Source organism: Callorhinus ursinus, unplaced genomic scaffold, assembly GCF_003265705.2.
Source record: "Callorhinus ursinus isolate GAN/ISIS: 27379988/994484 unplaced genomic scaffold, GSC_fseal_2.0 scaffold15, whole genome shotgun sequence".
Classification (NCBI taxonomy): Eukaryota; Metazoa; Chordata; class Mammalia; order Carnivora; family Otariidae; genus Callorhinus; species Callorhinus ursinus.
In genome coordinates, this window is record NW_027397077.1 from 21,658,183 (window position 1) to 21,724,694 (window position 66,512).

At 42.7% G+C, this 66,512-nt stretch overlaps 1 long non-coding RNA gene and 1 pseudogene across 1 annotated transcript; both read left to right on the top strand.

Annotated features, from left to right (window-relative positions):
- The first annotated feature begins 5,930 nt into the window (after positions 1-5,930).
- On the top strand, positions 5,931-7,038 carry LOC112833802 (V-type proton ATPase subunit F pseudogene; annotated as a pseudogene).
- Positions 7,039-22,745: 15,707 nt separating this feature from the next.
- On the top strand, positions 22,746-34,926 carry LOC141374211 (uncharacterized). The gene is made up of 3 exons (XR_012380938.1): positions 22,746-23,168; positions 25,134-25,261; positions 34,882-34,926. It is a non-coding gene; the product is annotated as an uncharacterized lncRNA (long non-coding RNA).
- The last annotated feature ends 31,586 nt before the right edge of the window (positions 34,927-66,512 follow it).

The window sequence follows — 66,512 nt, forward strand, 5'->3', positions numbered from 1 at the left end:
CTCTCTCTCTCTCTCTCCAGTCCACCTGCCCAAACTCTGGCTCTCTCTCTCTTACTACCATCCTCTCTCATCTCCTCACTTCCTCTCTGCAGGTAGTTTTATGCTCTTTATTGCATATTGGCTCCTTCTGCTTTGATCATACTTGAGACCAGAACACTCCAGCCTCTCGTTTTAAGCACCAACTCTTATTAGCAAGAGTATCTGAGTGCCAAACCCAAATTTCCAAGAAAGAAATGGTGAATGTCTTAGTTAAGGAAGAAGTCCATCCCAGATCCAAGCAGCTATGATATTATGAGGCGATCTCAGAGAGGGAGGTCCTCCAGCCTCCCCCCCCCTCCATTGTGCAGGGGAAGCAGGTGCTGACAGGGAGGACATGGACAGGTTCCTCCAGGAACTGAGAGTGGAGGCTGAGAGGTCATTATGGGTAGAGGCCTATCTAGAACAGAGGCACTATGCTGTTTATTCATTTATTCCAGAACTATTCACTCGAGGCCTACTTTGTGCCAGGCACCGTTCCAGATGCTGAGGATACAGCAGTGGCAAGAAAGACAGACAAGAGGCGTGCCTTCCTGGAAGCCTCATTCTACACTACACGCAATTCTACATTACAGCAAACAAGAACACGAGCAAGATAACTGCAGATCGTGGCAAGTGCACGGAGAAATTGGCAATTCGATGTAAGATGACGGGTCAAGTGGTGGGAAAGTTATTTTCAAATTGCCATTTAGAGCGTCCTAGTCTGTCAACTGGCTAAAAATACCAAAAAGAGTGCCCAGATCTGGTTGTTCTGTTTATAAAGGAGGAAGTGAAATAGAGTTCACAATGTTCTTTGCAGTTCTCTCTCTGCTTGTCATGTTGTGGGGGAAGAAGCATCTAGTTTGAGCTGGATTAGGGACAGCCAGGCCCTGCAGTCACCCTCTCAGACCTTCTTGTGGAATTTATTAATACAGCCCTGAGTGGCTCAGGACATGCCACATTTCAAGAGCCACCTGCCTCTGCTTGATTTGGGGGCCTGCCTGAAACAGGCTTCAGGGGAAGTAGAGAATATGTGGTGGGAGAGCGGACCCACCTAGTTACCTCAGTGTCAGGCCTTTTGGACTTTCTCCCAGCAGTCTTCCATAGAAAGGCTGCAGCAAAGGGCAGGGTTGTTCTCTAGCTATTTTCAGAAATAACAACAAGCTGAGGCTTACTGAATGCTTAGCATGTGCTAGACAATGTTCTAAAAGCTTTATGTGTATTAACTTACTTAATTTCTACAATTCTACCATGAGGTAGGTACTACTAGTATCCCCATACTACAGGTGAGGAAGTCAAGTCCAGAAAGTTTACAAAACTTGCTCAAAGTGATATGATAGAACTAGACTTCAAATCTTGCCATTCTGGCTCCAAAAAATCCATGGTTTTTAATGAATAATGCCCGGTTCTAGCTGACTCAGATCCCTGTCTCTGGCTTCTCTCAAAGTAAGTATTAAATCAACTAAATGACTACATGATGCTTACTATTTTCATTGAATTTTCTACTAAATAAGTGCCATATGCATACCCAATATCTTTCAAAGCTCGTATTCAAATGTAGAAAAGGAGAGTGAAAAATCTTGGGTTTTAGGTCAAACTTAAAATGGTGTGTGTGTGTGTGTGTTGGTGTTTTGTTTGATTTTTTTTTCTGCAACCCTACCATCAAACTATTTTAGTCTGACACCCAGTGAGGGGAGAAAGTATTGTTTTACACTTGTCTTCACTGAAAGACAAGATCGGTCCCAGAGATTGCCTCATGAGTGTGGAGAATGGGAAAGTATTAAGATACTTAGATGGAAAGAAGCTCCACAGAAGAATTTCAGGCGTCAATAAGCAGGTGGGGAAGGATGTGGGGGCAGGGCAGCTTTTTGAAACTTCTCACTGCAATCCTCAGTAAGTGTAGTGGAATGTAGCAGCTGAGCCCAAGTTTGATTTTGCTAGAAGGAACTGGAGAGCTGGTGATTCTTTTCCCCTATTTCTCAGGTAAAAAAAAAATTTAGGGGCGCCTGGATGGCTCAGTCGGTTAAGCCTCTGCCTTCAGCTCAGGTCATGATCTCAAGGTCCTGGGATTGAGCCCCTGCTCAGCAGGGAGCCTGCTTCTCCCTCTGCCTGCCGCCCCCCCCTGCTTGTGCTCTTTCTGTCTCTCTCTCTCTGACAAATAAATAAATAAAATCTTAAAAAAATAAAAAATAAAAAAAATAAAATTCTATCTATATTTGGGGCACCTGGATGGCTCAGTCGGTTAAACCTCTGCCTTCGGCTCAGGTCATGATCTCAAGGTCCTGGGATTGAGCCCCAAGTCCGGCTTCCTGCTTAGCAGGGAGTCTTCTTCTCCCTCTGCCACTCCCTCTGCCCCTCCCCTCTGCTCATGCTCTCTCTCTCTCTCTCTCTCCACACCTCCAATCTCTCAGATAAACAAAAAAAATTTAATTGCGATGTAACTTACATACTATAAAATTAATCTTTCAAAGTCTAGTATACTCACAGTGTTGTACAATTATCACCACTAATTCCAGAACATTCTCTTCACTCCAAAAAGATACCCATACCTATTAGCAGTCACTCCCCATTTCCCCATCCCTTAATCCCTGGCAACTATCAGTCTACTTTCTGTCTCTATGAATTTACCTATTCTGGACATTTCATAGGAATGGAATCAGACCATAAGTGTCTTTGTGCTTGGCTTCTTTCACTAAGCACAGTATGTTTAAGTTTTATCCATGTTGTAGCATGTTTCTATATGTACTTCTTTCCTTTTTATAGGTTAATAAAATTCTGTTGTATAGATATACCCTATATTATGTATCTATTCATCATTTGATGGGCATTTGGATTGCTTTAATTGCTTGACTATTATGAATAATATTGCTATCAATGTGTTTATACCAGTTTTTGTGTGGATTTTTAATTTTTCAAAAGATTTTACTTAATTTATTTGTCAGAGAGAGAGAGAGCACAAGCAGGGGGAGCGTCAGAGGGAGAGGGAGAAGCAGATGCCCCACTGAGCAGGGAGCCCAATGCAGGACTTGATCCCAGGCCCCTGGGATCATGACCTGAGCCAAAGGCACATTCTTAACCAACTGAACCACCCAGACATCCCAATTTTTAATTATTTTCATTATTATTTTAATTTAATTATTTTTAATTCCTTCAAGGACATACCTAGAGTGGAATTGCTGGGTCATATGGTCACTCCATGTTTAATATTTCGAGGAAATGCAAAACTCTTTCCCAAAGTGGCTGTGTCATTTTATATTTACAGTAGTGTATGAGGATTCCCATTTCCCACAACCTCACCAATGCTTGCTGTCATCTCTCTTTTTGGTTATAAGCTGGAGAATCCTTTCTTTAATTAACATATAATGTATTATTTGTTTCAGGGGTACAGGTCTGTGATTCATCAGTCTTACACAATTCACAGCGCTCACCATACTACATACCCTCCCCAGTGTCCATCACCCAGCCACCCCATCCCTCCCACCCCCTCCACTCCAGCAACCCTCAGTTTCTTTCCTGAGATTAAGAATCTTTTATGGTTTGTCTCCCTCTATGATTTAATCTTGTTTCATTTTTCCCTCCCTTCCCCTATGATCCTGTCTTGTTTCTCAAATTCCTCATATTAGTGAGATCATATGATACTTGTCTTTCTCTGAATGACTTCTTTCGCTCAGCATAATACCCTCCAGTTCCATCCATGTCATTGCAAATGGCAAGATCTCATTCCTTTTGATGGCTGCGTAATATTCCATTGTGTATATATACCACATCATCTTTATCCATTCATCTGTCGATGGACATCATGGCTCTTTCCATGGTTTGGCTATTGTGGACACTGCTGCTATAAACATCGGGGTGCACGTACCCCTTTGGATCCCTACATTTGTATCTTTGGGGTAAATACCCAGTAGTGCAATTGCTGGGTCGTAGGGTAGCTCTATTTTCAACTTTTTGAGGAACCTCCATACTGTTTTCCAGAGTGGCTGAGCCGTAAGCTGGAGATTCTTGTAGATATTTGGTTCACAAATGGTTCTATTAGGTGGCTTTGGTTTCATTGGCTGAAGGGAAGTGAGGATCTATTGATGTGTTTGTACGTGGAGAGGCAGGGGAGAATGGAGAGTTTTGTCACCCAAACTTGTCTAATGAATTTAATACATTTATCTTGAGACTCAGGGAAGAGAGGAGATAGCTCAGAGCCCAAGAAGTTCCTGAAAGAACTTGTAAGACTCTGCACCAGCAGGATGCTGTGGGACCCAGGGACCAAGTTCCTCAGCATGGGGACTTCTCCCCACTGACCGATGCTGGGAGGTGGGACGGCAGGGAGGAGGGCTGAGGGACACAAGCCCAGTGGTGGCACAGTTGCCGATGTTCATCGAGGGCACAGGGGAGGAAGCAGAGTCTGGAAGCCATCCTTGGTTAGCTGGTGGCAGTGGCTTCCATGGGGAGGCCAGGGTTCAAGAATACACTGTGACATGGCAAGGCTCAAGTCTGGCCTTAGGAGGTCAGAGTCAACATGACCTGGGACTGAAACTGATCCACAGGCGGGCAAACGTGGATGCCGTCTACACATGGCCCTGCCTCAAAGATCCTGTGCAAACCCACATCTTTGTACTTTTTGCCTTCTAGGGGATTCTAGGCCAGACAGGTATCAGTAGGGTTTGACCCTACTGAAGAAAGGAAAGGTAGAAACATCCGTGACCTTTTAAATCTTCATTTTTCTACCCAGCCTGGTGTTTCTCATTACTGTTTTACAGACTGGAAGGAAATAGATTTTGTGTCATGTAAATTATTTTGAGTTTATGGTCTCTGGCTAGAAAGCCAGGGCTGTTCCTCAGAGGTTATTTTATGCCAGTCCATTAGCATGAGCTCCTTATTGATGAACCAATAAAATATGACCTGCCTGAGCCTGGTGATGGAATCTCCCAACTCATAATTAATATTCAGGTAAAGCGCCACCACATTAATCTGCTTTCCCTTCCACGGTAATTGGTGTTTAATTTCTATTTTATTAACCACAATTGGTAAATCTTGGGAGATTCCAGTTCTAGGCATTTACTCTAAGAGGCTTCTATGTCCTTCACTGGAAACCTGTACTGCTTTAACTTGCTGTGTAATTCAAACCTTAAGAAGCCCTTCTGTGATCTCCCATGGGCCCCATGGCAACTCTGAGAGGCAGAGTACGGTAGATCTCACAAAGCCCCATTTTAACTCACGAGGGACCATGAGGCTCGAGAGCAGTCGCGAGGGGCAAATCGTAAATCTTGTCCTGATTCTCTCAGCTCTACCCAGGTCCTGTGATGCATTTATAAAATATTCATAACAGAATTTATCAGGTGTTTTTATTGACTTGATTTATCAAATCAGTTCTGTCTTCCATTTCTGCACCACCCCACAAGGCCCGTGGGTAAATATACTACTTCAGAAGCTAGGGCTTGGAGCTAAAACACTGTCAGGATGACATCTACTCAGTTAAGATAAAATAAAGTTCTGCCCAAGCAAAACAATTTTTAAAAACCAGATACAAATGTGTAAGGGAATGCATTTATTCCCAAAACACTTGGCCTCTCTCCTCCCCTCCAATAGCAGAAAATGAATTCTCCTCCGTGCACAATAATCTGTGACAAACTTGAACTGGCATATTGGGTTAATAAACTATTATGAAAATCAATAGTAATTAAAGGGAACACTTAGCTGACAAAGTTGATAAAGCTGAATGTATTTATGAGCTCTTAATTTTCTTTTCCCCCTTAATTGTTCCCTCTGGGCTGTCATGGTTTTCGATTGTTTGCTATCCAAATATCAAAAAAGCTGAGCTAGCCTGGGTATTACTGGGTAATTTCAATTACTAAAAGCATGAACTTTTTAAAAGAACTTCTCTAAGCTTGGACTTACTCCTTTAAACTCTGTCAGTGTGCACTATGATTGATGGTTGCATGGAAAATGGTGACCAGTTGCTTTCCTATGGAATCGGTATAAATGGATTTGAGTTGCAGCAGGACGTACCGTTTAGATGTTTGACAATTTCCGGATTGTGGATTCCTAATTACTCAAAGAATCTTTCTTTTCTCTTCTATATTCCCCTTCCTGACTCCTATGGGGAATGTGATGCAGAAATGGCGAGACACAGAACCAAGATATATAACGGAAAACCCACCAGAAAATTTTCTTTCATTACTAATGATTCCAGGACCGAATTTGGGGGACATCTGAAATCTGTGACTTCATAGGTCTAGTGAGGTATAGATGCTTTTATTACAAGCTAGGGAATTTAGGTAAACTACCTAGGAAAATGCAGCTCCAAATCCATGCCTATTCTGCAATGAGAGTTTTCATTTGCCTAAATTATCTGGGTAACTGACATATTTTTTCATTCATATCCATCCACCTATGAAAAACATACTCCATGTCATCTATATGCCTTTAGGCAATCGGGTCGGTCTTGATGATGCAGAGACACACAATCCCTGACTTCAAGACCTTCAGTCATCTACTCCTCAAGACATCTCATCAACCAACACAAACCCCCACACTAAAGAGGAGGCAGGGTGTAGAGGCCATAATAGCTGAGCTCTGCCTGCCGGCAAGAACGGTGATAGGGGAAAGCTAATTGTGGTGGTTGGATACAAGGACATGGTGAGTGGGTTCTGCTGGGTGGCATAGGGGAACTTAACAAGAACCACCACCCTCTCATTTCCTGGTGGTAAAAGATCAACTATCTATGAGATCGAAGACACTTTCCAGCAGTTTCTAAACCGGGACAACAATGACATCACGCCCATCAACCTGTACATGGTGGAGATGGTGTGGCATGTGCCCGACACCCCAACAGTGCTCCATTCATGCTGTTCTGGAGATCCTGTCCCAGGGGCATCCCTATGATGCCGCCAAGGACTCCATCCTGTGCAGGGCCCAGGGCATGTTCACAGCCAAGGATCTGCCCCAGGGCCCTCCCCACAGCCATGCCGCCTCGCCCCAGGCTTGCCATCAGCCCTTCTCTAAGTTGTGAGCCTCGGATTTCCAATTCCCTGCCCCTTTGCATTCCATTGAGAGGCAGGTGAGGTGCTTCCGGGTTACTGGGGTGCTGTCATCACAGTCAAGGCTGCTTAGGGAACAGGAAGCCTGAGCGTCTTCTCTTCACTACCTCTCCCCTGTGATGTTACACAGCGTCATTGTTGATGTTAAAGTAACGACTTGTTTCTCTCCCCTACCAAAGGAAAAAAAAAAGGAGACAGAATGTAAAAAGGAAACAATACCATATGATAAGTATTTTGAAAAGAAAAACAAAAGATGGTGTGAGAAGGCCGTGGCTGGTCTCCGGGAATTCATGGCAGACGTCCTAGAGTGTCTTAGTTTACTCGGGCTGCCATAGCACCATAACGAAGTACCGCAGACTGAGGGGATTAAACAACAGAAATGTACTTTCTCACGGTTCTGGAGGCTAGAAGTCTAAGATCAAGGTGCCTGCAAGTTCATTTCCCCTAAGGCCTTTCTTTTTGGCTTGCAGACAGCTGTCTTCACACGGTCTTCCCTCTGTGTACTAGGTCCTAATCTCTTCTTATAAGGACACCAGTCATATTGGATTATGACCTCAAGTCACCCAAATTACCACTTTAAAGGCCTTATCTCCAAATACATTGGGAGATACTAGGGGTCAGGGCTTCCACATATGGATTTGAAAGGGGACACAATTTAGCCCAGAACACAGGGGAAGTGACTTTCAAACTGGGACTTGAAGCAAAAGCAGAATTGACTCAAGTCAGGAGCTGGGGAAGAGGGAGAGAGAGCATTCTGTGCCAAAGGTAGCCCACACACCAAGGCCTGGAAAGGAGAGAAAGTGGCGTACTCGGCACAGGGCAAGCATTCTGGGATGGCTAGAGCCTGGATGGGACATGCAAAGCTACCAGATCTGAGGCTGAGCACGAGAAGGGATGGATTGTGGTGGACCTTGCCATCCAAGTTATGGTTGGGACAAGGAGCACTTGGAAGAATTTTAAGCAAGAGACTGAGGATTGGATCTGCAGTCACCTAATCCCTCAAGCCTGCTGACGGGTGCCTGAACACATAGCACGAGGCCTCCGTAAGATGGCAGCGGGCTGTTCACCTGTCACAGAGAGACGTAGTGGTGGAGGTGCCGAGGAGGACGACCCTCCTTGCACACCCAGGTTTGGTTTAGGAAGCTCTTTCCTGTAGGGGATCTTTTTGATCCTGCCACCTCAATGCTGGGGAAACCAGGGCTCAGAGAGGTCAAGGATGCTGCCCGAGGAAGGTCCCAAAGCTAGCACGTGGCGAGCCTGGACTGGAGCTCTAACCTTTTCACCTTTTGGCTCCAGCCCTTCTGAGGAACTCAGGCTCCTTTCTGAGTGATGGACAGCATTCTCCAGTTTCTCTTCCAAGAAGTCCTGCAGCACATAGTTCTATGTGGTCCACTCGACACCCTTGTTAAAATGTTCACTCTTTTAAGGAGGAAAAAAAGCTGTCATTTGAGCGGCATTTACTGCCATAATTACAGCCACCATTTGGCGAAGTTGAGTGAGAAAACCCCAGTGACTTAAAAGACAAACCACCATATGCCACAATCTGTCAGGCGCTAGCCTTTGACAGAAAACAGTTTGATGGAAAGTTTTCTGCTGTATTTTCAAAAGAGACAGGCACGTTATGGGGAACCACACTGATACAGTGATAGAGTTTGCTCATTATTGGCTTGTGTTTTTTCAACCACTTTTATGTGCTATCTTCTCATCTCCCCTTGCTGCTCCCCCCCTCCCCGTCCTTTATAAAAATCTTTGCCCCAAAGCCTCCCTGAGCTTTCTGGGTACCATTAGCAAGATCACATTTCTTTTCTTTTCATCTTTGTCACCTGGCCCTCTGTCACCCCCAGGACTGTTTTGTCTAAGACCCAGACTAAGAAACTTTTCTCATTATGCTCCACTAACGTCTCGAGGCCAAAAAGGGCCAGAAGTGGAGGCTGGTGCTGGTGATCTCTGAGTCCGGCCAGCTTGGAACACAGCTGAGATTTCTACAGTGCCCACCTCCCTCCCCTTCCTTTGTCCTTTGGGGCCCACCTGGCCTTCTCAGGGTCTCACTGTCTCCAAGGCCACTCAGCCCTTGACTGGAGTCTGCCTGAACCCTATGTTTAACCTGAAGTCTTGCCTAATAAGTAATCTACACTAGAAATTAATATCCTCAGAATCATTCATTTAGACTAGTAGGTCTCAACCCAGGAGTGATTGTTGTCCCCCAAGGAACACTTAAAAATGTTTGGGAGCATTTTTGTTTATCACAACCTGGGGGAAGGGTGTCAGTAACATCTGGTGGGCGGAAGCCAGGGATGCTGCTAAACACCCTACAATGCACGGGGTAGTCCCCCCACCCCCAACTAAAAATCTGACCCCAAATGTCAATGGTGCTGAAGCTGAGAAACTATGATCCCGACAACCACTAATTCTTGAGACTTTATTCTATGCCAGACCTTAGAGTAGAAATAAGGGATTCTGTGAGAAATATATATTTTTACCCCCTAAAAACTCAGTCTAGGGGCGTTATATATAATTTAGATGTTTTCAGTTACAAGTAACAAAATGCCCAAAGAAGGGCTTAAAGATAGTTGCAATTTTCTCATGTAACAAAAATCTGGAAGTAGATTGGGGATTGGTTAACCCAACAGTTGAACAATGTCAGGTGTCTGGGTCAGCCTCTCCAGAATATTTTTGGCTTTCCCCTCATGGTTCCAAAATGGCTGTCACCCTACCATTCTCACCAGATAACCCTCAAGGCAGGATGAATGAGAGGCATAAGTGATCTCCTCTCATGTATCCATTCTTATGAGGGAGAAAAATCCTTTCCAGAAGCTCCCCAACACCTGGTAGCTTTTTTCTTATATCCTTCACGCCAAAACTGGGACACCTGCCTGCCTGTCTTTAAATCCTGCAGGGAAAGTTGGGAATGGAATTAGTATGGGTGACTTAGACCAGGACTCAGCACACTTTTTTGGGGGGGTAAAGTGCCATGTAGCACATATTTTAGGCTTTGTGTATAATATGTGATCTGTGTTGCACATTCTTCTTCTTTTAATTTTTATGACCTTTAAAAATGTTAGAACTATTCTTAGCTCATGGGTTGTAGAAAAACAGGCCCATGGACCACAGTTTGCCGATCCCCGCAATACCTGTACAAAATCAGGATTCTACTAGCAAGGAGAATGGGGATAATGGCTATTGGCAGGCAGAGAACTATATCTGCCATGGAAAGGTGCAAATACAATGTAACTATAATACAGTGGTACAAGTGCTATAAGAATGCATACAAGAGGCTGTAGTGGCCAGCCTCAAAGATGACCCTCAGTGGTCCATGCCTCCTACTAGTCATACTCTTGTATCTGGAGGGTCTGTTGGGCTAATGGAAGGGACAGTACATGACTTTAGAGGCCAGGTCATAAAAGACATTTTCACTTCTACCTCACTCTCTTGGAGTGCCCATGCTGGGGGAAGCCAGCTGCTGTATTTCAAGATACTCAACTGCTGAGAGGCCCACATAGTGAGGAGCTGAGGCTTTCCACCCACAACCGGCACCAGCTTGCCTGCCATGTGAATGAACGACCTGGCAAGCAACTCCTCCCGTCCCAGGCAAGCCTTCCGTTGACTGAAGCTCAGACTGATACCTTGACTGCAACCTCATGAGGGAGGCTGAGCCAGAACTTCTCAGCGCAGCTGCTTCTGAATTCCTGACCCACAGGAACTGCAAAATAATACCCATTTGTTTTAGATCCCTTAGTTTTGGGTTGATTTATCATGCAGCCACAGACAACCAAATACAGAGGCATCTGGGAGGGGTGACAATGCCTTGGCCTTAAGACTCTTAGCATGGAATTTTTAAACATCAGTGAGTCAGTAAGATGCAGTGGTGGGGGGTACAATAGACTAGGACTTGGGAAACCTGGGACCCCAAGTTCATTTGTGAACTTGGGGCACATTGACTCACTCTTTGAACAGCATAAGCAAATCCTGGGGAGAAGAGGGTGAATGTCAGAAAAATGAGAGAACTATCAAAAGTTTGTGAAATAACCTATATATTATGATGCAAGGCTCAGTTCTATTTTCTCCAAGATAGTAAATAATGTATCTTTCTTCCCCATCCATCTTGAAAACAGAAATACAGAAAAACCCATGGAGAGGGTGGGCAGGATTACAAGTGTCCGGCATCAGGAAAAGAGACTATGCTGGGAATGGTGGTTCAGAACCAAGGACAGTAGCCTACATACCTCTACCACTCCCCCCACAGAATGCTTGGGGCTTGATATGCATTTTATGGCATCCATTCTTTGATACATAAAATTAGAAGAGTTGAATCATATGCTATTTAAAACCCAGCTCTGATCTGTAAATTCATGATTCCAGGTTATGTGCACTGCTCTCAAATCCCTGTCAAATCCCCTGTTCAGTTTCTGCCAATGCAGAAGGTCAGCCTTGTCTCTCAGATGGACATAGCATTAAAGGTGATATATTGAACTCACATCAATTTACCGAGGAAATGAGGACAAGCAAAGGGTGTTAATTTTTTTCTCTTTATTCAGCTCACATTTACTGCTGTTTGCTATCATTTGCCAAGCCCTGCAGGGGATAAAGGAGGGAAGTCACAGATTCTTTCTTCAAAAAGTCTGCAGTCTAGAGGGGAAATGACAAGGACTCAAATAACTCTTCTTTCTGCATTTCTCCTTCCTCCTTTATATATACGCTGTACTCATCTCCTTAAATAAGACTGACTCTCAGAGAACGATCTTATAACAGACATTTTTACTTTGATGTGGGTTTAACTCACTGTGTTACTGTGCACTTTAAACCTCATCTGTCTCATGGGATGGAAGATTTAATTGTCTGTTAAAGAAATTTGAGGCCATCATTACCAGACATTTTTTAATTTGGTCAAGTCCACTGTTAAAATTTCTTCATCTGCAAACTGGGACTAACTGTATTGACACTGCCTATTTGTTTTTGTTTTGTTTTGTTTTTTTTAGAGAGAGAGAGAGTGTGAGCATGCACGCAAGTGGGATGGGAGGGGCAGAGAGAGAATCTTAAGCAGGCTCCACGCCCAGCATGGCACTCGATGGGGGGCTCAATCTCACAACCCTGAGAGTATGACCTGGGCTGAAATCAAGAGTCAGAGGCTTAACCAACTGAGCCACTCAGGCGCCCCAACACTGCCCATTTGTAGCTTTTGCCAGCTTAGTACTCCTCATTCCAGTGCTGTGATAGTAAACCCAAACATGATGCCAGGTGGCTGTGATTGGACTGTCAGTCAAATCCACGGCCTGGGCCCTGGAGTAGCCATAGCGCCACCATTCATAAAGATTGGTTCAAGGAATGGGTACATGACCAAAGCAGAGCCACTTAAAACCTCTACACATGACCTGATTTCTGCTTCATCTAGAATTGCAGTCTACAAGGATGACGTAAGCTTTAGCTGCTTGTAGGAAGCCATCTACAATAGAAGATGGTGCTAACATGTTGAAAAAAAATGAAGCTAAGATACAGAGAGGGAAGGAGCAAGAGAGAAAGAGAGAGAATAATGAGAAAGGTAGAGAGAGGTAGTTTGGCCTCTGATCTAGCCAGGCCTGAATGTAGCACATTTTATATAAGCCGATACATTCTCTTTTATGCTTATGCACATTTAAGATCTGTTTCTTTCATTTACAGCCTGAAAGAATCCTAACATCCTAATTATAAGAGTTATTATGAGGGCCAAATAAAAATCTTTGAAAGCCCTTCATCAAACACAAAGTATAAAACCTGTAGGGCGCCTGGGTGGCTCGGTCATTTAAGTGACGGACTCTTGATTTTCGCTCAGGTCATGATCTCAGGGTCGTGAGATCAAGCCCCAAGTCAATCTCTGCACTGGGCATGAGCCTGCTTAAGATTCTCTCTCTCCCTCTCTCTCTCTCTGCAACACCCCCCCAACCCCTCTCTCACCCTTTCTCTAAAAAAAAAGAAAGAAAGAAAGAAAGAAAGAAAAAATATAAACACCAAGGTAGCTGATGGGGCAAATCTTCAATTTTCCTTCTTTTGACATTAAGCTAATTTGTTTCATTTATTAAATTTCTCCATTAACTAAACAACAACCTGAAAAGATCTCTATGTTCTTTCAATATGGGTTAAAAATGCAGAATTCCTCAAAGTTAGGTGCAACCAGCTTTTGGCATTACTTGATAACAAGAACCTTAAGGGAATCCCTGCTCCCTTGATGTTTTGCTTAAATCGCCATGGGATGGCTCCTGCTCTGGATGATAGAATTCTCCACCATTCAGTGCCCTTGACTTCATCTGTGTTAAGAGGAATCCATCACAGTGACATTCCCAGAATTCTGAGAGAGGGCAAAAACGTTGGCAGATGTTTTCTCCAATTAATTTCTCTATGTCTCTCTCTCTCTCTCTCTTCTGTGGGGGGCACAGGCTACTTAGAAAAAAACCTTAACTTTTCCAAAGCATTTTTAGGAAGTACTTTTGGAGTTCTGACTTAGAGTTAGAACTGTAATTAGTTTTATTTTTTGCCCCCAAACTTGAAATATCTCTGCTGGAAACAGGGGACTTGGCCTTTTCTCCAAAAGTAGAAACATATTTGGAATATAATTTAAACATGTTGAAGATTTGAGGGGTGAAGTGACAATAGGCGCTGAAGTGGGATATCAAAGCTTGGTGGATCTGAGCTTCCAGCTGATACTGGCGGTTTTGAGCCCTCCAGAAGCCATCAAGCTCAGCAATTGCTAAAAATTGACCTAGGGGCACTTGGGTGGCTCAGTCAGTTAAGCATCTGACTCTTGATTTCGGCTCAGGTCATGATGTCATTGGGTCATGAGAGTGAGCCCAGTGTCGGAGTTTTGCTTGAGAATGAGGTCTGCTTGAGATTTTCTCTCTCCCTCGGCCCCTCCCCCCACTCATGCTCTCTATAAATAAATAAATAAATAAATAAATAAATAAATAAATAAATAAATAAAATCTTTAAAAAATTGATCTGTAGTCCATAGGTCTTCCTGATAAGGTACTTAATAACTGAAAAAAAAATGCTGGTTTCCTAGATTATCATTGTTACACATGGAGTCTGTTCCTAAAAACCTATTAGTTACTAAGTAGTTACTGATGCTTATTCAAATTTGAAATCCAGAAACTAAATTTAGTGCACTATCTGAGGCCTCCGATTCAGTATTAGTTGGCCATATACCAGCCACACCAGCCCTATCTCTATTCCTCCCTATTCCAGGAAGACCAAGTTAATGACCTACTTTGGGTCTTTGCACTTGCTGTTTCCTCTGCCTTGGAATGCAGCTTCTTAATTTTTCGCGCATTTGGCTCCGTCTTGCCACTCAGGTATCAGCCCAAATGACTCCTCAGGGAAGTCTTCCCTGCTCACCTCATTAAAAGAGCCACCCACTGGTCTCTCTTGGTCACCTTATCCTATTTTGTTTCATACATTGCTTTTTATGTTTATTGTCAGTCTCACCCCTGGAATTTCCCTGAGAACAAGGGCCTTGTTCATCTCTTTCACATCTATATCACCAGCTCCTAGAAACTACACCAAATGCGTGGGGGACACTCAGTAAGTGTTTGCTTGATGAAAAAAATCTGGCTTCCAGGCAACTTTACATAGTAGCTTGCAGATATTAGATTCTTCCTGGACATTGGGAGGAGGCAGCATAGGTGGACTATGGTGTTTTTTGCTGCACTAAAAAAATGATTGCAGGCTTTTTATTTCTTTTTAAGATTTTTTAAAAATGCTATTTATTTATTTGACAGCAAGAGAGGGAACACAAGCAGGGGGAGTGGGAGAGGGAAAGGAGGCTTCCCGCCAAGCAAGAAGCCCGGGGCTTGATCCCAGGACCCTGGGATCATGACCTGAGCCCTGGCACCCCTCTTTTTAAGATTTCATTTTTAAGTAATCTCTATACCCAACATGGCGCTCAAACTCACAGCCCTGAGATCAAGAGTCACAGGCTCTACTGACCAAGCCACCCAGGCACCCTGATTGCAGGCTTTTTAAAAGGCTTAGAGTCACTAATCAAGAAGGCTCTTCATTGAAGGGGTACCTAGCTGGCTCAGTAAGAAGAGCATGTGACTCTTGATCTTGGGGCTGTGAATTTGAGTCCCATTCTGGGTGTAGAGATTACTTAAATGAAAATAAAACAAAAAAAAGGGGTTCTTCATTGAAATTCATAGATGGGTTCTAGAGGGCTGTGAACCCTCTGAAATTTTATACATATTTTTCTGCAAAGAAATGTTCTTCTCATTCCCAGTGGGATGGGCAGTGCCCATCCAGTGCTTGGCTAAAACTGACTTGCCACTAATCTAGAGAGTTCAACCCAATTCTGCTGCACCAAAGCGCATACCCGGGCAAGCAGCATTTCTGCCTTTCCAGCTCAGGCATTCTGCATTCATACTCTGAGCAAGTTGCAAACTGAGTACTCTTATTTGCCTTTATGGGCTTTTAAAGAAATACTTAAAACTACTGAAGTTCCTAGGAATTTTGTGGACAGAGGTGCAAAAATAAAGCAGAAAATAGGTTTGGAAAACTCTGATGACTTCTTTGTTGCCCCAAACTCTCTATGCTTTCCTAGCACAGGTATAACTGAGGCACTTCAAAGTAGTTTGCTTCTGCTGTCCATCTGTGGATGGCTCAGATTGCAGGCCTGGAGTCAGGTGGACTTTTGTTCAAATCCAGGCGCACCCATTCTGTGTGATCATGCACAGGATACTCTTCAGTTTCAACATTACAAAATGGTGCACTAGCCTTGGAGGATTGGGATGGGGGTATTATATGCCGAGCACTGTTCTAGTTACTTTATATATATTAGCTCAGCACTAGAATAGAATAGAATAGAATAGAATAGAATAGAATAGAATAGAATAGAATATATTCTCCTCATAAGAATCTGTAAGGTAGGTCATTTAAAAGTCATTGCCGTTTTATAGACTGGGAGACTAAGGCACAGAAGACCAAAGACACACAGCTATTACATGTCCCGTACATACACAACTGCCCACTGCCTGACACAGAGTAGGCATATCGTCCGGACTCTGGAATTGCTGGAATGACTACCTGAGAAGATGAACATGGAACATGGAGCTCAGCACAGAGCAAGCATTGGAAAGAGGTTACTGTTCCCTTGAGAGCAGTCGTCCTTGTTGGAGTTGTTGGCAGCAGACCTACCCCCCGCCCCCATTTAGCCTGATCCCAGAAGACATTATGAATATTCTATTTTTGTGGACCAAAACATAATATGGGCAAACCCAGCTTGGACTGCAAGGTGTTTGTAAAATACATCTCTGTCCTCGGTGACAGTGACAAATGCAGCCCAAAGTGTGATGTGCAGTGTTCAGGCAGTGGACTCCTCCCATCTGGTTGTGTGGCATGATTTTGATTATGGTTCTCTAGTCATCCCTGCAATTACTTGGTTTATTCAATATTCTTTTTTTTTAAAGATTTTATTTATTTATTTGAGAGAGAGAGAGAGCGAACAGGAGAGAGAAAGAGAGAGAGCACCAGTAGGGGGGAGGGGTAAAGGGAGAGGGAGAAGCAGACTCCCTGCTGAGCAGGGAGCCCGATATGGGGCTAGATCCCAGGACCCTGGGCAGCCGCTTAACCAACTGAGCCACCCAGGTGCCCCTCAGTATCCTTTTAGTAGACTTTCCCCCTCCTTATTTTTGTGAACTGTGTTCTATTGCTTGCAACTAAGGACTCTTGAGATTTTCATTGCATTTGAGAATTCATCAAACATTTACAGAGGAGCTACTATTGTGACTGGCACTGGATACAGCAAAACATTCCTGCTTTCAAGGATCTTATCTGAAAATAGCCTTACCCTTCTTTTCCTTCTTTCCTGCAACGGGTCATCCAGCTCCTTCAACCTTTCCTAGGTGACGAGTTTCAGTTCTGTCACCCTCCTGGTCCCCATCTCTGGTGCTCTGTAGGTTGACAGAGTATTTGTGAGGAATCTTACATAGCAAGTACCAGAGACTCAATCAAATTGGATTAAGTAAAAAAAAAAAAAAAGATATCTATATCTATCTATCTATCTATCTATCTAGCTATCTAGGTTCAGGAAACTGAAAATTTGGGGGCCAGTCAGGCTGGTCAGTGGCTCTGCACTTAGCACGCTCAGGTTGCCATAACAAATATTCCACACTGGGGGCTTATAAAACAGATCTTTACTGTCTCTGTTTTGGAGGCCAGAAGTTCCTGATGGAGGTGTGGGCAGGGCTGATTCCCTCTGAGGCTGCGAGGGAGAATCTGTTCCATGCCTCTCTCCTACTTTTGGGTGGTTTGCTGACAATCTTTGGCATTCCTTGAAATGAGCCTGTGTAAAATATTAAGTAGCAGAGAACAGACAGAATGCTCCCATTCGGTAGTCCACCAAGTGAGCCTTATTTAGTTCTTCCATGATAGAAGCTTCCTGGCTGAGGAAAAGCTCTCCTCAGGAAACTCGGGGTCTTCCCAAACTCCTCATCAGAAGTAAGCAGTAGTTTCAGAAGTTGTCCCCTAAGTTACGGAGCCCAGAGCACTCACATCTCCTCGTGCAGCATTTACATCCCCATTTCCATTTTGAACCAAACTTTCTGGAATCTCACTCACTCACGTGACAAGGTTCTCACAGGAAAAGACACTGTGCCTGGAGCACTTATTAATATTCATCATTATTTCTAAATGAAGACCAGAATGAGATGATGTTGTCAGGCATATAAAAATGCATTATGAAAAGTCACCAAATACTGCTCTGCAGAAGATGCACCTAAAGCTTTGAAGATACAGTCAGTACATTCTGCTCTACCTAGAATCCCACTTGAGCTAATCCAGAAAGCGAGTAGAATTGCAGGTGGGTATGTATGTTAAATGAAACACAATGGATACAGGAAGCATAAAGGTTATTCGCAAATCTGGCTTTTGAATCCTAATAGACCTGGTCCGAATCCCACCTCCAGCTCTTGTACTCTCTGGGCAAGTTACTAAACAGCTGCAAGCTTCAGTTTCCTCATCTGCAATATGGAAATAAATATGTGTCGCTCATAAGGTGGTTTTGAGGATCAGATAGGTTAACCTATGAGATCATATGGCAGAGCACCTGTCTATAAAAAACACTCAGCCAAATGGCAACCGTTGTGAAGTTAAACAAACAAACAAACGAACAACTTTTTCCTTAAATAATTAGAAAACCGTAAGTGCACTGGAACCTTTGGCTTGAACATGTTTAGGTAAATGGAATCTCTGAAAAACCACACCAGGAGAATTTTTTTTTTTCATCTTGAAAGAGGTACTCTATCCCATTGCTAAAGGCGTGTTTCATTGTGTATTTAGTCTGTAGTAGAAGAGTAAGTTATACCTCTAAGTAACTGTTTTGAAAAGCCATCCATGCATACAGACTGTGCGGAGTTCTTTAAGAAAAAAAAAACGGGAGCAAATATCCTGGCATCTTCCATTGAAACTGAGAAAAGTGTGGAGATGTTATATAAGCATAAAGGACTAAGGATGATGGATGCTGTTCCAGCCAGAAGGGGAAACACAGAGGGAGTTTGTGGATGGTGGTGTCCTTTCTGAGTGACAGGCCTGGTTTCCTACAGTACGCCACCTGCTGTAATATAAATTCAGAAGACATCTTGGAGCCTAGTAAATCAAAAATACATTTGAACCTTATTGATTAAATAAAAAAAATCAAATCAGTCTTCTGCAGAAACCTATCTGCAGTTACAGGATATTACCTGAATTTTGACACCACGGAGGGAAAAAATGCCAACTAAGAACAGGGTGTTAAGAGTTTAGAAGGTCTTAGACTTTTTATATTTCCTTGACTCACCTTCTTGAAGTCTAACATCACATTATACCTAACCAGTAAAGTAAAGCGGTATTACCGCAGACGGGAATCAAAGGACACCTTATATTGTCCTTTTTCTTAAGGGCTCCTCATAATTTTGTAGGATCTGGTGAGGATTTCATTTTTGGTTGCCTTAACTGGGGAAGGAGTGTAAGGTGATAAGATGGGGTGAAGGGGAAGATGCTAAGAAATTTATCCCCCCCATACCCATAAAGCATGAAAGGGAAGAAGTGTCCAGTCTCTTTTTGTTCAGATAATTGACCTTATTATTCTAATGATTAATGACCTGAGATCCCCTCCTAGCCCCATAATTTTGTAATTCCAAGAATAAAGTCTCTCTCCAGCTATCAAGGCAATTAATGTAAGGATTACACTCAGGCCAAAGTGAGATTACGGTCAGAGTCATCCAGATAATTACTATAATCCTCTGCTTCCCTTTGGCACTGGAGGCCTGGCATGTTTAATCGAAAGAAAGGCCCTCATGAGTGAGTGAGTGGATGGTTCACTGGGTTCACTGAGAATTGCAGCTACGCCGGGCAAACCACAGTGAATGTCAGCTGATGTGGTATCTGCCCTGCAGAACTGGGGAAGTGCTGACATAGCTGGGCTGAATGCAGTAGAGAGTCTTATAGGTTTGAACAATCTCAGTGATAATGACAAGTAACAAGAAGGCTCTGAACAAAGAAGCTATTCCCAAAACCACTGGAATAAATTGCCTTGGTACATAAGGAGAAACGCGGTTGGCCCCTAGCAAAATTGTGAAGCTACAGAAACTTTTGTTCAGCAACAATACAATTTACAACACTTCTTAGTTTCACCCTTACTCCCTGTGAGCTATTCTCCTTCCTTGTAAGCATGCCTTCACCCCTCCAATTCCCCCTGAATCCTGGCTCTTGCCTTTTGCCCTACGAGGAACACAGGCTGTGGATGCTTGTTTCTCAGATGTGCCCCTACTCAGTCCTCTGATTGCCCAGGGGACAGGAACGAGTAGGGTCATTGGATGACCTGGATGGTATGCAAAACCCCCTCAGATTATGGATTCATCCCTTGAAAAGCAACACTAAGTAAAGATGGCATTTTAGGCACAAGGTGGGGTCCATAGTTCCTAGTACATTTACTGAGCATCTACTACATCCTGAAGTTTTAGAAATAGCTGTGGCCCATTCCCTTTAATAGTAGTCTGGTAGAGGCCAGTGAGGAAAATATTGTTGACTTTCTCACACTACAGGGTAGCTGCTTTTTTGTTCTAAGCATGGGGAAGAAAGTGGTAAAGACGGGTAGTCTAAACAATTGATTTCTTGGGTTGCTTTTGGGCTAGAGGAGATGTGTGACTTCAAAGATGGTGACCCCTTGTTTGAAATTTTCTGACTGAAAGAATTGGAAAACCGGCTTTTCCTGTCATTCGTTGAATTGGAGGAAGCAGGCCCCGCCCATTCTATGTAGTCAAATTGGATTTGCTTATAAGGGAGAAAGGCCTCCCAGTAGCTGTTGTGTAGCAGATACGGCCCCAACTAGAGGCCAACAGTTCTGGGTGACCTCAGACCCATCCTGGTTGGTCACATCCCACTGAGGTGTGCATTGTGTACTCTTCTTGTTCTACATCAGAGTCTTTTCTGATGCCCTCCTCATGGCCCACGGAAGGTGGATCCCAAAAGCATGGGTAAGGCTAATACCCTGGGGGCCATCTTCAACCAATGGAGCAGTAGAGCAGATGAATCTTCTAGCCTGCCTTCCTTTAGACACACAATTCTGGGCAGTGTTTCATGTGCTTTTCAAGAGGGCCTGGTGGGATGGAGGCCCTGATACCTCACCCCACCAATGGCAGCTTCAGTAATGCAGTTATGCTGGCTTTCTAACCCTTACTTCCTCACTCTTTGCTTCTTGGGATTCTCCCAAGGAGATTTCTTTCCCAAAGAAAGAAATCAAGGGAGTGGCATTTTCTGATAATATTCTGGCCAGTGTTTGGACTGTAAGTGTCCCTCAATTCCTTTGACTCATTAAAGTTATGATATATTTTATCCTGCTAATTAAAGTAAGAAATGTGAATTTTTAAACGAGTAATAAATATTTAAATGCCAGCAAGTAACATAGGAGAAAAGCCTTCAAGAAAGCATAATGAGAATAAAAAATTAAGTTGAAGAATGATTCATTAAGATGCTTATATAGGGTGCCTGGGTGGCTCAGTCGTTAAGCATCTGCCTTCGGCTCAGGTCATGATCCCAGGGTCCTGGGATCGAGTCCCACATCAGACTCCTTGCTCCACGGGAAGGCTGCTTCTCCCTCTCCCACTCCCCCTGCTTGTGTTCCCTCTCTCGCTGTGTCTCTCTCTGTCAAATAAATAAATAGAATCTAAAAAAAATGATGTTTATATAACTGTTTAAAATCATACTAAGTAACATCTCATGTCATTGATGGCTATATATATTTGTGGCTGAAGGACACTGGATTTGTGGTGGCAGGTACCTGGGAGGTAAACCAGAAAATGGGGCTTCCAAGGGGTATACAGAAGATTTCAACTGTATCTGTAACTTTTTTCATATATTTTATTTTTTACTTTTTATTTATTTTTTAAAAATATTTTATTGTTAAGTAGTCTCTATACCCAGTGTGGGGCTCGAACTCACAACCCCAAGATTAAGAGTCACACACTCCACCACCGGCTGAGCCAGTCAGGCACCCCTGTCATATATTTTAAAGTAAATATTTGAAGAAAAGCTTACGAAATGTTAACTTGTTCATTTGGGTTGGAAAGTACGAAGGCATTTGTTATATTTTTCTCTACCACACATTTAAAATGTTTCCCAAATTCAAAAGTAAAAGCAATTTTAAATGTTCTAATAAAGTTCAGTAAATTCAAAGCCTTGAAAAAGAATAAATGACCTATACAAATTCAGTCCCAAACCATAACAGGTATTGCCAGTTTGAAATATATTTCTAACTTAATATCGTTGACTTGAAACGTAACTTTTAATCTCGCTGTCCTCAGGAGCTCAGAACTTCTTCTATTGTTGACTATGGTAACCAGGGACGAAGTACTGTTAACAGAGAAATGTTATATGATTACAAATAGCCTTCACTAAATTTGTAAACTAAACCTACAGTTTGGAATCTCGTGCACGGCTGCAACTTGGTATTATTTAGTATTATTTTTTATTAATACATGTGTTGGGAGACAAGAGAACATTTTGATAAATACTAATGAAATGTGCCAGATCGATGCATATTTAGAGTGTCTATTTGCACAAAGCAATAATGTGAACATATGGCTCACAAGTTTCTGAAGCCTGATACTGTTAGATAGATTGATGCTGGTAATTTATCATGTGCCGCTAGAAGCAGAGAGATGAATTGGAAAACCCTTTAATGGCTTCTGGCATCCAGGCAACAAACCTTTCTGGCCTTTCTCTCTTTGCCCTCAGACTCATTAGCATCTCTGTGAAGTAGGATTCAAGGATGAAGTCAATATGAAACTTTCTAAGTTTTCAGGAACAGACCAAGGTTATAAACCGACCTAAACACAAAACACTGTAGGGATAAAACCACAATTCATTTTCCTCTGAGGCTTTTTAAAGGGACCTACAGCTTTGCATCCTGCCACTCTTTCTCTTTGTTTCTCTTCTCCCCAAACCCTGACCAGGGAGCCGGGAATAATGGCTTCTAATGGCTGAGGGGAGATGGCGGGGAGCATGTGGCAAAGCTATGGGAGTGATTTGAAAACTCTTGACTCCTTCAGACCTGCCAGCGCCAGAAACTATAAATAGGAATGCTTGGCAAGAGGGGAAGAAGGGACAGACCTCTGAATGCTCTTGAGCAAGAGGGAGAGAGCAGGAGTATCTTAAATATTTGGTACAAAAGCCACTTCATCCTTTACAGCAGAGCTGCTCGGCCTTATGGGAGAGCATTTATCTGAGCAGGGCTCAGAGCTGAGAAATTTTGCTGCAGTGACTACTGGGGACCTGATGGTATTTTTAAAAATTCCTCTTTGGGGGAAAAGTAGACAACCTTTTTTATTTTGGGGATGTCTATTAGGGACTGAGTTATGCCCCTTTCCCAATCCATATAGTGATACTCCCACCCCCAGTGTGAGATAGGGCCTTCAGGAGGTGATAAGTGTTAGATGAGCGCCTAAGGGTGAGGCCCTTACAAGAAGAGCAAGAGACACCAGAGATCCCACACTCTCACCTGGAGCACAGGGAAAAGGCCAAGGGAAGACACAGCAAGAAGGCAGCAGTCTGCAAGGCGGAAAGCCAGGCCACGCCAGAACCCAACCCCGACGGCGCCTTGATCTCGGACTTCCAGCCTCCAAAACTGTGAGAAAAGACATCTCTGCTATGCAAGCCACTCAGTCTGTGAGGGGACGTAGACAACGTTGCTTAACACTGGGAGGCAGATTTCATTTTGTTTGGGACTATATGCATCGGGTCTGTTTGCATGGGTCTGTATGCACCGGGTACATATCAAGGTCGGAGCGGTAGCAGAGTGGTGAAGACACTTGGCTGTTGGACTCCGACCGGCCTTGTTCAAATCCCAGTTGACCACTTACTAGGTGTGTGACCTCCAGCAAATGACTGTCCCTCGGTAGGTTTCTTTGTGTGTGGAAGGGAACTAATAATAGTTTACAGTGCGAGACTGTTGGGAGGCTGAGTCCTCTAATCCATGTGGAGCGTGCCACAGTGGCTGGCAAATAGCCCTCTGCAAAAAGCTAGCGCTCGCACCGAGGCGGAGGGCCTCCCAACGTAGAGTACGTCCCGCTCACGAGGCACTTGCGTAGCCATCATCGCATTTGATTTTTAGAGTAATCTTATGAGAGCCGTTGGGAAGGCAGTATGACACCCACGGGAGGGAAGACGAAGCCCAAATTCAGAGAGGCCAAGAAACCTGCCCAAGCTCAAATTTCTAATAAATCGAATAAATCAAGGAGAGCTAGGCTTCAGATGAAGGTCCCCTGACTCCCAATTCAGTGCTCTCCTCACTAAATTTGCTGTCTGAATTCCTCTCTTCCCCCCTCATTCCCTCCCTTCTTGTCTTTTCTCTTCAAACACGCATCAAATTTCTTTAAGATTTATTATTATTATTTATTTATTTGAGAGAGAGAATGAGGGGGGAGGGGCAGAGGGAGAAGAGACTCCCCGCTGAGCAGGGAGCCCCAACGCCTCAAGTTTCTGTCATGTTCCAGGCCCTTCCCTGTCTTCCCCTGGACTCCTGTTTTTTGTCTCTTTATTCATTCGACCTGGATGGATGTGAGCGCGCATGCGTGCCTGGGAGTGCGCCTGCGCGCCCACGCTCCGGCTGTCATTCTCACTGGGGATGACCCTCTGCCTTGTGTCTCTTCTCCTTCCTTACCTGCCAGTTTTTTTAGCTCAAAGAAGTCAACACTCAGCTTTCAAGGACATATTATAAATAGAGCCTTAACAGCCAACTGTCTTTCCTTATCTGAAAACTGACACCAAGCCCCGGCAACCAGGACAAAAAGAAAGAGAACAGGGTCAGTGGCGGGGCAGATAATCAATATCCTTAAGTGATATGAGAACAGAGAATCCCAAAAGGGAGGTGGGAGGAGATCTGAAAATGACAGCCTGAGAAAGTCTGCTGGGCTCTCCCGGGGAGTGAGGGGTGAGGCATTGTTTCAAACAGCAGGTTCCATATTACATTTGTGTTTTAATTAAAAAAATCTAATTGGTTTTATTCGGTGATTCATGAATTGGGTGGCACCCATCTAACAAATAGGAGGGTGCTCCCCATATTACAATTTTTATATTTGGGGAAAAAAACAAAAAAAAATCTCTTATTCTCACAGTACAAATGACTAAAATGGAAACTCTGCCAAATCTTTGACCCCTGAAGCTATGTAGGAGTTGCAGCAGGTCCCAATGCGGCAAGAGGTGGGCTCTGAATTGTGAGGTGAGATCATTACCCTGCAGTTTGGGCCATGGGACATGAATTCTAAAAGCGGAGAAATGCTTTATTGCAGTGTCGTCAGAAGAGAAGCAGGGCCAGGCAGTTGGAAGGAGTCAGTGCCAGAAAGGTTCCCATAGAGTTTGTTTTTTTTTTTCCCATAGAGTTTTAAAAGACCATCAAATCCAACCCCTCTGTTTTACAGATGAGGCAGCTGAGGCACAGAGCGAAGTCACTGGCATGAGGGCTGATAGTCATAGCCAGATGTGCCTCACCCAGCATTTGCTTTGCCCTGAAAGTGGGGGGATATAGTGAAAGACCAGAGGCTCTCCAAGAAGTCATCTTCATGTCTAATATAGAGAATAGAAATGTGCCTTTAGGAAGCTGGGACTGACCCCAGTGTGCTGGCTCAATGATCCTGAAGGAAGAGACTGGAAGGACTGCAGGAACACAAAAGCAGACTCATCCTCCTGTTCCAGGTGGCTTCTATGAGTCCAAGGTTCTTCAGGTAGGTCCTTCCAAAGACCTGAAGTAGTGGGTTGGACAGGAAGGGATGTGGATGATCTTGAAGCAGCTGTTGGCTTCTGTACAAATAAAAAATGCCTCTTTAGGGAATCTTTTAAAAAAAGATTTCTTGATTTATTTGAGAGAGAGAGAAAGTGTGTGCATGAGCAGGGGGAGCGGCAGAGTGGGGGGGAGAGGGGAAGCAGACTCCCTGCTGAGCAGGGAGCCCGACATGAGGCTCCATCTTCCAATGAGGAGATCATGACCTGAGTCAAAACCAAGAGTCGGTTGGGATGTGTGGGTGGCTCAGTCAGTTAAGCCTCTGCCTTCAGCTCAGGTCATGATCTCGGGGTCCTGGGATCAAGTCCTGCATCGGGCTTCCTGCTCAGCAGAGAGTCCGCTTCTCCCTCTGCCTCTGCTCCCCCTGCTTGTGCACGTGCTCTCTCTCCCTCTCAAATAAATAAAAAAATTCTTTAAAAAAAAACAAAAAACAAGAGTTGGACGCGCAGCCGACTGAGCCACCCAGGCGCCCCTAGGGAGTAAAGTTTTTTATCTATCCTGCACAACAAACCACCCCAAAAGTGATGGTGACCCTCATCCTCACACTTACCTTGACTCTGACCCACACCCTGACCATTAGCCTGACGCTGAACCTAATCCTTTCTTTGACCATTACCCTAAACCTGTCTCTGATCTTCACCATGTCTCTGAGCCTGATAGGCTGACCCTCATCAAGACCCTTACCCTGATTTTGAGCCTCACATGGAACGAGATGACCCTCAACCTGACTTTGACTCTGGTTTTCACTCTGATAGAACATGACCTAGTCCTTCACCCTGACCTAACACTACCTTGACACTTAGCCTAATGCTTGCCCAGATTTTGGTCCTGATTCTGACATTGACAGGGACTGACTCTCACCTTTACCCTGACATTGAACTTGTCCTCTATACAGATTCTGACCCTGACACTGATCTTGATCCTGAAACTTACCTTATCCCGACTTTCACCCTGACCCTGACCCTCGCCATATATCCCTGTACCTGACTATGGCCCTCACACTGACACTGACCCTTATCCTGGTGATGATTCTAAACCTTTTCCTCACACTCCCTCTGAATCTGATCATAATCCTCACCCTGATGGTCACAAAGACCCAGATCCTGAACTTGACCTGCACCAATATCCTAACCCTGACCTTGACTCAGACACTCAACAAAATTCTCTTCCTGAATGAACTCTGGCCCTTAACTTGAATGTCACACTGACTCCTACCATAATCCTGAGTCTGACTCTGAATTTGATGCTGAATAAACTCCTGACCTTGAACTTGGCTCTCACCCTCACTCTATCTTCCTCCTGAACCTCACCCTCACTTTGTCTTTGAACCTTACTTTGAACATACACTGATCTAACCTTGACCCTGACCTTCATTTTGACCCTGACTTTTACCTTCATCCTACCAAGATTCACCCTAACACTGGCTCTGACTTTCCCACCCCTGAGCCTTACCTGAACTTGATTCTCAACTTGCACCTTTCACCTCACCTAATTATCACCCTATCTTGAAAACCTTAAGCAGACCCTGACCTAGACACTACTCTTCCACTGACTCAGATCCTGAACTTGATCCCAAGCCTTACCTCATCTTCACCTTTACTCTGATTTTCACCATATTCTCAAGCTGACAGTGACTATGAATACCATCAAACTAGCCCTTACTCTGACCTGTTACTTCTCTCTGTGACTTGCCCTTAACCCTTACTCTGACTTAACGCTTAACCCTGACCCTCTCCTTGAATTCTTATTCTCACCATGTCCACAACCTTGACCCTAACCCACATTGTACACAGAACCTTCCCTTCATTAAACAGACATACGAAATCTGTACTTGACCCTGACCTTTAGTCTCATTCTGATCTTACCCTGACTCTGACCCTAACATTGACATTTACCCTGATCCAGACCCTCACTCTGACTATGCACTTGACTTTGACCCTGACTTTAGTCTGAATCTCATTCTTACATTCACCTGACTCTGACCCTGATGCCTGGTCTGAACTTGGTTCCAACCTCACTTTTATCCTTAACTTAAATCTCACTCTAACTCTGGAGAGTAACCTGATCATGATTGTCACCCTGACACTCACCATTATCCTGACCCTCACATGACGTTAATCCTGACCTCCTGTGACCCTGAAATTGACTTTTACCTTGACTGTCACCTGGATTATGAACTGCATGTTAACTTTCCCAAGACTTATCTGACCATAACCCTTACTTTGACCCTCACCCTAAATGTGACCCTCATCTTGAGACTGACTGGACTCTAGCTGAACCTGACCCTGGACATCACCATGATGCCAACTCTCACCTTCACCCTGAACCTATCTCTTACCATATGCCTGAGGCTGGCCCTCACAATGACCCAGACCCTTATGCTGTCTCTGACCTTCACTATTACCATAACTTTGACCTAGAACCTTACTTCCATGACTGAATTTGAGCCTGAAACTCAACTGACCCCAAATTTCACCATCAGCCTGATCCTATCCCTCACCATAATCTTATTGCTGACTCTAACCTGCATCCTTAACCTTATTCTGACCCTCACCATGTCCATGACTCTTCACTTGACCCTGACTCTACCCCTCACCATGATCCTGATACTGGCCCTTATCTGCAACTTCAACATTATTCAGACTTAGATCCTTACCCTCACCCTGTCCCCAACCCTGCACTTGACTTTGACTTTCACTGGGAACTTGAACTTCAGTTCAACAAGACCATCACCCTGATGCTCACCCTGATATGGAATCTGGCTCTTATTTCTACCTTGACACTTACCCAGATAGAGACCTCCACCTCTGCCCTGTCCCTGAGGCTGACCCTGACCCTTAATACTATGACACCTGGACTCCTACTTTGACTCCTTACTTTGATCCTTACCTTGACCCAGATTGTCATCCTGATCTTGACCCTGACTGTGAAGCTGACATTCCGCTGACCCTCATATGGCTGTCCTTAACTGTGATTATCCCTGAATCAGACTTCAAATCTGATCCTCACTCTGATCCTAATGCTCATCTCTACCTTTTTCATGACCGTTATCCTCAATGTGACATTGACTTTGATGTCACCCTGACACTGTATCTGACTTCCTCACACCTCAAACATTACACTGTCCCTGATGATCAGCCTGACCCTGACCCTGTTCATTATTCTGAAACTGACCAATACTCTGACTTTGACCTTTATGCTACTCTCACCCTGAACTTGATCTTTATCCTATGTGACCCTGATTCTCAATATGACCCTAATCCTGATCATACCTTGATTCTTACCTCACACTGACACTGAATCTGATTAGAATTCTCATCCTGACCCAGATCCTCATGCCATCCTTTCCTTGAACAATGACTATAACCCTGAGCCTCATCTTTACTTTCACCTTGACCCTAATCCTAACTTTTACCCTGACCCTGAACTTCATTCATATGTTTACCCTCACTCTTAACATAACCCTCACATGGACCCTCACCCTGACTCTGACAATGACCTTGATACTCAACCTGACTCTCACCATAACCATCACCTTGACACTGATCCTTAAATCTACACCCCCTCACTTGACCCTGTAGCAGACCTTCTCTTCTCCTTCATCCTGACACTAATCCCCTCATAGACCCCGACCCTCAACTTGATCCTAACATATACTCTTACCCAGATCTTTTTTTTTTTTTTAAGATTTTAGTTTTAAGTAATCTCTACACCCAATGTGGGGCTCAAACCCACAACCCTGAGAGGAAGAGTCGTACACTCCAACTAAGCCAACCAAGCACCCCTCATTCTAACCCCCATCTTGATCCTAACACTGATCCTGACCCCCACCATGATCCTAAGGCTCACTGTCATCATGACCCTGACCCTCAGTCTCACCCTATGACTCTCTCTCTGACCCTCAACATGACTCTGACTCTCATAATGGTTCTTATAATGGTTCTGGCCTTAAAAATGACTTAAGTAGGGGCGCCTGGGTGGCTCAGTTGGTTAAGCGGCTGCCTTCAGCTCAGGTCATGATCCTGGGGTCCTGGGATCGAGCCCCACGTCCAGCTCCCTGCTCAGCGGACAGCCTGCTTCTCCCTCTCCCTCTGCCTGCCACTCTGCCTACTTGTGCTCTCTCTCTATCTCTCTGTCAAATAAATAAATAAAAAATCTTTTAAAAAAATGACCTAAGTATTCCACATTGAGTTTGAACATGAAATCTTGTATATTTACATGCTAGTTTCAACTAGATTTCTTATAACTAGCTAAAAGAACATGCTTTAAAAATCTATGCATAACTGGAGGGTGTTATGCTGAGTGAAATAAGTCAGAGAAAGACATGTATCATATGACCTCACTGGTATGAGGAATTCTTAATCTCAGGAAACAAACTGAGGGTTGCTGGAGTGGTGGAGGGTGGGAGGGATGGGGTGGCTGGGTGATAGACATTGGGGAGGGTATGTGCTATGGTGAGCACTGTGAATTGTACAAGACTGATGAATCACGGATCTGTACTTCTGAAACAAATAATTCAATATATGTTAGAAAAAAAAAGAAGAAGATAGCAGGAGGGGAAGAATGAAGTGGAGTAAGTCAGAGGGGGAGATGAACCATTAGAGACGATGGACTCTGAAAAACAAACTGAGGGTTCTAGAGGGGAGGGGGTGGGGGGATGGGTTAGCCTGGTGATGGGTATTAAAGAGGGCACATTCTGCATGGAGCACTGGGTGTTATGCACAAACAATGAATCATGGAACACATCAAAAACTAATGATGTAATGGATGGTGATTAACATAACAATAAAAATTATTTAAAAAAATCTATGCATAATTCTGAACTTGCTTACACTTGTATGCACGTCTTTAAACATGCTGCTTTGACTGGTATTTATATAGTCTATGTCAAAGTAAGACAGGGCATTTGAGGAGAACATGTTCTCATTGATTTGCCTCAGATAAAGCATAGGTTAATTCTAGCAGTCAGTAAACAATTTCTGTAGAGACTAATGTCTGATTTCTTCTTTAATGCTAAGTCTGTCCAAGCAAATATGATTTCCAAGGATATTTGCTTTAACTCACAATAAGAAGTTATTGTATACAGAACAATGTGTAAATCTGAACTCATTTTCACATATATGGCTTGGATCCCTCTTCTCCTAATTCACAGGAAGAAAGTGCAGTGAATGTGCAGGTGAATGCAGATAAATGTATCTGAGATGTTCTTGGTCATACCTTACATACATTTCTATGTAGGCAAACAGAAGTAGAATTGAAAAAAATCTGTATTAGTGCGAAGAAGCTCAGTCTCAGACATTTCTCTTAAAAGAAACTCCTTAGTGCTTCTTTGAGTAAATGGAGATGAACACAAGCATGGATCAATATGTGCCATTCATCTCCAAGGCAGGCCTTACTGTGAGGTACAGCAAATGAGGAAGTATCTAAGAACAGTGGTGAAAAGAATCTGTACTAATATAAACAAGCTCAGTCTCAGACATTCCTGTCAAAAATAACCCCTTATTGCTTCTCAGAGTAAAGCAAGATAAACACAAGGACAGAAAACACATTTCAAAACACGTTATTAAAAAGAGAAAAACAGATAAAAATACAGTGTTTACTAAACATAGTTTTAATTGACTCTTTGTTCTTAAAATGTCTGTGGATTAGCAAAATATGCAAATAACTTTGGATAGCAATACATATAAATTTGTATTTGCCTTCTCAAAGCTTTTGATCAATGTGAAATAAATGCTCATTAAAAAAATTAGCTGGTGGTTTTTAACTTTCTGCCCTCTAGGTCTGTCTTACATCTAGAGAAAAAAAAGAAAAGAAGGATTAAAACAAGTATTTGGTGTAGGTAGTTGATTGTACTGGGTACAAGCATTGCAGAGAGATACAAGTGTGTGTATAGGATGTGATTTTCTGTTTATTTTTAAGTTATGTAGTTCATTCACATAATAAATTTAAGATGATATATTGTTTTATTTATTATTTTGACAATTTTTAAAGCTATAGTTTAAAATAATATATAATTATCTAATATATAATAATATATAATTATCTATATGTCTGATATCTATATATATATATCTTTTTTTTTTTAAGTAAGCTGTATGCCCAATATGGGGCTTGCACTCACACCCTCAAGATCAAGAGTCGCATGCTCTACCAACTGAGCCAGCCAGGTGCCCCATGTATCCTGATAGTTCTTGATGCAGACAATTTGTTACATAAGTAATGTGCCCAAAGAGTAAAATTAGAATTTGAGCCTTTTGTGTAAAACGACTTATTTTATGCCCAGATCAGAAGTTCCTTTTTTGTCACCAGCTATTCACTGTTGGTTAATATTAATGCTCATGCTTTTTGCATGTTCTTCCACCATTTTCTTAGCTATTCTCTTGGACACCCTTGATCTAATTTTATTTATTTAAAGTTAAAAATGCTATCACAGAGTTAAATTCACCCTTTAGACGTTGACAACTTCCAGAAATTAAATCCCGTCAGATGCCTACCATGATTGTCCTTACTGGGGGTTGCCAGCTCACAAAAAGTAAAAGTGCCAATATTTATATGGATGGTAAATGTGCTTTTGAGGTAGCCTACAAATTCAGAATGAAAACCCTATATAAATTGGACATTAAAGAATTTTAGATGCTTTGCTATTACCTAAGAAAATAGCTATAATAAAAATAGAAGGTCAAAGGCAAAGACCTATAATCTGACAGCAATGCTTCGGCTGATCACTATGTTAAACAATGTTAACCGAGATAAATACCTTATAATCACACAGGCAAGAACAATCTTGGTGGAATTCAAAGAGGCTGTTACTGTCGGAAAGAAATCTTTAATTCAATTTAGGATGCTTACTGCAACTCAGATGGCTGATTATACCAGAACACTTGAAAATGGAGTTTAACAAACTTTTTTCATGATATTACCTATAAAAAAAAGATAAATCAGCAACAATATTCAACAAACACTGGTGGCCTAATTTTAGGTGTAGCTGCCACAGATGTTTTCAAAGCAAGTCTTACCTGGCAAACATGCAATCCTGATAAAACGGGCAAGGTGGGTCATGGACAGGAACCAAGGGCCCTGTGGACAGTTCCAAGTGGACTTCATACTCATACTTTCTGCAGTGAATTAGAAATATGTTCCATTTATTGTGTATTTACTCTCAGGGTGCACTGAAGTTTTACCTTGCTATATAAAGCTACTCCCATATTGGGGAGGGGTAAATGGCGTGGTTTTGCTTTCCCACCCGGGAAATTCTCACCTCTCTAATGACAGAGACATTCATTTTACTAGTACTTTAAGTACTTTTACATAGAAACTTCACTGTCCTTGTCATCTCCAAGTCTTCAAGACATATAGAGAGAACAGAACTTTAAAATTAACCAAGTTCTCAAAAATCCTTCAACTTCCACCACCCAAACTACCATCAGCTTCCCAATCTATAAAATCAACCCTTTCTGGGACTCCCATGTTTTCTCCTTATTCTGCAGGGGTGAAACTCCCTCAGAGGGAGAGGAGGTCGGACCCTATGGTCAACCTGGGGTCCAACTCTGCCACTCCCCCATTCCTCTCTTGGGGGAAGGGAGAGAGCTGCGACAGATCTCTCTGCTCGCTTCTTTCCCTCTTCCTTTACTCATGACCCAGTGACGGATTGCAAGTTTTACACCATCCAGCATCTTTTTGCAATTTAAGTTTTTGGGGCTAAGTCCCCCCTCTCACTGCTCCTGGCAGGCAGCACTATTTTTGGCAAAGTTTTCAGAGAGGGGCTGCTGCCCCTGCACATTACTCAGAACCTGGGGCAGTCAGGACTCAGTGTTGCTAAGGAATGCCCGCTGCAATCCCCTTGACTCTGCCCATTACTGACCTTCGGGGGAAAGCCGCCTGGCTAACTATCCAGGTGCATTGGCTGCCAATTGCTGTTCGGGAAAGTAAGGGAGCCGTCAGCGCCCCCAGGGACACCTGCTGCGGCGGCCAGCGAGCGCAAGGGTTAGCAGGGAGATGTGTTGCATCCCCCTCTTTCCTCAAGAGGAAGAACGACACAGGAGGCAGTGCGGGGCTCGGATAAACAGCGAGCCTGTCTGTTCCAACTTGGTCCTTCAAGAAAATGCGGTTGCGCTGGGCAGGCAGGCGGGCGCGGGCCGAAACCGCAGTGCTGCGGGCCCCGGAGCGCCGGCTCCGCGTCTCCACCTGCTGGTAATGTGGTCCGTTATTTTCAGGGTGAACTGAAGTCTGTGGGGGCATTTTTAGAATAGGAACAAATAAAATTAGGTCAGGGCTAGCCAAGGGAGTCATAAAGAATAGTTGAGAGATATGCAAAAAGCACTGAGAATTAACAATGATTTGGTGACAGAAGGAACTTCTATGGATCTGGGCATAAAATAACAAAGTAATTTTTATATGAAAAACCTAAATCCTAACTTATTCCTTTGGCACATTATTTATGTAACACATTTTAGGAAATGATCTATTGTTATGCATTTATTTGTATGAATTTGGAGATTCATTCATTCATATATATTCTTAAATAGGTGATAATGTAGTTTCTGACTATGACTTAAAAATACAATATCCTATACATAGACCTGTATATCTCTACAATCCTTGTATCTAGTATAAATAACATTTATATTCATTATTATATTTAATTAATCATCCACCCTTTTCTTTTCTATAGATGTAAAAGTCACCCAGAGAACAGAAATTTTAAAACCATCCAGCTTTCTTAAAAATAAGCAGTTATCTCCCATGACTTTAAAATTTTGAAAAGGCAAAAACAAGGTATTCTAACACGGGCCAAGCTAACTCCTCAGGGTCTGTGCCCGTGTGTGCATTTGACTTGTCAGTGCCTTTGAGCCAGACCAGGAACATACCTGAAATTGAACAAATTGGGCTTGTTACTGGTTGCACTGGGAGAGAATGCACCCACTGGGAACCATATGGTGTCTCAATAAGAGGGTGTTAGAAAGTACCTATTATAGAATTTGGTCTTTAATCAGGTGATTTTAGGAAGGCCTAAGGAAATGAGGGTTTGCTCTAGATTGGGTGTTGTTAAAAAGTGGGGCCAATTCTATGATTGGGTACTTTGTGGATACACAAACACATACTTAGGTAATTTAAAGTTTTTAGCTATAAAGCTTAAAAATTTTTTTTTAAGATTTATTTATTTATTTGAGAGAGAGAGAGCAGGAGCAGAGGGTCAGAGGGAGAGGGAGAGAGAATCCGAAGCAGACTCCATGCTGAGTGCGGAGCCCCACGTGGTGCTGGATGCCACGACCCCGAGAAAATGACCTGAGCAGAAACCAAGAGTCAAATGCTCAACTGACTGCGCCACCCAGATGCCCCTAAAGTTTTTAACTATAAAGCTTAAAATATAGTTTGTCAGTAAATTAAATAAAGCAATATATATAGTTTTAAATTTACTATGTGGATGCACTGCAACAACTTTCTAAAATAAAGCAGTAGAAAAGGAAGTAGAAGCTCACTGTAATTTTGGTACCCACTATAATCATCTATATATATTAATTACCTTTAATTGAAGGAATCATTCTTTTCTTTCTTTTTCTATAGACATAAGTGACATCTAGAGGACAGAAAGTTAAAAACCATCCAGGTAATTTTTTGAGCACTATCTCATATTAATTAAAAATTTTGAGGAGGTGAGTACAAACATATATGTATTATCATCCAGAGGCATTTGCATATTTTAATTCACTGGTATTTTAAGAAACAAGGGTGTCAACTAAAATTATGGTTTGTAAACAGTGTTTTATGTCTTCTTTTTTTCTGCAGGTAAGAATGTGCCTTTGAAATGAATGTGTTTTGCTGTCCTGATGTTTATTTCAGTTTAAGGAACAATAAGGACTTTCTTATGAAAGGAATGTCAGAGGCTGAGCGAGTTTGCATGAACATGAATTCTTTGCAATACTACTTCTTGTTTGCCTAAACTGAGACCTATGTAAGATTTCTGTGAGAAAAAAGACCCCCAAAACTCAGAAACACACTTCCTCTCAAGTTCTCTGTCTTCCTATGAGTTACAACAAGGTGAGGGTAATCTATACCGTATATGTGAAAACGAGCACATACTTACACATTGTTTTCACCCTAACTTTTCTTTGCAAATTAAGCCTATACAGTTGCAAATTGTATGTATGCATACAGACAAGCAGTGAAAAAGAAACCAAGCTCAGAACCATTCGTCTCTAAAGAGAGTTCTTTTTTTTTTTTTGGTAGATTTATTTATTTATTTGAAAAAAAGAGAGAGAGAGAGAACAGGGGAGGGGGTAGAGGGGAAGGGAGAGAATCTCAAGCAGACTCCCTGCTGAGCCTGGAGCCAGACTCAGGGCTCCATCCCATGACACTGAGATAGCGACCTCAAGATCACAACCTGAGCCAAAATAAAGAGTCAGACGCTCAACTGATTGAGCACCCCTCTAAAGAGAATTCTTAATGATGGTTGAATTAACTGTGAGTGTTGAACACATGTGCTACCTGAGGTAAATCAATGAGAACCACCAACTGTTCTTTCTTATTTTGAAGTGGACCATATTAACACAAATCAGAACAGCATATTTGAAAACATGGGGTACAGGTGTAAGTTCAGAAATATACGCAGTTCTCAAAAATACATCCTTATCATGAGTTACCAAGGAATCTAGATGAAACTAGAGTATAAGTATGCGATATTTCATATTCAGACTCATCTTGATGATGGCGAGGCTCTCATCAGAGCCAGAGGTCATAACAGAGGTCAGGGTCAGTAGCAGGGTCAATGTCAGGCTCTGGTCAGGATCAGGGTGTTGATCCAGTATTTCACGACAGTAGGGAGTGTCAAGCTCAGGATGAGGGTAGGGTTCAGGTTAGGGTCATGATACTGATGAGAGTAAGAGCCAAGCTTTTTGTCAGAGAGAAGGTAATGGACAAGTGGAGGATGATCATTAAGGATTAGTGTCGTGCTGAATGTGAGCTTCATGGTCACAGTAAGGGTCAGGATCAGTATCAGGATCAGGGCCAAAGTGTGTGTCAGGGTCAAAATCGGATCACAGTCAGTGAAAAGTTTATTGTCAGAGTGAGGGTCAAAGGACAGTCAGGTACAGTATCAGGGTTAGTAAAGTCAGAGTCAGGGTAAGGGTGAGTATACTCTTATGGTGGCTGTCCAGGTGATAGGGTCAGGTTAAGAATCAAGGTTACTCTTATTTATTTATGAGAGAGAGAGAGAGACAGAGGGAGAGCACACCCATGCACACAAGTGGAGGGAGGGGCAGCGGAGGAGAGGGGGAGAGTCTTAAGCAGGCTCCAGTGCAGAGGCTGACATGGGGCTTGATCTCACGACCCTGAAATCATGACCTGAGCCAAAACCAAGAGTCGGATGCTTGAACGACCAAGCCACCCAGGCACCCCAAGAATCAAGGTTGCTCTTAGTGTCACTATAGGTCAGGATCAGAATGAGGACCAAGAAAGGGTCAAATTATAGGTGAAGATTAGTGTCAGTTTCAGGAACAAGGTGAGTGTTAAGATCAAGGACAAGGCAGAATATAGAGTCAGTGTTTAGGAGAGAGTCAAGGTGAGGGTCAGGGTCATTCAGTATCAATGTGAAATAAGAGTCAAGGTATAAGACCCCGAATAGCCAGAGGAATATTGAAAAAGAAAAACAAAGCTGGCGGCATCACAATTCCAGACTTCCAGCTCTATTACAAAGCTGTCATCATCAAGACAGTACGGTACTGGCACAAAAACAGACACAAAGATCAATGGAACAGAATAGAGAGCTCAGAAATGGACCCTCAACTCTATGGTCAACTTATCTTTGACAAAGCAGGAAAGAATGTCCAATGGCAAAGAGACAGTCTCTTCAACAAATGGTGTTGGGAAAATTGGACAGCCACATGCAGAAGAATGAAACTGGACCATTTCCTTACACCACACACAAAAATAGACTCCAAATGGTTGAAAGACCTAAACGTGAGACAAGAGTCCATCAAAATCCTAAAGGAGAACACAGGCAGCAACCTCTTCGACCTCAACTGCAGCACCTTCTTCCTAGAAACATCGCCAAAGGCAAGGGAAGCAAGGGCAAAAATGAACTATTGGGACTTCATCAAGATAAAAAGCTTTTGCACAGCAAAAGAAACAGTCCACAAAACCAAAAGACGACCGACAGAATGGGAGAAAATATTTGCAAATGACATATCAGATAAAGGGCTAGTATCCAAAATCTATAAAGAACTTATCCAACTCAACACCCAAAGAACAAATAATCCAATCAAGCAATGGGCAGAAGACATGAACAGACATTTTTCTAAAGAAGACATCCAAATGGCCAACAGACACATGAAAAAGTGCTCAACATCGCTCGGCATCAGGGAAATCCAAATCAAAACCTCAATGAGATACCACCTCACGCCAGTCAGAATGGCTAAAATTAACAAGTCAGGAAATGACAGATGTTGGCGGGGATGTGGAGAAAGGGGAACCCTCCTACACTGTTGGTGGGAATGCAGGTTGGTGCAACCCCTCTGGAAAACAGTATGGAGGTTCCTCAAACAGTTGAAAATAGAGCTATCATACGATCCAGCAATTGCACTACTGGGTATTTACCCCAAAGATACAAATGTAGGGATCCGAAGGGGTACGTGCACCCCAATGTTTATAGCAGCAATGTCCACAATAGCCAAACTGTGGAAAGAGCCAAGATGTCCATCGACAGATGAATGGATAAAGAAGATGTGGTATATATACACAATGGAATATTATGCAGCCATCAAAAGGAATGAGATCTTGCCATTTGCAACGACGTGGATGGAACTGGAGGGTGTTTTGCTGAGTGAAATAAGTCAATCAGAGAAAGACATGTATCATATGACCTCACTGATATGAGGAATTCTTAATCTCAGGAAACTGAGTGTTGCTGGAGTGGTGGGGGGTGGGAGGGATGGGGTGGCTGGGTGATAGACATTGGGGAGGGTATGTGCTATGGCGAGTGCTGTGAATTGTGCAAGACTGTTGAATCACAGATCTGTACTTCTGAAACAAATAATGCAACATATGTTAAAAAAAAAGAAAAAGAAGAAGATAGCAGGAGGGGAAGAATGAAGGGGAGTAAGTTGGAGGGGGAGATGAACCATTAGAGACGATGGACTCTGAAACAAACTGAGGGTTCTAGAGGGGAGGAGGGTGGGGGGATGGGTTAGCCTGGTGATGGGTATTAAAGAGGGCACATTCTGCATGGAGCACTGGGTGTTATGCACAAACAATGAATCATGGAACACTACATCAAAAACTAATGATGTAATATATGGTGATTAACATAACAATAAAAAATTTTAAAAAAAAGAGTCAAGGTATAAATAGAGTCCTGGTCAGACATAGTCATGATTAGAGTCAAGGTTGGGTAAAGGTCAGGTCCAGGGTGGGGATCAGCATTGGTGTCAAGATCTGTGTATTGTAAGGGTCAGGGTCAGGTTGAGTGTCAGTCAAGTAAGGTGCAAGGGGTGAAGAGGTCAGAGGTCAAGGCAATGTCAGGGTCAGAGTCAGATTGAGCATGAGGGTCCTGAAGAAGGTAAAGGTGAGGGTCAGGATGAGGGTCTGATGCAGTGTCATGATCAGGGTGAAGGTCAGATCATGATTAGGTTAAGGGTCATATTGAGCGTCAGTGTCAAGTCAGCTCAGGGTGAGGGTCAAGATCATGGTGATGATCAGGTTCAGACGAGGGTCAAAGTAAGAATCATAGTCAGGGAGAAGCTGAGGTTCAAAATGAGTGTGAAGGTTAGGGTTGCCTGGGTGGCTCAGTTGGTTAAGCATCTGCCTTCGGCTCAGGTCATGATCTCGGGGTCCTGGGATTGAGCCCCTGCATCGGGCTCCCTGCTCAGTGGGGAGTCTGCTTCTCCCTCTCTGCTCCTCTCCCTGCTTATGCACTCTCTCTCTCTGTGTCTTTCTCCAATAAATGAATAAAATCTTTAAAAAAAAATGAGTGTGAAGGTCAGAGTCAAGGGAGAGTCAAGGTAAGGGCCAGTGTCAAAATGTCAGGATAAGGACGAGAGCCAGGTTCAGCTTCAGGATTAGCAACTGGCCAAAAGCGAGGGTCACGACTAAGATGAAGGTCAGGGAAAAGGAATAGGATAAGTAAAAGATCAAGCTGAGATCGAAGGTCAGGGTCAAATGCAGCGTCAGGGACATAGTAAGGGTAAGAATGAAGCTGAGGGTGTATGTGGTGGTCATTGTCAGGAAAATGGCGAGGGCTAGGATAGGGGTGAGCGTCAGGGTCAGGTGAGCTTTAAGGCCAAGTACAAGGTCAGGATGAATGTGATAGCAAACTTCTAGGTTAGGGTCAAGGTCATGTGAGGTAATTGAGATAATTATGAAGATCACTGGGAATGTCAGGTGTACAGTGTGTATCAGAGTCAGATTCAGAGTAAAGGTCAGTGTAAGGGTAGGCATCAGTACACAATAAGGTCTGATTGAAAGTAAGGATGTTAGGGTTAGGCCATGGTGAAGTTCAGGGTCAGATTTAATATAATGGTCACCATCAAATTGAGTGTTATAATAAGAGTTAGGGTCATTGTGAGTGTAAGGGTCAGTATAAAGGGTTAGGGTTAGGATAAGTCTCGGGGTTAGCTTCAAGGTCAGACCAACATCAGGTTGATGGTCAGCTGCAGTGTCAGGGAGGATCAGGGTTAGGGTTAGCTTCAGGTCAAGGATAAGAATGGGTTGGAATCATCATCAGAGTGAGCAACAGAATCAAGGTCAATGTGAGGGTAGGTTTCAGACTTGGATGAGGGTCAAAGTCAGATGTAGGGTGAAGATAAGTGTCTGAGTTAGGGAAAGTAGGGGCCAGATTCAGGGTGAGTGTCAGTGTCAGTTTCATAGTCAGAGATAAGGTCAGTGTGAGGTTGAAGATTGGGGTCAGGGTCAAGTACAGGGTAAGGGGGGAGATTCTGAGTTAGTGTTTGTGTGAGAGTAAGGGTAAAGGTTATAGAAATGGTGAGTTTGAAAGTGAAATTCAGGGAGAAGAAGATCAGAGTGAGATTCATGGTGAAGTTCAGGTCTGAGTCAGCATGAGGGTCAGAATAAGGGTCAAGGACAGGAGATGGACACAGATAGGGGTAGGGCCAGATAAAGGGTGACTGTCAGTATCAAGATAAGTGTGAATGTATATTTCAGGGACAGTGTCAGCTTGATAGTCAGTGTCAGTATCTGGTTGAGGGTCAAGATCAGAGCCAGTGTTGTGGTGAAAGTCAACACGAAGGTTAGGATTGGGTAAGGTTCAGAGTCAAATTTAGGATCAGGGTTAACATCAGGGTATTTTCAGGATAGGGTGATAACTAAGGTCAGGTTCTGGGCATGGTCAGGGTTCAAGTTAATCCTCAAACTGAACCTGACATTCAGTATGCCTTTGAGTTTGAATCTTACCATATCTATGAATATGACTCTTACCTAACTGTGACTCTCACCCTTATCAAGGCACTGCAGATTCACATGGCCCCTCACCCTGATCTTAACCATGAATTTTAGACTCACTTTTTTTAAAAAAGATTTTATTTATTTATTTGTGTGAGAGAGAGCATAAGCAGGGGGAGAAGCAGGCTCCCCGCTGAGCAAGGAGCCCCACACAGGACTCAATCCCAGGACCCTGGGATCATGACCCGAGCCGAAAGCAGACATTCAACCAACTGAGCCACCCAGGCATTCCTCACCTTTTTTTTTTTTTAATAAAGATTTTATTTATTTGAGACAGAGAGAGAGAGCCTGATCAGGGGAGTGGGGAAGGGTAGGGAGAAGAGGGAGAGGGAGAAGCAGACTTCCCACTGAGCAGGAAGCTCAGTCCTTACCCCACTTCTGATATTTAACCTCAACCTGACCCTTAACCTGACTGATCTTCCCCAGATGCTATCACCCCTACCTAGACTCTGACATTTATGCTGGGCCTGACCTTAAATCTGACCCTCACTCTTAACACTTTTTCTGACTTACTGCTTTCCACCTCACTCTCTCTCTAACCCTCACCTTCACTCTATGATGACCATCATGCTGACTCTCACTACGACCCTGATCTTTTCCTGATCCCAAACTGACATATGCATTCACATTGACTGTAAACCTGACTCCAACATTCAACTGACCCTGACACTAAGCCCAAGTTAGACCCTGATCCCCACATTCATACAGTACCAAGTCTGAATATTACCCTACCCCTACCTTGACCCTGACACTCTGATTGTCCCTAATACTCACACTTATTCTGACTCTGATTCTTACTCTCACACTGACCCTGTTTATGAAATAGACCTAGAACTTCACCTGACCTAACTTTCACCCTGACACTGACCTTGACATTCAACTTTATCCTTACCCTGAACCTGTCCTCACTCTGACCTTCACCCTAGCTATCACACTGACCCTGAATCTCACTAGATCTTAAACCTGACCCTTACAATGTTCCTGACTATGACCTTTACCCTGACCCTGGTATTCATACAGACCCTTGTGCAGACTCTGACCTTGAACCTAACACTGAACCTGACTCTGACCCTACTCTCAGATTGACTCTGACACTATCATTCTTATCCTGAGTCTGAATCAGATTCTGAAATTGACCTTACCTTGTCCCTGACCCTCTTATTCACCCTTGAAAAGACCCCATTCATCAAACTGACTCTGATTGTCACCCTAACACTCTCTGACATCCCCACCCATGAGAAGTTACCCTGAAATTGACCTTTAACCTGATTTAATCCCTGGTTGACATCCTAAACTTGGCTTTGCACTGTTCTTAACCTTTACTTCTTTCCTTTTGGCCCTGTCCTGGAAACTAGCCTGCACAGAGCTTCATTTGAGCTTTCACCTAATCTTTACCCTCAAACAATGTCAACCCACACTAGGGATCCTCCCCTTTCCCTTAACCTGATCTGATTCTCACCCTGACCTTCATCTAAATGACCTTCATCTCACCCTGATCTTCTCCTCAAACCTTATAATCACCCTGACTTTTACCCTGAACCAGACCTTTACCTTAACCCTGATTCTTTTTTTTATTATGTTATGTTAGTCACCATACAATACATCATTAGTTTTTGATGTGGTGATCCACGGTCCATTGTTTTCGTGTAACACCCAGTGCTCCACGCAGTACGTGCCCTCCTTAATACCCATCACCAGGCTAACCCATCCCCCCACCCCTCTCCCCTCTAGAACCCTCAGTTTGTTTCTCGGAGTCCATAGTCTCTCATGGTTCGTCTCCCCCTCCGATGATTTCCCCCCTTCATTTTTCCCTTCCTTCCCCTAATGTCCTCCCTGCTGTTCCTTATCTTCCACAGATAAGTGAAACCATCTGATAATTGACTTACTTCACTTAGCATAATCTCCTCCAGTCCCATCCATGTTGGTGTAAAATTCCTAACCCTGATTCTTATCCTCACCCTGAACCTGGCCTGTACCCAACAAACACCCTACTCTGAATGTGATTTACCCTGTGTACTACCCTTATATTTGTCCTAATCCTGAACTGGACCCTGGAACTTACCTGACTCTAACCTTCCCCCTCACCTTCAGCATGATCCAAACTCTTTCTTTGTTATGCAACCTGACCATCAACCTAACCCTTTCCCTAAAATATACATTCATTCTTACTCTGGTAAGAATCATTTCTCTCTGATTTTGACTGTCCATTACACTTATTGTGACCTCATGCTGAATCTGACCTTGAACCTCTCCTGAGCTTCACCCCCATCCTTGCCCTTAACATGTTTACAACGTTGATCTTTTTTTTTTTTTTACAACCTTGATCTTTACCCACACATGTACACTGACCCAGAACCACCTCCACCTCAAAATGACTGTGCACTGGATGCTTGACCCTGAGATTCAATGTTATACTTATCTGTCACCATGAAACTGATATTGACCCTTACTATCACCATGACTCTCATCCTTACCCTCGTCCAGACCATTGCCTTTACCTTGTACCTGACTCTGACCTTCACGTTGTCTGCATCTCATTGTCATGTGGCCCTGACTCTGACCCTCATGTTCATCTCTGTATTCATTCTAACCCTTACCCTTATCTTTAAGTGGACTTTGACTCCGAGGCTTACCTGACATTGTTGATCACCTGACACTCTGATCCTAACCCAGATCCTTCCTGACTCTGACATCTAAGTTTGCCCTGATCCTGACCTTGATAGGAGTCTGCTACTGACAGTCACATAGACCCTGACTCTTGCTTTGAACCTCAGCTTTATTTCCAGCCTTACACCGAAGCTGAGCCTGAGTCTGAATCTGAACCTGAATTTAAACTTCACCATGACTAAACCTTGACACTCATCCTCATGCTCATCCAGAGTCTAACCTATTCCTCACTATGTCCATATCTGCCTTCACACTGACCTTGACACCAAACTTCACCCTGAATCTGACTCTGATGTGTAACTTTCAGTGATCCTCACCATTACCATGACCTTGACCCTGACCTAGAACTTTGCCTTCATTCTTATCCTGACCCTTGACCCTAAAACTCACCAGACATTAATGCTAACCCTCATCCTGACCCTGTTCCTTACTATGATCCTGATACTGACCCTTAGCAGCACTCTCAACCTCATTCTTAATATCTTTTTTTAAAGATTTATTTATTTATTTGAGAGGGGGAAAGGAGAGGGGCAGAGAGAGAGGGAGAGAGAATCTCAAACAGACTCCTCAGACATGGGGCTCGATCTCAGGACCCTGAGATCATGACCTGAGCTGAACCAAGAGTGAGATGCTTAATAGACTGTGCCAGCCAGGCGCCCCCTCAACTTCATTCTACCAGACAGACCCTCACCTTCTAAGTGTCTCTGATATTTCACTTGACCCTGACCCACATTCTGATTCTGACTCTGATATTCACCCTGACCTTTAATTTGACCCTAACCCTCATCCTTACTATGAAACTGACTTTGATCCTGAATCTGACATTAACACTTACTTTTACTTTCACAGTGGCACACTTTGACAGTGACCCTTACCTTGATTCTTCTCTCTCTCTGACCCTTACACTCATTTGGGTCTTGACCCTCTCCCTGACTGTGGTCTGACCTTACCCCTACCTGAACCTGATCATTATTCTGATCTTGACCCTGACCCTGGAGCTGACTTGACACTGACTCTTGAAGTTATCTTTACCCTTACAATGACTCTGAACTTTACCTTGACTGTGGCCCTGAATCAGACCGTGTACCTGACCTTACCCTGATCTTTTTTTTGTTTTGTTTAAAGATTTTTATTTATTTGTTTGAGAGAGAGAGAGAGAGAGAGAGAGAGAAAGCAAGATCAAGGGGGAGAAATAGAAAGAGACAAGCAGATTCCATGCTGAGTGTGGAGCCCAACACAGGGCTCCATCTCACTGCCCTGAAATCATGACCTGAGTGAAATCAAGAGTTGAACACTCAACCAAATGAGCCACCCAGGTGCCCACCCCTTAACCTGATCTTTATATTCATCCTCATTCTTCACATGACCCTTACTCTCAGATTTGACTCTGGCCCTGATCTAACCCTGACACTGCCTCTGAGTCCCCTACTCCTCCTACCATACCCTATACTTGACACTGAACTTGATTTTGCCCCTAACCATCACCCTGAACCTGGCCAACACCTTGACCCTACCCTCATCCTGAACCTGACTCTTAACCTGCCTTTGCCTTGATTCTTACCATGACCCTGACCATGAACTAAATCATACAGTAACTTTTCACAGGAGCACTGAATATTACCATGACCCTCACCTGACTCTCTCACTGCTACCTGCCCTGAACTCTTCCCCTGAGCCTGATCCTCACTCTCACTTTGACTCTGATCCTAACCCTTATCCTGATGCTGCAGTTGACCTCGAACATCATCTACACCTTAACTCTTACATGACCCTTACTCTGACCTCTTACCGTGACCCTGATAGTGACCTTGATCCTCAACCTGTCCCTGTCATTAACCATTACACCAACACTGACTGTGAAATGTACAGAACCCTAAGCCTGACTGTGACCTTCACACCCACCTTTTGTTGCTGATTTGGAACCTGTACCTGACCCTTCTTCACTTTCATCCTGACACTAAAACCTTCACTGACCCACATCTTAACCCTGATAATGATCTTAACCCTTATCCTGATCCTCACCCTGACCCTGAATCTCACCATTGCCATGACATTAACTCTCACCCCCAACTTTGCCCTGTCACGACTCTGACCTTAACCCTACCCTCACCCCAAATCTGATCTTCACCCTCACGCTGAAGTAGGTCCTGACCCTGACTGGAGCCTCACAGGGATCCTGATCCTAACCTTCCTGCAACCACATCCTGAGCCTGACGCAGATCATCACCACCACCTTGAGTTTGAGGATGAAATTTTGTATACACACACACTCTGGTTCCATCTAGGTTTCTTGTAACTTGTAATAAAGACATATATTTGAAGATGATGTATAATTATCAACTCGCTTATACTAGTACTATTTCTTTTCTTTTTTCTTTTTTTAAAGATTTTATTTATTTATTTCACAGAGAGAGACACAGCGAGAGAGGGAACACCAGCAGAAGGGGTGGGAGAGGGAGAAGCGGGCTTCCCGCCGAGCAGGGAGCCCGATGCGGGGCTCGATCCCAGGACCCTGGGACCATGACCTGAGCCGAAGGCAGATGCTTAACGACTGAGCCACCCGGGCGCCCCATAGTACTATTTATTTTCAAATATACTGCTTTGTTCATGTTAAAATGGTCTAATACAATGAGGTTAAAAAAATTAACAAATATAGGGGACTATTACTATTTTTATTTGTTACTGTGGTAAATTAACCCTACTTAAGGGTTAAGGCCTAGAGGGCTGAAAATGCAGACTTTCCCAGGGTTCCAAAGTAATTGAAGCCCTCTAGGAAGGCCACCTGGCTGGCTAGGGAGACTGTTGTCATGCTTGGCTCCACCTACTGCTCATGTGTTCACTCCCTGTTCCTTAGCAAGTGCTGGGTGGGGGGCGGGGGTCAGCTGTCAGCTCAATCCTGGCATCAAGGAAGGGAGGGTGGCACAAGACACAGGAACTTAGTTTCTGGCTTACAGCTCCAAACCTAAATGCTACGCCCGTTGCAATGGGTCCCTTAGGATCCTTTTATTAATATAAAGATGATATGCTACAAATATACTTCCACAGAGAATGATAATACACACATCAGTCATGCCTAACAAGAGCAAAGGAGATCAATGCTGAGTGTACTTTCATAACCTTTCCCAAGGGAAAAAAACAACAAACCTGTGGTTAGTAGGTTTTTAGGAGTTATTTTTATAAAAGCTATTTTTAAAAATTGAGAAATTGGCTTTATAGGCCACAGAGCTATGTATCTTATAAAATGAAATCAGAGATTACTTTTAGAGGTGATGTAAACCTTTGAGAGTTCATATTGGATAAATATGGGCGCCTGGGTGGCTCAGTTGGTTAAGCCACTGCCTTCGGCTCAGGTCATGATCCTGGAGTCCCAGGATCGAGTCCCACATCGGGCTCCCTGCTGAGCGGGGAGTCTGCTTCTCCCTCTGACCCTCTTCCCTCTCGTGCTCTCTGTCTCTCATTCTCTCTCTCTCAAATAAATAAATAAAATCTTTAAAAAAAAAAAAGAAAACATCTCTGAACTAGTTTAGAGTCATTGACATAGTGGGGGAAAATTATCTTAAGACTACAGAATACTTCCTATGTGCCAGAAACAACCCAGGGTGCTATGACCACAAACAGGTTAGTCTAGTATAATCATTAATGACGAAAGACTCTGATATTGCTACTTTGTAGACAATAACCCCACTTTTCACTGGAGCAGCCAATTGTCCGGGTGGAAGAAAGCTGATTATTCATTGTTACGGTCATATTTTCCTGACTATCCTCTTCTTTCTTACCAGAGAAAAATCAGAGCAGTGAGTAAAGCAAAAGTCCAGATATTAGGGGGAAAAGGAAGAAATGGCCATGACTTATTTTAAAAAATAAAACATTTTCTTGATCAAATAGAATCTGTTTTCAATTTGTGAAGTAGTGAATTCTTTTTAGTCCTTCATTATAAATACCGTACCTCCACATTGCATGTAAGGAACTGATCTCGTCATGTCATTCTTTTTTTTTTTTTAAATTTTATTATGTTACGTTAATCACCATACATTACATCATTAGTTTTTGATGTAGCGTTCCATGATTCATTGTTTGCGTATAACACCCAGTGCTCCATGCAGTACATGCCCTCTTTAATACCCATCACCAGACTAACCCATCCCCACACCCCCTCCCCTCTAGAACCCTCAGTTTGTTTCTCAGAGTCCATAGTCTCTCATGGTCTCCCCCTCCGATTTCCCCCCTTCATTCTCCCCTTCCTACTATCTTCTTCTTCTTCTTTTTTTTTTTTTTAACATATAATGTATTATTTGTTTCAGAGGTACAGGTCTGTGATTCATCAGTCTTACCCAATTCACAGCGCTCACCATAGCACATACCCTCCCCATTGTCTATCACCCAGCCACCCCATCCCTCCTACCCCCCACCACTCCAGCAACCCTCAGTTTGTTTCCTGAGATTAAGAATTCCTCATGAAGGGCGCCTGGGTGGCTCAGTTGGTTAAGCGACTGCCTTCGGCTCGGGTCATGATCCTGGAGTCCCGGGATCGAGTCCCGCATCGGGCTCCCTGCTCAGCAGGGAGTCTGCTTCTCCCTCTGACCCTCCCCCCTCTCATGCTCTCTCTCTCTCTCATTCTCTCTCTCTCAAATAAATAAATAAATAAAATCTTTAAAAAAAAAAAAGAATTCCTCATGAAGATGTGGTATATATATACAATGGAATATTATGCAGCCATCAAAAGGAATGAATCTTACCATTTGCAATGATGTGGATGGAACTGGAGGGTGTTATGCTGAGCGAAATCAGTCAATCAGAGAAAGACATGTATCATATGATCTCACTGGTATGAGGAATTTGTCATGTCATTCTGACTTGGTTGTAAGCCCCATCATCAACATCATGAGTAAGTATTGCTGATGTAGCCACAGGTACCACATCCCTGGATGGACAAGGCTGATGGCTATACTATTAAACTATCAAAATTTAAGAAACTCAGCCATATTTTCCACTATGCAGGAGAGGAAAAGCAAAAGCAAATAATAACTGCTGTAAAGCTATGAGCTTCCTTTAAAGCTTTTTTAAGAAAGAAAAAGGGCGCCTGACTGGCTCAGTTGGAAGAGCAGGTGACTCTTGATCTTAGGGTTGTAAGTTCAAGCCCCATGTTGTGTGTAGAAATCACTTAAAAATAAAATCTTTAAAAAAAAGAAAGAAAAAGGAAGGAAGGAAGGAAGGAAGGAAGAGTGAGAAAGAAAGAAAGAATTGGCCAAGTTTACTTCAATAAAGGTGTTTGAGTGTCCCAAATTTGCTACACCCTGAGAATCACCCAGAACCTTCTTCACCAGTCAGGAGTCCCATGGTCCTTCCTCCTAAAGTTCTAATTTCACCCCATGTGATTGTACATATCATCGGGCTTCAGAAAAACCATGAAGACATCCTGTTTTGAGAAGAGAAGAGATACAAACAAAAGGCAGAATTTTGCTAAATTAGCTGACTTTTTCATTTAAGTTTTTTCATTTTTCATTTTTTTTTTCTAGAAAGAGAGCAGTGGGCAGGGCAGAAGGAGAGGGAGAGAGAATCCCAAGCAGGCGCCACATCAAGAGCAGAGCCCCACTTGGGGCTCGATCTCATGACCCTGAGATCATGATGTGAGCCGAAATCAAGAGTCAGTAGCTTAACTGACTGAGCTACACAGGAGCCCCAGCTGGCTTTTTCATTTGAATAATTTTAGTGTTGGGGCGCCAGGGGGGCTCATTTGGCTAAGCAACTGCCTTCAGCTCGGGTCATGATCCCAGGGTCCTGGGATCGAGCCTCACATCGGGCTTCCTGCTCAGCAGAGAGCCTGCTTCTCCCTCTGCCTGCTGCTCTGCTACTTGTGCTCTCTCTCTCTCTGTGTGTCAAATAAATAAGTAAAAAATCCTTAAAAAAAATAATTTTAGTGTTAAGTATTTGAGTGGCAATCCTGAAACTTCTACATCATTCAGTTTCTAACAGTTAATTTACCACAAAAAAAGTTAGTGCAATATTTTGTTTTGTTCAGGACCAAGTTAAATTTGCAATTAGAAAATTATATGCTAAATTGTATTTAACTAAATAACGTAATAGTGGATGTCTCCTTAGATGGCTTAATTCTATAAAAGTCTTACAAGACAATTCACAAAGATTTAATATGTTAACTGAATTGTGATTTCCAGGTTCTTAACTAATTTTAAAAGCTTAATTAATAGAGTTTAATAATATTTAATATTTAATTAGTAATTTTTAAATGCATGAATTTTCTAAAAGAAAGAAATGCTAAGACTGCTGACTAAGTAGAATTTTAATTTCCCTTTATTTCTTAAAATGTCAGTAGATTAATAAAATATGAAAATGCCTTTAGATGCTAATACATATAATGGTTTTGCCTTTTTAAAATTGTAAAACAGTAGGAGATAAGTGCTCATAAAATGTTACCAGGATAGGTTTTTCTTTTTTTAATTCAATTTATTTAAGCTAAAAAACCAAACAGAATCCATCTATTTCTCTCATCACCCCAACCCCCTACCTCTGGCAACAACTGACTTGTTCTCTGTATCTATGAGTTTGCTGTAAATATATATATATAAAAATATATATATTTACCTATTTATATTATTTATTTATTTATGTTAAGATTTCATATATAAGAAAGGTCATACAGTATTTGTCTTTCTTCTTCTGACTTATTTCACTTATCATAATGCCCTCAAGGCCCATCCTTGTCACAAATGGCAAGATTTTATTTTTTTTATGGCTGAACAGCATTCCATAGTATAAAGTACACCACGATTTCTTTATCCATCAATTGACATTTACATTTATTTATTTATTTATTTATTTATTTTAAAAGATTTTATTTATTTATTTATTTTTGAGAGAGAGAGAGAGAGAGAGAGAGAGAGAGAGAGACAGCGAGCGAGGGAACACCAGCAGGGGGAGTGGGAGAGGGAGAAGCAGGAGGGAGCCCGACATGCGGCTCGATACCAAGACCCTGGGATTATGAGCTAAGCTGAAGGCAGACGCTTAAGGACTGAGCCACCCAGGCGCCCCTATTTATTTTTAAATATTTTATTTTTGTATTTATTTGAGAGAGAGAGAGAAAGCATGAGCAGGGGGGATGGGAAGAGGGAGAGGGAGAAGCAGACCCCCACTGAGCAGGGAGCCCGACTCAGGGCTCCATCCCAGGACCCTGAGATCATGACCTGAGCCGAACACAGACCCATAACTGACTGAGGCACCCCCATCAATGGACATTTCTCTTCTTTTGATATCTTGGCTGTTATAAGTAATGCTGCCATGAACACAGGGGTGTGTATAACTTTCTCCTCCCCTCCTCCTGGGGGTGCATATATCTTTTCAAATTAGTGTTTTTATTTTCTTCAGATAAGTACCCAGAAATGGAATTCCTGGATCACAGAGTAGTTCTATTTTAAACTTTTTGAGGAAGCTCCAAACTGTTTTCCACAGTGGCTGCACCAGTTTGCATTCCCACCAATGGTGCATGGGGGTTCCCTTTTCTCCACGTCCTCGTCAACACTTATTTTTTAGTCTTTTTGATACTAGCCATTCTGACAGCTGTGAGGTGACACCTCACTGTGGGTTTTTGTTTTTAAAGATTTTATTTATTTATTTGAGGGGGGAGGGGCAAAGGGAGAGGGAGAGTCTTAAGCAGACTTGTGCTGAGCACAGAGCCTGAGGCGGGGCTCCATCCGAGGACACCGAGGTCACAAGCTGAGCAGAAACCAAAAGTCAGATGCTTAACTGGCGGCACCACCCAGGCGCCCCTCCTTATTGTGGTTTTAGTTTCCATTTCCTGGATATTAATGATGTAGAGCATCTTTTCACATACTTGTTGGACATCCATAGTCTTCTTTTAAAAAGTGTTCAGATCTTCTGCCCATTGTTTATTTAGGTTGTTTTTTTTTGTTTTTGTTTTTGTTTTTGCTATTGAGTTATCTGAGGTCTTTATATACTTTGGATTTCAGTCCCTTATCAGATACTTGGTTTTAAAACAATTTTTTACTTAAATTCAATTTACTTAACATATAGTATATTATTAGTTTAGGAGTAGAATTTAGTGATTCATCAGTTGCATATAACACCCAGGGCTTATTACCTCACGTGCCCTCCTTTTTTTTTTTAAGATTTTATTTATTTGTTTGAGAGAGAGATTGAGAGCACAAGATGCGGTAGGGTCAGAGGGAGAAGCAGACTCCCCACTGAGCAGGGAGCCCGATGTGGGACTCGATCCTGAGACTCCAGGATCATGACCTGAGCCGAAGGCAGTTGCTTAACCAACTGAGCCACTCAGGCGCCCCCTCCCGTGCCCTCCTTGATGCCCATCATCCAGTTACCCAACCTCCCTGCTCACCTCCCTTCCAGCAACCCTCACTTTGTTTCCTAGAGTTCATCGTGTCTTATGGTTTGCCTCCTTCTGTTTTTATCTTATTTTATTTTTCCTTCCCTTCCCCTATGTTCATCTGTTTTGTTTCTTTAATTCCACATATGAGTGAAATCATATGGTATTTGTCTTTCTCTGACTGACTTATTTCGCTTACATAATACCCTCTAGTTCTAGCCACATTGTTGCAAATGGCAAGATTTCATTCTTTTTTGATGGCTGAGTAATATTCCATTGTGTGTGTGTGTGTGTGTGTGTGTGTGTGTGTGTGTGTGTGTGTGTATACCACTTCTTCTTTATCCATTCATCTGTCAATGGACATCTGGGTTCTTTCCATATTTCGGTTATTGTGGACATTGCTGCTATAAACATCGGGGTGCAGGTGCCCCTTCAAATCACTATTTTTGTATCCTTTGGATAAATACCTAGTAGTACAATTGCTGGGTCGTGGGGTAGTTCTGTTTTTTAACTTTTTGAGCAACCTCCATATTGTTTTCCAGAGTGGCTGCACCAGCTTGCATTCCCACCAACCGTTTAAGAGGGTCCCTTATCAGATATTTGATTTGAAAATATCTTCTCCCATTCAGTAGGCTGCCTTTCCATTTTGTTAATGGTTTTCTTCGCTGTGAAGAAGACTTTCAGTTTGAGGTATTTATTTATTTTTGCTTTTGGTGTCAGATTTAAAAAAAATCATTGCCAAGACCTATGTCAAGGATCTTACTGCCTATGTTTTCTTCTAGAAGTTTCATGGTTTCAGGTCTTACGTTCAAATCTTTAATCCATTTTGAGTTAATTTTTGGGTATGGTGTAAGGTAGGAGTCCAGTTTCATTCCTTTGCATGTGGCTGTCCAGTTTCCCCAACACCATTTGTTGAAGACACTGTCCTTCTTTCCTCGTTGTGTACTCTTGCCCTCCTTGTAAATTAATTGACCATATGTGCATGGGTTTATTTCTGGGCTTCGGCTTCTGTTCCACTGATCCATGTGTCTGTTTTTATGACAATCTCACACTGTTTTTATTACTATATCTTTGTAATTTAGTTCGAAATCAGGGACCAGGATGGGTTTTAACTTTCTGTCTTCTGGGTATCTCTTACGTCTAGAGAAAAGGAAGAAAAGGTTGATTACTTTAAAGATGGCAGTTAGTTGTGGTGACATTCATACAAGTAGTCGATGACGTTGAGAGCACTTGGCGCAGCAGTTCCACGGTGGATTGCTTACACGCAGGGGTTGGCTTGGTCAGCTGCCACAGTGAGCTCAGGCCCTAGTTGTCCATGGTATTACTCTGAGTTCACCTGTTTATGATTCCATATCCCTCATTATACTGGAGCATGACAGTGGCAGAGAATGAAACCCAATCATGTATGCATCCCCACATCTAATTTAGAACCTGGCACATAGCAGGCATGCAGCACGTTGGAAAGAAGAGGAAAAAGGAACACTCTACCTCGTTTATTTCCCTTGTTCCCCCTCTGAATTTTTGTAAAAACTGAGATAATCCACCTAATGATGCAGTGCTAGAATTCCTGGCCTTACAGTGGGAAGCTTCCATGAAAATATCAAGAAGAGTTATCTGATGGAGTTTGTGGCCAAAAATACCCATACAGTTTACTCCTGGAGGTTCATCCTTTTGGGTTTTCAGAGTTTTCTCTTGTCACAAGCACTTATTAAAATGCCGATAGCCCAGGACAGGCTAGGATATTGTCTGTTTTGTTCACTTTCCTATCATGCCATCAAGGATGCTGTTTTTCATCAGTATGTTCCTCATCAGACCAGTGACTAGAACACAGTAGGAGTTCAGTAGAGATTACTTGACGAAATTACTTTCTTGTACCGACTCTGGTTGCTGTTGGCAGCAGTTTGTTAAGGAGTGTGATGGTCTTTTACTAATAGATTAGTGATGTCTGCCCTGTGCACAGTAATGAAAGTAAGGGCTTTTGTAGTATGTTTACCATGAATGTGTTAAACCACTCTTCTTGCCTTAGCTGTCAGCTAACACTTTTTTTTCCAGCTAACACTTTAGACACTTAGTTGACTGCAAAGAGGAAGACTATGGTACTTGAAGGTGGGAAAAGGTATTGACTAGGAGGACTAAAAGGGCTTGAGATGGAAATGAGAATTCTGGAAACCAGATTCTGCAGCTTCTGTATTTGGCTGAGTACCTTGGTGGAAAAGGAACAATTTCAGGTTTTTCTTATTTGCTAGTTTTTTGGTTGTTTGTTTTAATTTGCCCACAAATTAAAAGGTTAGGTTGTGCAAGGCAACAACGTTTTAACATTTTACTAATTGAATGAAGCTAGTGATGTGCAACGAAAAGGTTTTCATGTTTACTTACTGAGATTGTGCATGCGCTGTGTTAATTTCACACTCTTTGCACATGTATTCCTCCTGGAATTAGAGAGAAAGAGAGAGAGAGAAAGAAAGCATTGTTGAGGTTCAGAGATAAAGGAATGATTTTAAAGAACAAAGACATGGATTTATAATTCCCTATCCCCAGAGTCTCGTATCTTTCTCTCGTTAGGAAGCAGAGGCTTTGTGTCCTAAATCAGAATGAGGGTATTTGCAGGTTTTTTATTAAGAGCTTGAAGAGAATTTGAGGGGTGGAGGAGACATTTTATTGCATAAACACAAAGGTTCTTATACTTCTCTCCCCTCGAAATTACAATGTGAATGGTGTCACTGCTATATAAAGCCACTTTAATTTACATTTGGAATGGAGCATACTTTGATGGGTTTGTGAGAGACAGTTGAGTTTGCTATCATGTTGTCATACATGCAGTTTGAGTTATTAGAACCCACTGCTTGGGGTGTCTGGGTGGCTCAGTCAGTTAAGCGTCTGCCTCCAGCTCAGGTCATGATCCCAGGGTCCTAGGATCAAGTCCCTCATCAGGCTCCCTGCTCCATGGGAACCCTGCTTCTCCCTCTGCCTGCTGCTCCCCCTGCTTGTGCTCTCTCTCTCTCTCTCTCTCTCTGACAGATAAATAAAATCTTAAAAAAAAAAACACCCCAAAACCAACAATGCTTAACTTGTTCTTCTTGCTTCTCACCTTCCTGATCAGTGGAGGTAGCCCGTTGCCCTGTGCAAGAATTATTCATTCATTCACTCAACAAATATTTAGCGCTAGGTCAGCACCCAAGTTAAAAAATCAACTAATGTCCTTTGTTTCTAAGATCATCTGTCTTAATTTGGGTTTCTTCTAAAATAGACCTTTAATCAGAGGCTTGGGTTCAGGTAGCTTTTTGGGAGAGACAATTTCTGGAAGCAAAAAGAAGAGAAAAAAGCGAGACAAGAAAGGACAAAAAGTTACAAGGTGTACATAAAATAGCAGGTTAGTGCTACAGGCAAGTAGGGCTTAATTCTCCTGGGGAACCTCTGAGAAACTGTGGAACATGCATAACATTTCCCCATCAGAACAAAGGCTGGGGCATTCCTTTACCCACATATCTTGGTCATGCCTGCAGGTGCCGAAGAGAGGACTCAGGTAGATGATGAGAGGTGATTCCTGAGTTGGGATATTGTCAGGGACCGTTGACCATAGCTACAGGTGAACTTAGATGAACCAAGAACATATGGGACAGTGCATCAATAGCATTGACTATAAAATCCTTGCTCTTTGTACTCCAAGCCAGGGTCCATTTTGGAACCAACAAACTTAAGACTGAGGTAGACCAGTGCCCCCATACGTAGTTGTGTAGGTTGTGCACTGTACAACTCCAGAGTTTGGTACTTATATAGAATGCAGTGTAATTTTTGTCCCCCAGAGCTGGGCAATGAAAAAAATCTGTAAGACATTCATGAGTTACATTGTAATTGGTATCCCTTGGAACCATGTTGTGTACAATCTGCAAAGCTATACATGCCGTTTCTCTTACAAGAAAATCATCTTATGAAGGGTAGATATTATTTCTGAAAGAGTGAACAATTATAAAGCATTAGAGACATTTCTGAGTAAAATAGGCTTCACTCAATATATTTGCAGCAGCCCAGCAGTACTTAGTTTCTAAATGGCAATTAGACTCTGGAGACCCAGTAGGCTTTAAGTTAATACGATCTTTGCTTAGCTGTTTAGGTGGATGGATACAGGACTGCATGCACAACAACCACACCTCATTGGGAAGCCCAGCTGCTACTCCGATTCCCAGCCTTGTGGCCTCTCTCACCTACACGGGACACCTAGAGCTGCCACACACAGGATATGAGTGTGTCACCTTAGCACAGAGGGGCTGCAGCCTCAGTTTCCCACCAATCCTCAAGACCAGTCCAGTTCAAGGCTCTTTCATTCTCAGCGTGGTCCTAACAGTCAGAGGTTTTACTGCAAACGGGGCAGATACAACCTTCCCCATGTATTTTAATTTGTCATTTGTAATGAGACAGTACTAGGAGAAGACAGATTCTGAATTTGTTTTAAAAGTACATCTGGGTTCAGCCCTGGGCATGATGTTAACATTGTACTGGAGATACTCTACATAATTCTCGGATGAATAAAAACACAGTGCATATAAAACAATTGCCCTCATCTCCAAATTCCTACCTAAAGCAATTGACATATGCTGTGAACTTTCATGTAAACAAAACCAAGTGGCTTTTTTTTTTAAATTACAAATGAGTCTCATTATTAATTGTAGAGTATTTGGGAAAGAAGATAGGCATACGATATGGATTTTAGAAATATATTTCTCAAATTAATTTTCAAGCTTGATCATAAGCCCTGTCCCAATTTTCTTGTCTGTCCAAGCAGTCTTTTAGAGGATTGATTGATTGATTGATTGATTTGAGAGAGATGAAGAGATTGAGCGGAAGGGAGGAGCAGAGGAGGAGGGAGATGGGGAGGGAGCGGGACAAGCGGACTCTGCTGAGCACGGAGCCCACACGGGACTCCATCTCATGATCCTGAGATCATGATCTGAGCCAGAACTAAGAGTTGGACACCTAACCAACTGAGCCACCCAGGCACCCCAGAAGCTGAGGAGAAACAGAGGCATAAAAAGACAGCACAATTGATCATCTATTTTTTTTAAGATTTTATTTATTTATTTGAGAGAGAGAGAGGGAGAGAGCACGAGATGGGGGAGGGTCTGAGGGAGAAGCTGACTCCCCACTAAGCAGGGAGCCCAATGCGGGGCTTGATTCCAGGACCCTGGGATCATGACCTGAACCAAAGGCAGACGCTTAACCGACTGAGTCCCTCAGGCGCCCCTGATCATCTATTATTGCTATTGATCCATTGTTAAAACAGATGGTGTATCAACACGACAGAAATTGTTGTGCCTGGTTTCCATGAACTAAAAATTCATTCTAGGTAAGTGTGAAGTAAGCATACTATGGGTATTTGTGTAAGAACCAGGTTCTCTGAGTGCTTACTGAAGGTAACTTACATATTGCAAATGAGAATTATTTTTAATCACTCTTTCCCCAGATTTACTTAGACAAAAATCTACTTTTTCTCTGATCCTCTCATTTCTGCAAGCAACATAAGAGTGTTACCAGCTGTTGCAAAATAGCCGAACTGTTGTCCACAATGTCACAACAAAACTGATTTCCCATCGCCCTGGTTGGATTCACCTGTGTTTCTGAGAGAGCTCATTTCTTGAAAGGAAATCCTGGCAGGCCAAAAGCAGTGAACTCTGGGAGAGGTGGAGATCAGGGAAATCAGGACGGAGATTTCTCCGTGGGTTCTACATGGTGTCTTGTCAGAAACACATACTCCAAATTGGCATCCCTTGTTTTCCAACTGTCTGAAATACAGGAGGAATTGTTCTCTGGGGGGAAGGGCAGGCTGAAGATTTCCATAGCATTACTAATCCTCTAGTAATGGAGGTCTCCAAGAATGGCGGTTGCCTACTGCCCCTTCTTAATGCACGTCAGCTTTGGTACAGAACCGAAGATGCACTTGTGTCAGACATTTTCCTTCATACCCTTCCTCCATTCCTCTCTCCTATCTTCCCTTCATTCCAATATTTGAGCTCAACTATGTGTCTGGTACTGAGTACAGTTGTGAACCTGATAGACATCGTCCCCATGTTCATGGGTCTTATAGTCTAGTGTGGGAGAAAGACTTTAAATGGGCACACAAATACAGAATTACAAGTTGTGACAAGTGCTGAGGAAAAAAGTGTGATGGTATGGGAGAAAACTGGTGGAAACTGGGTGATGGGAGGGAGAAAACAATCTCTATGGAAACCACATTAACAGCCTCAGCCATGTAAGAAGGAGCATTGTAGGTGTGGGGGTTAGGCATGTGCAAAGGCCCTGAGACTGAAGGTATGGACAAGCCCGACTCATCTGAGGCACCAAAAGCCCCCAGTGTTGCTAAAGCTTCATTTGCGAGAAGGGTGGCTGGCAGGCCATGAAGTTGAAGCACTAGTTCAGGAACAGACTATTCACGTTCAAGGGAAAAATGGAGAATGTCTGTTGAGAAATAAGACTCACAAGAGGAACAAAAGTAAGAATTAACTGAGGATGGGGGCAGCACCTGACTGACGCATTGCTCTGCAGGTGGTGACGTGTTCTCTTGTAATTATTTGGGGCAACTGTGGCCATTTTGCAATGCAGCAGCATTGCACCTGAGAAATGACAAAGATATAGGCTCACTTTTTTTATGAGTATTTGAACTCTAAACAGGTTCACTTAGGAAAGATCAAAAAGATTAATGTTTGGCCTGTAGCATTAAGCCCAAAGTGTTCATTAAGGACACATGCAGCTAGCTCAGAAGAATAAAAGGTCGTGCCCTTTTGAATGCAGGACTGCTGTTTGTTTGGCAGAAGGTAATAAATAAAAAGACTACCGTGCTGCAGAACTCTTTGGAAGCCTTGCAATGAGGAAGGTAGAAGGTATAAAATGGCAAACTGAGTCAGGAGAGGCACGGGATGATGGAGTTGCTGAGTGGAAATGTGAAATAATAAATATCGTTCTTTAAAAATTGTTCATATTGGCAAACGATCAGGGGCTCCGTGTTGTATGATAGAGCGCACCCCTTATTGCCGCGTCCCCCTCCCCTTCCCTTCAGCGACTCTGATCCATGAGGCAAAATGGCATTGATGGGGTGGGGAGAACTTGGGTTATTCGTTGATTAAAGACTGTTGTGCATCAGCTTTTTTGGTGACACTGAGTAGCATTTCATCTCTGAAATGGAATCTATTAAATGTATTCCACCTCTTATGAGGAAGTGTCTTGCTTATGGTGGTAAAATATACATAACATGAAAATGACCCTTTTAACCATTTTAAGCGTGTAGTTCATTGGCATTAAGTACATTCACACTGTTGTGCAACCATCACCACCATCCATGTCTAGAACTTTTTGGTCTTCCCCAACTGAAACTATGTACCCATGAAACATGAACTAACCATCTCTCTCTGCCCCCTTGTAGCTCCGGGCAACCACCATTCTACTTCCTGGTCTTATCAATTTGACTCCTCTAGGCAACTCTTATAAGCAGAAGAATACAGTATTTGTCCTGTTGTGACTGGTTTATTTTGCTTAACATAATGTCTTCAAGGTTCATCTGTGCTGTACCATGTGTCAGAATTTCCTTCCTTTTTAAGACTGAATAGTATTCCATTGTATGTTTATATCACATTTTGTTTATCTGTTCATCTGTCAACAGACATTTGGGTTGGAAAGTGTCTTAATATCAACATGATCTTTTTTTTTTCCTTACATTATCTCACTTTTCCTCTTTTCCTTTCTTTCCTTCCCTCGCTGTCTCTTTCCCTGGATATAGGGAAGATAGAATTTGACTAAAGGTTATTATCATTGGGAATCTCAAGGAAGAGTATAATGACTTCCTTTTTTTTTATTATAGTAGACTTTTTTAAAAAGCAGTTTTACGTTCACAGCAAAATTGAGCAAAAATTACAAAGTTCCCATATGCTCCCTGCCTCCCTCCTCAGCCGATCCAACAGCCCCACCAGAGTGGTGTAATTGTTCAAATTGTTAAACCTTTGTTGAAACATCACGATCATCCCAAATCCACAGTTTACATTGGATAATCCCTCTTGGCATTGTATATTCCATGGGTTTGAACAAACGTATTAAGACATGTATCCATCATTATCATACTAATTTATTTCACTGCCCTAAAAATCCTCTGTGCTGGGCGCCTGGGTGGCTCAGTTGGTTAAGCGACTGCCTTCGGCTCAGGTCATGATCCCGGAGTCCCGGGATCGAGTTCCGCATCGGGCTCCCTGCTCGGTGAGGAGCCTGCTTCTCCCTCTGACCCTCTCCCCTCTCATGTACTCTCTCTCTCTCATTCTCGCTCTCTCAAATAAATTAATCTTAAAAAAAAAAAGAAATCCTCTGTGCTCAGCCTATTCATTCCTCCCTCCCCCTAACCTCTGACAACCACTGATCTTTTTTATCATCTTCATAGTTTTGCCTTTTGCAGAATGTCATGTGGTTAGAATCATACAGTATAGAGCCTTTTCAGATTGGCTTCATTCACTTAGTAATAGGCATTCAAGCTTCCTCCATGTCTTTTCATGGCTTGATAGCTCATTTCTTTTTAGTGCTGAATAATATTCCATTGTCTGGATGTACCACGGTTTCTTTGTCCATTCACCTACTGAGGGACATCTTGGTTGCTTCCAAGTTTTGGCACTTGTGAACAAACTGCTACAAACATTCATGTGAAGATTTTTGTGTGGACACATGTTTTCAGCTAATTTCAGAAAATACCAAGGAGTGCATTTAGCAGATCTGATATTAAGACTGTGTTTAGCTAAGAAAGTGCCAAACTCTTTTCCCAGGTGGCAATGAATTCCTTATGAGTTTTGCTGTTTTCCTTTAAGAAACCAGGAGTCCAGGCTCAATTATAATGCCTAAGTTACAGGTGACAGTTTGGATTAAGTGGGAAAGTAAATAGGGAAACAGTCAATCATCTCATAGGGTCTGATATAAAGTGACCACAATTTCTTTTACTCATGTGGAGTTGTCCAGGGGAACTGGAAAGGCGGGTGTGGAGTCAGGAGAAAGTTTTTCTGACTGGTTCAGCTGTTAATGAGCCAAGATATAATTTTTGAAGGTGTTTTGCAGGGAGAAGGGAGAGGAGAGGGGGGTGTTTCTGAAGGATTAGGTAATGGTTTGCATCAAAGATAAATAAGAAATTGAATAAGAGGCAGACTTCTTAACCAACACATTGTAAGAATCATGGAACCATGACAAAAAAATGAAGTTGGGTGGCGCCTGGGTGGCTCAGTCGTTAAACATCTGCCTTCGGCTCATGTCATGATCCCGGGGTCCTGGGATCGAGCCCTGCATTGGGCTCCCTGCTCAGCAGAAAGCCTGCTTCTCCCTCTCCCCCTCCCCTGCTTGTGTTTCCTCTCTAGCTGTGCCTCGCTCTATCAAATAAATAAATAAAAAATCTTTTAAAAAAATGAAGTTGGGAGGGTAAGATATTCATATGGGAAAAAAGGACATTATGGGACACAATAGGTGCTTATTTAGTACTTGTTGATGGAATTAATTTGAGGAATAATAAAAGTTGTTGTCGTGCTTAGTTGGAACTGTGGTTTAATGGTGAACATTTTTCTTTAATTTTCCTATAATGGGAAGATCGTGAACCTCATTTATGTTTTCCCATTATTTCCTATACTGCAAAGAAAAAAATAGCTCCATTTGCCCTTGACTATAACAATAGTGACTGGCTGAGAAAAATCATTTGCTGTCCTCATCTGTGTCACAAGGGTGACCTGTAATTATTTGTTGCCACTTCAACAGAGGAGAGCAATTACAGCAAGGGCACTTCTGTGTTCTATTTCAGTGTGACAGGCTTGCCAAACTGATGGGCAGCAAATGCACAAGGCATAAGGTTTTAAGATAATTTCTGTGTCCAGTAGGGTGGAGATCTTTGTCAGAGAATGCAAAAATTAGCTGAACACATTTCATCCTGATTATTTTATACATGTCTTGGAAACCTAGACAGAGCTTCATACTGGGTCAAATACTGAACAGAATCCAATTATGGCAGATAATTGATTCACTCTTCTTAAAGTCTAGACAGGTTTATATCAACTTGTTCATGGAAAAAGGTAAAAAATTAAGCAATGTCATGTGAGTGGCTGTCAGCTAGATATAGGTTAGCAACAAAAGATTCATATGATGATAGTAGTCACAGCTGTAGTAATTATTCATTAGAAATTGCCAGTAATGCAAAGAGAAAACAGATCATTGTTAATGTACCCAAAGATAACTAGTCATCATACAGATGTTTTTGGTGTGCATTTGCAAACTATATTTTGCCTCTAAGATTGCCCTCTAATGATTCCTACTGCCTATATCCATTTCCTTGTGTAATCCCCTCTCCCTGGCTGTGGCCTGGCAAAGTTGATGGGATGTCACCTCAGAGATTAGATTACCAAGTCTGTGGCTTCCATCCTGGGTGTTCTCTTTCACTCTTGCTTGCTCCCTCTGATGAAAGCCAGGGACCATGTTGCAAGCTCCCATGTGGAAAGGCTACCGCGGCAAGGGACTAAGGAAGGCCTCCAGGCAAAAGACAGGGAAGACTGGAGCCCTTCAGTCCAACATCCTGCAAGGAAATGGATCCTGCCAACACCCATGGGAGTGAGCTTGGAAGTGGATCCTCCCCCACTTGAGCCATCAGATGGGACTGGCAGCCCTAGCTGGCAGCCTGAATGCAGTCTCATGAGAGACTTTGAACTAGCCTATGTGTTGCTAGGCAATATCCAGATATCGGACCTAAAGAAACTCTGAGAGAGTAAATGTTTGTTATTTTAAGCTGCCAAGTATTGGCGTAGTTTGTTATGCAGCAATAGATAACTAATATGTATGTTTACAAAAATTGGATTATATTGTTTTTTGTCAGTCAGAGTTTTATTAGCAAATAGAGGGCACTCAACTGGGATTTTTGAGGAGAGCTATGCGCAGTGTTGAGAAAATCAATTAGTTATGAAAGAGGCAGCCGGGCTTACAACAATGAAAAGCCATTATCATCCATAGATCTGAAGAAGGAAGGGAAGGAAAGGTCGTTACAAGAGGCCAGAAAGGGGAGCCACAGAGGGGAAGCTGTCTTATAGGAACAGATTTGTCAAGGCACACACCACCTGTCAGAATTGGGTGAAGGCAGGTAGGGAGCAAGGAAGAAATACTCTGGCCTCCTTCTTCTGCCATCCTCAGATTTGCCCATGAGTGTGACTGGCCAAGCCCAACTGGAAACCAGAGGTCAGTTCCTAGGGGTCAGCTCCCTAGGATAGATACCAAGGCAGAGAAAGCAGAGAATAGATCTGCTGAGATGTAAGGAGAAAACCAGCCTATATGTATGCTCTTGTGCAATTATTTTTATGTTTATCATCTTTCTGTATCCTTAAAGATTCTTCGCTTTTTTTAAAGATTGTATTTATTTATTTGACAGAGAGAGACACAGTGAGAGAGGGAACACCAGCAGGGGGAATGGGAGAGGGAGAAGCAGGCTTCCCGCCGAGCAGGGAGCCCGATGTGGGGCTCCATCCGAGGACCCCGGGATCATGACCTGAGCCGAAGGCAGACGCTTAACTGACTGAGCCATCCAGGCGCCCCTATTAAAGATTCTTCTACATCATGGTTTTAAGTAGCTACATGTGGGCACTATTACAAATTATCTCAGTCACATACTGATGAACATTTTTGGATGTATAAAAAAAGTTTTCCTTTTCCTACAATAAGCAGTAAGATGAATATCCTTATAGTCCTATTTCTGTGGATTTTAAAAAACTAGTTCCTTAGAGCATAATGGAAGTAGAGATAATTAAGGACAAAGAACATTTTTCTAGGGTTTTGATATAACTTGCCATATTGCTTACCAGAAAAATTGCTATACTCTCCCTTTAGAAAAAAAATTCTTTTTGCTTATTTGATAAGATTAAAAAGTATACTTTATGATGCACCTGGGTGGCTCAGTCAAGTGAGCATTGGACTCTTGGTTTCAGCTCCCGTCCTGATCTCAGGGTCCAGAGATCAAGCCCCATGGCACGCTCTGCACTCAGCAGGGAGTCTGCTTGAAATTCTCTCCCTGTGCTCCCCCCACCACCACTCATGCTTGCTCTCTCTAAAAAAATAAAAAATAAAAAACAACTGCTTTATTGGAGTGCCTGGCTCGCTCTGCAGAGCATGTGACTCTTAATTTGGGTTCGTAAGTTTGAGCCCCAAATCTTTACAAAAAATGTGCTTTATTGTTGTTTTAATTTTTATTTTGGTTTTACTAATGAATTTAAAACATTTTTTAAAGATTTTATTTATTTGAGAGAATGAGAGAGAGAGAGCATGAGAGGGGGGAGGGTCAGAGGGAGAAGCAGACTCCCTGCTGAACAGGGAGCCCGATGCGGGACTCGATCCCTGGACTCCAGAATCATGACCTGAGCCGAAGGCAATCGCTTAACCAACTGAGCCACCCAGGCGCCCTAAAACACTTTTTTTTTCAAGAGTTTTTATTAATTCATTCATGAGAGACAGAGGGAGAAGCAGGCTCCCAAGGAGCAGGGAGCCCAATGCGGGGCTCGATCCCAGGACCCTGGGATCATGACCTGAGCCGAAGGCAGACGCTTAACCATCTGAGCCACCCAGGTGCCCTAAAACACTTTTTACATGTTCATTAGCTACTTGTATTTCTTCCTTTGTGAACTTTGCCAATTTCTTCTTTTTTCTTTTTTTAATATTTTATTTATTTATTTGACAGAGAGAGAGAGAGCACGCAAGAGAGGGGACACAAGCAGCGGGAGTGGGAGAGGGAGAAGCAGGCTTCCCCCGGAGCAGGGAGCCCGATGTGGGGCTGAATCCCAGGACCCTGGGATCATGATCTGAGCCGAAGGCAGACGCTTAACGACTGAGCCACCCAGGCGCCCCTCACCCATTTTTTTCCTATGGTATTGTCTTTCTCTTATTGATTTATAGGAGTTATTTAATGTTAAAAATTCATTGTTGTCATTTATACGGTAAATATTTTTCTTTAAAAAAATAAAAAAATATTTTCTTTAAAAAAAAGTCAAGCATAGAACCTGTTTCTTTACCCAAAGAATATTAAAATGTTTACCTTTTTATTTTAATATTTTTTTAAGATTTTATTGATTTATTTGATAGAGAGCACAAGTAGGCAGAGCAGCAGGCAGAGGGAGAGGGAGAAGCCAGCTCCTCGCTGACACAGGGCTCGATCCCAGGACCCTGGGATCATGACCTGAGCCAAAGGCAGACTCTTAACCAACTGAGCCACCCAGGAGCCCTTCTTTTAGTATTTTAATAGTTTAATTATGTCAAGTAAAAGTTTTAATCCATTTGAAACAGTGTTTGGTGATAAAGTATGAGAGAGGGATAAAACATTATATTCTTCTAAATAACTACCTGATTGTCCCAAAACCATTTATTGAAAGGACCATCTTTGTTTTCCTCACTGATTTGAAATAGAAAAACAATGCCACTTGACATACAGTATAACCTTGATTCTATTACTTAAAGGAAAATGGGCCTTTAAAACAGGCCTTTTATATTTTTCATTTGACTTCCTTTCCATTATATACATTTGCTACCCTTTGCAGACAGGTTAAAATAATTCCATGATTATTTTTACTGAACATGATTCTATTACCTTATTTTTCAATAAAAATCAGTAACAAGAGCCTGGAGCTTGGGCCTGAAGATTATGTCCTTTACTTACCCTAAGCTAGACCTAATCTGTTTTTTGATGTATGTTTTTGACTTACTGCAAACTTTTATAAATACTATTGAGATTTTAGAACTTGATGAAAACTAAACTTGGCTTATAGTGGTAGATTTAATTGAAGAAGACAGTGTTATCACACAATTTCTAATGTTTAACACAAATCAGTGCTTACTTCATTTTCTTTCTCTCTCTCTTTCTTTCTTTCTCTTTCTTTTTCTTTCTCTCTTTCATTTCTTTAGTAGTCTCCATACCCAGCATGGAGCCCAACACAGGGCTTGAACTCAAGACCCTGAGATCAAGACCTGAGCTGAGATCAAGAATCAGATGCTTAACCGACTGAGCCACCCAGGCACCCCTCCTGTATCTTCTAAAATTGGAGATTAGATTATTCTATGCCTGCAATGTGGTAAAAATATTGATGTATTGAAATACTCCATTTAAAAGGCATGCAAAAGTGGTGACAGATTTTTCTGCTAGCATTTCTTTTTCTTTCTTTCTTTTTTTTTTTTTGACACAGAGAGTGCTTGCACACGCATGAGTTGGGGACAGGGAGAGGGAGAGAGAGAATCTTTTATTTTTATTTTTATTTTATTTTATTTTATTTTAAAGATTTTATTTATTTATTTGACAAATAGAAACATAGCGAGAGAGGGAACACAAGCAGGGGGAGTGGGAGAGGAAGAAGCAGGCTTCTCGCCAAGCTGGGAGCCCAATGTGGGCCTCGATCCCAGGACCCTGGGATCAATAACCTGAGCTGAAGGCAGACGCCTAACGACTGAGCCACCCAGGTGCCCCGAGAGAGAGAATCTTAAGCAGGCTCCACACTCAGCATGGAGCCTGGGGTGGGGCTCAATACAGGGCTTGACACAGAGCTTGATCTAATGGCCCAGAGATCATGATCTGAGCCAAAATCAAGAGTTGGATTCTTAACCGACTGAGCCACCCAGGTGCCCTTGTACTAGCATTTCTTTCTTTTCTTTTCTTTTTCTTTCTTTCTTTCTTTCTTTCTTTCTTTCTTTCTTTCTTTCTTTCTTT